Source organism: Garra rufa, chromosome 3 (assembly GCF_049309525.1).
Source record: "Garra rufa chromosome 3, GarRuf1.0, whole genome shotgun sequence".
NCBI classification, from domain to species: Eukaryota; Metazoa; Chordata; class Actinopteri; order Cypriniformes; family Cyprinidae; genus Garra; species Garra rufa.
In genome coordinates, this window is record NC_133363.1 from 9,989,188 (window position 1) to 10,050,135 (window position 60,948).

Here is a 60,948-nt window from a genome sequence, read left to right on the forward strand (position 1 = left end):
TAACAATCTATACGCCATTAGGTAAAAGACTGGATAGTTAGTGGAGTTGGTAAAGCTAGTCACTGATGAAGTGCTAAGCTAAGCTACGCCGTCCCGCTGTTACTATCGCTACGTTCATAGTTTAGCTCCTTGTGATGAAACAGCGTTTCTAAATAAGTGACTTTAAAACACACACGATAACTGACAAACTGTGTTTTACCTGACATTGTCGTTTATAAAGTGCAAATACAACGCGCAGAGGCACGACGTTACTCCATAAGAAACAGGGCGGGCAAATCCCAACAAAGGAAATGACAGAGGAATAGCAGCCAGATTCTCCCATGTAATCTTTCTGAAACAAGCTGATACATTAAAAAACAATGTCAACAACTGCTGGAATCGTATATAGCAGATTCGAACCAATAAATTAGTTACTTTTACAATTGCACAGCCGTGAAGTAAAGTTTCTCCAGAGTAACTATTAAGTCTGGGAAGTTCAGTGGGAGAACACACTGTTGCTGTTGTTGTTTGTAAAATAAAAGACACAAATGTTAACGCTTACGGATGTGATCTGTTTCCCGTGTCTTTCTGTTGGGTTAAATAACGAGACGACACTGTGATATAACTCAATGAAGATGCCAAGAGTTTACGTAAGTGAGCTAAATAAAGAGAAGAAAAGTCAAATGTGTACTTACGGGGGAGATGTGAACAGAAGCTGGTGAATAAACGCCAAAGAAACGCGAGCAACAAGTCTCTCGGCGCTATATTTGTGCTCCGCTCCGAAATGTGCAGCGTAGCCAACTATGGAGGAGAAAACAGCAACATTTGGATCCGTCATCTTGTCCAAAATTCTTTTCATGCAATAATCAATGTCCAAAAAATGTTGCCCCAAAACGACGCGTATTGTTTCTGGTGTAAATGTACAGGACTTACTGCAGAGCACGAGCGCGCAAGGTCAGCTTCTTTAGCAAAAATGTGAAAAATGTCAAAGATTTTCGTGCTATGTCAGACTGAGTCAGTGGACAAAGTGAAAGCACCCTGTTGCTGCAGCGTCGAACTAAATCCCATTGAAAAGATACTTTGAGCCCGACCCCTCTTGTTACATGCCTATCAATAGTCATAATCGCGCAAAACACTTTTGTATTTGCCCGTCTGCTTTAACTTAATCCACAAAATCGTTTGCTCTTAAGCCATTAAGGGCTAATTACCTCAAAACTTACCTTAACGTCCGCTTTATTTATATCAAAATTTAAGTTCGGCCCCTTTGTTTTGTTCTAGTGTGGGTTTGTATAGTTTGTTGCAAACTGTGTAAAGTTATTCTTGTGTTTTGGGGCCGGCCGGGAATGTGAACGTGAATCTCCGCCGCACCGATAGAGATGCGAAGAATGCTCGGAATGAGAGCAGGAATGAAATGAACGCGAGCGTCGAGTTTGCAGCAGGGCGGAGCGAGAGGGTGGCGTCATCCCGCAGCTTCTCCCACATCCATGGGGATGACCTCACAGGACACGTCCGAGCCCTCCTCCAATGGGAGACAGCACTGGCTTGTTTATACTTTCTAACCCATTTGTTTGCAACCTATTGATTCGGATGAATGTAATAATAGCACTTTCGAGGTTTTAATGGCCCGCTAGCTTTACTCTGTCTCCCCGTATACGCCTTTATTTACACTAAATAAATATAATCAACTATTTCATCATATTAAAATAATTAATAACATCACTCATCAGTGGCATGTGGCCCATTCTCCAACCGGAGCGGCCGCATTTGTAAACACATAAAATGTATACAATTTAAATTCTGTTTAATGTGCTACACCCAGGACATTTCGATTTTTAATTAATTTTAGTCAAATACAGGTGCATATGCTTCTACTTATAGCATGTCTGTAAGACCTCAGATTAATTACAAACTATATTTTTCAAAAGATTACTTTAAAGTTATCAGTATAACAACACAGACTTGACATTTATGAAAATGTATCAGACAGAACTCATCATGCACTCTTAGATCAACTTTAATAGCATGTAATAAACTTTACACACATATAATCCAATTATATTTCCCACTTTTCTTAAAGAGGCAACATGTATTGTGTGTTACCATCAGCTATGTCATGTATGCGAAACATACACTACCAGTAAAAATCTAGAAAGAAGTAAGACTTTCGAATATATTTGAAAGTGTCCTATGCTAGGCTGCATTATTTATCTGAAACATTATTTGATACATTTATTTATACGAATACAATAAAAACAGCAGTATTGTTTTTGAATATATGGTTTAAAGTAAAAAAAAAAATATGTCTTAATATATTCATATACATATAAATATAAACATATATTCAAATGTGTTATTTTATCGTTTTTGGAGTAGTCATAGTGTCACATGATGCTTAATTATGCTCAGTCATTATTGATGCTGAATTGTTACAAATGATTCTGATTATTATCATCAATGTTGAAAACATGTTTGGCTGCTTATATGTGTGACCCTGGACCATAAACTAGTCATAATAGTACATTTTTGGAATTTCAGATTTATACATAATCTGAAAGCTGAATAAATAAGCTTTCCATTAATGTATGATTTGTTAGGATAAGACCAATATCTTTCCCGAGATACAACTATTTGAAAATCTGCAATCTGAGGGTGCAAAAAATCTAATTATTGAGAAAATCGCCTTTAAATTTGTCCAAATAAAAAGTTCTTAGCAATGAATATTACTAATCAAAAATGAAGTTTTGATATATTTACGGCAGAAAATTTACAAAATATCTTCATGGAGCATGATCTTCACTTAATATCCTAAAGATTTTTGGCCTAAAAGAAAAATCAATATATTTGGCCAATACAATGTATTTTTAGCTATTTCTACAAATATACCTGTGCTACTGAAGACTGTTTTTGTGGTCCAGGGTCACATATATATGTGTGTGTAAAACTGTGAAGCATTTTTTTCAGGATTCTTCGATGAATAGAAAACTGAAAAGAAAAGCATTTTTCAAATAGGAATCTTGTATTATGTATTATTATAAATGTCTTTACACTCACTTTTGATGAATTTATAGCATCCTTTTGGAATTAAAGTATTATTATTATATATATTTTTTTTGTTTGTTTACAAACGTTTGAATGGTAGTGTATTGCATCTTCCACTAAAATAGTTTATGGCGTTAAAAATATTAAGTTTTTTTTTTTTTACTGTATTTGTTGATCAAATAAATGCAGCCTTGGTACAAATATAAGAGACTTCTTTAAAAAGCATTTAAAAAAAAATTGTTGGCCAGAAGTGTATATTTGGGAAAATAATTGTCCTTCAGTATGTATATGCGCTTACCGTTCATGCCATTCATACCATTCACATGATTCACGCCTTTTTTAAGCGTCACTGTGGATGTTGCCAGCAATGCATTAGATCCTTTCTAAGATTCACAGGCTTCTCTTTGATCACGTTAAAGCAACACTATAAAAGTACAACTTACATACATAAAATAGCCTCCTTGAAGCCCCCACGTTTAATTACTAGTGAATAATGACTTTTGCTTAAGTGCAGCGCTTCCCTTTCCCCCGCTATATCTGTAATATCAGCGTCACGTCTGCTTTCCAAGGCTCTCTTATCTTATCTGCCGCTTCTCATCCTCGCGAATGGTGTCTGTTCCTTCAATACCAAACTATTAAGCATCAAAAGGGAAGGCTTATCTATGCAAATACAGCTAGCCCTGGAGGAGCCAGTCTGCTCCTTCGGCTAGGCGCAGAGCTCCAGCACCTGAGTGCAGTCACAGCCGTGATTCATTCACCGTCATGGGTCATCTGCCAGAAGGGTTTCACAAGCTCCTTGTTAAACATTAGCTCTGTGTATCCAGGAAGCCTCAGCGAAGGATCCCGGCATAATAGAGGACTGTAAATGGCTTCATAGCCTTACATCAGAGCCTGTTTTCATTGCCTTATCTAAGAGCTGAGCTGCCCTAACAGATTGGATTGGTGGAAAGCAGCCATATGAAAATCCCTCCGTGTCTGTGAACCCAGGTGGAAATGTTGTTCGCCGAAAACAATGCCAAAGCAAATGGCTACCGTTAAACACAGAAGGCGTACTGTATATCTTAGCTTGCGACACGAAAGGCCGCGCTCGGCTCTTTGAGGAACAAGTACGTCAGTCAATAATGCATTTACAGATTTTTGGCAACAAGTAAATCAATGGCGCTATTGGCGAAAGTAGCTTTAAATCGTGGATCTGTGGATGTCACAGACGATTTGAGAATCACACGCAGCCTGTAAACGTATGGATGAGATTACATTTTTCATGATGGCACGCTTGAGGTGCACACAGATAAAATGATAAAGTGGCTCATTTGAGAAACCAATAAGCACTCCAGCTTCATGCAGCATTCTGCACTCTGATTCAATCAATTTCATACAAGGTACAATTGAGCAATATTCTCGCAATCCCCACCAATGCCCGAGGCTGATCATTCAACCGCAGTTTGATGTATTACAAACAATATGAGAACTTACGCAATTTGGTGGAGCCTTGGCCTAGTTAAGAAACTACGTTATGCATGACTCACTGTAACCCTGAGTTTGTAAACTTACACCTGGGGATTGTTATAAAAAGACACGATTATACAGTAGCTCGCAAGCAAAGAATATTATTAGATAAACAATTATCCAATACCGCCGTCTAACATTTTGGTAGTGGCTCGCACTGGCAGAGACCCTCAGGCAAAGCTGTGGACAAATCAGAGGCCATATGATGTTTACCCTAAAACACACTCTCAGGTGTCTACCTCCATTTGTCAGATACACTACACACACACACACACACACACACACACACATAGGCCTCTCCATATGCTCAAACAGCCAGTGCACACAAACAGAGCTCACCTGAATTAACACTGGGTGTGGCTAGAGAACAAAGCGCCTGATGCACAGCGGAAACCTGAGAGTGGCTGTGTCAGAGAGGAGCTGCTGGTAAAGCAGGGGTAAATAACATGCACAACTCAGGATCTGTATGTCAGAAAAATAGATATAGCTGTTCAAATAAAGAAGTTGAATTGCTTCTGATGCATTTTGGAAGAAATACCTAAGTTTCTGAAATAGACATGAACTGTGCTTTCCTGTGCAAAACTCTGCACCATAATTCTAGGATGTTTTGAGGCAACTATTTTCATTCTATTAAGAAATCATTTTTGTTACAGTCAAATGCATTAGTTCTTCTCAACTTATATTTGCGTTTTGGCTCAAACTTCAATTGCTGATTTTATATTGACTAAAACATTCATACAAAGTAAAAAGATGAATATGCCTCTCTTAATGCATAATATATATTTTTTCCAGACATACAGCAAAATGTTACTCAACATAGGTTAATATAACTATTTTTTTTGATTAATTGGACTTTTACAACTTTCACCACAAACAAAGGCTAAATTGGCTAAAATATGAAAGTAGAATTTGTAAGTACAATGTTTTATTTACCGTTTACAGTTGAGGTCAAAAGTTTACATCCCCCTTTCAGAATCTGCAAAATGTTCATTATTTTACCAAAATAAGAGGGATCATATTAAATGCACGTTACAGTTTATTTAGTACTGACCTGAGTAAGATATTTCACAGAAAAGATGTTTACATATAGTCCACAAGTGAAAATAATATGTGCATTTTTCTTATTTTGCCTAAATATAATATTTTTCACATTTAGTACTGCCCTTCAGAGGCTACAAAAGATAGAGTCATGTTTTTCACAAAACAAAAGAAGTTTAATTTACCCTGATCTTCAAAATCAAAAAGTTTAAAAACTTTTTAGTTGCATATGAGTCCCTCAGTTGTCCTTAGTGTGAAAAGATGGATCTCAAAATCATACAGTCATTGTTGGAAAAAATGCTGGAAAACCAAAGAATCTGTGGAACCTGAAGGATTTTTCAGAAGAACAGCAGGCAGTTTAACTCTTCAGGATAAATAAAGGACTTGCGGACAACTATCACTAATCAAACAGTTGTGGATCAGTCCTGTAAGAACACAGTATTAAGAATCAAGGGGATGTAAACTTTTGAGCAGGGTCATTTTTATAAATTCAGCTATTATTTTCTCTGATCAACTATATGTGAAGATCATTTCTGTGAAATATCTTATTCTGGTCAGTGCTAAATAAACAATAACATGCATTGTGTATGATCCCTCTTATTTTGGTAAAAGAATTAACATTTTGCAGATTCTGAAAGGGGGATGTAAACTTTTGTCCTTAACTGTAAAAAACAACTTTGGAACACTGTTTACAGTGATGTCTTTTGAAAATATGCATCATATTTTCTGTTATTTTCCACACAAAAAAAAAACCACTTTTAAAAATGCACTTAAATAAATGCAATGTTTAACTTTTGTCAGTACAGGTTGAGCTTACATGCACATTTATACTTTCAGTCAGATAAAAGCTATAATTATTTTTTTTAAATGTAATGCAAGTGCTTAAGCATGACTAAAATCCAACCAGTCCGGTTTTTATGAAGTTGGGTGTTATGAGTCGACCTTGATATTTGTGCACTTACTTTGAAACACTTGCTGTGAAACATACTTACATAAAGTACATGAGATGACTGAGATTTGAAGTTTATATTTCACACGTTCGTGGTATTCTTTTATCAGCTAATGGTCACAGCATGGAATTAAAACAACAAATTATTATAATGAACTATAATAAAATATATCAGTATTTTATTTATTTTAATTGTTTTTATTTTATTTATTTAAGTTATTTCCATTTTTATGATTTATTAATTCATTTTTATCTTTTTTGTTTTATTTAGTTTACTTACAGTTGAGGTCAAAAGTTTACACCCCCTTTCAGAATCTGCAAAATGTTCATTATTTTATCAAAATAAGAAGGATCATACAAAATGCATGTTGTTGTTTATTTAGTACTGACCTGAGTAAGATATTTCACAGAAACGATGTCCACATATAGTCCACAAGAAACAATAATAGTTGAATTTATAAAAATGACATTAAGAGCCAGGGGGTGAAAACTTTCCAATAGAATGGAGATGCATAAATTCTTTTTTATTTTGCCTAAATGTCATATTTTTCTCATTTAGTACTACCATTCAGAGGCTACAGAAGATACTTACATGCTTCAAAGACAAAATGTTAAATTTACCCTGATCTTTAAATTAAATTTTTATCAACTCACAAACTCCAGTGTGGAAAAACCTAGTCTGTAACACAGAAAAACAAAGACTGTTGCTCAGCTGTAACTTTATGATATTCTAAATATAGATATACTTGTTCACCTCTTCAGTATAAATGTAGTATCTTTCCACCAGGCAAAAAGACACATAAAAAATATTAACACACCTTTCTTCAACAATCTGCATGATTTAAGGTGTCGTTCACGACGGCAGGAAACACAGATGATGCGTGAAGGACTACCTGCCAAAGTTTCACACTTGAATTCTGTCATCATTTACAAACCCACATCATTACAAACCTGTCTTACATTCTTCCATAAGAAAGAATGAGAATGTTTTGTGTTCCGCAGAAAAAAAAGAAATTCAAAAGAGTTTAAAACAACATGAGGGTGAGTAAACGATTGAATTTCAATTTTTAGACAAACTACATCTTTAAGGAAAGGCAGTTTGTTCCTAAAACTTACAAAGACACTCTTTAGTTAATTAGATGTAAGGCACAATGTTCAGTTGCAAGGGCTTAAACGGACATTAACAAACACGTGAAACAAGCTGTAGCTCCTTTGCTTGATTGAGCGTCTTTTCCATGTCCATTATCAGTGGTGTAATCTGATGTGGGCAGATAAAGCCCCAAAGGCCTCGTTTGTGTGTGTGTGTGCACTTTGAAGACTGGAGTGTGTCAGCCTTTTTGCTCCAGGGGGCTAGAGGTGGAGCAAGGTGGTACGGCTCTGGTTTAGTTTACTTCGCTGTTGCCCTGTGACCTCACGTAATCAGGGGCCCCTGCGAGGCCAGGTGCAGAGCAGACCCGGCCGCAGAGCTCCACTCTGCCTATTCAGAGGCTCTCTACAGAGCTTTACTGAGAGATAAGGGCCGCGTCAGCCAGAACCATTCACTGATAACAACACAGAGCTTCATTTCAATCAAAGCGTGGAGCGGCGGGGGAAAAGAGGTCCTAGCTAAATCAAAGCCACCACATAGGGCTTTTTCATCAGATTTTGCACTTTTTTAAGCACTTTCAATTAAATGAAAACACAGCAGCAACATACAGAAGATGTCAGCGCAGAAAATTTGGTTTAAACTGCATCCAGCTGGGCACGAATTGCACACTGAATTAAAAAACGTTTTGATAACATGCCTGCGTGGACAAAAGATCTTTAGTATTATGCTGGATGCATTCCAGTTATGAGATACTGTGAATACTGTATATATTGAGTCGCCACCTTGTGGTCAGTACTGGGGCCGCACATGTCACAGTGTACCCAAAGAAGGATATTTCTTTCCACTGACATTTCTACTACTATTATTGATACAAACAAAAAATAAAAAGCAGAAGGATTGGAAGGATTTTAAATCACTGTGGGAATGTGTTTGGCACTGGTCAAAATACAAGAATTAATCAGAGGGACAGGAAGCTGCGTACACATGCCGTTACTTTAAACAAAGAGTTCATTACTGAGAAATGTTGATTAAATGCCTGATATTGTTGATGTCGCTTTTCATCAGATTCCTCCGTTGAACGCCAGAGTAATAATTGACTTGCAAAACTGCTGTGGAAATAATGTTATCAAAATTTAATTAAAACCATTTTGATGACAAACAAAAGAAGCAAATATTTTGACGCCTGACAGCTTATTTCAATTCTGCGGTAGGCCTATGGGAATTCAGTGTTACATAGAATAATAGAACCTATTCATAAACAAATAGTCAGTTTAAAAGAAACCAGATTGCTGTATTTACAAAAGTAAATGTGAGCAAGTCGGCCTCTGTTTTGTTAATTTGCTCTGAAACAGGGAATCCCTATAACTTGTTTGTCAGATGAATCCCTTTGGCCTAAAATATTTACTTTAAGGACCTGAGCTGATGGAGATTTGAAGTTAATATGTGACCCTGGACCACAAAACCAGTCATTAGGGTCTGTTTTGATTAGGACACTATTTGAAAATCTGAAATCTGAGCGTGCAAAAAAATCTAAATATTAAAGTTGTCCAAATGAAGTTCTTAGTTATGCCTATTACTAATCAAAAATTAAGTTGGATATATTTATGGTAGGAAATGTACAAAATATTTTCACGGAACATGATCTTTACTTAATATCCTAATGATTTTTATCATAAAAGAAGAATTAATCATTTTGATCCATCTCTCACAGAAAATCTGTGTGCATTGTTGTATTTTCAGATAAACATAATTTACTATTTTTAATACTTTTTCCCCTTGGAATCGCAGGCAGGTCCACACAATGTCAAAATGTTAAGCTTTACTATCCTTGTGGGGACAATTTAAGACAAACAAGAACACACACACACACACACGTTAGTGTGCTAGTGCTAGTGCTAGTGCTTAAATACATTTATTTCATGTTAAGTACTTTTCATTTACTAAACTGAGATATTTAAAATCTGCTAAATTGGACAGTTTTGGCACTTAATGCTTTAATTGTTTGAAAGTAGCGCTGAAGTCCAACTATATATATACTTAAGTATATTTGATTGTGCTAAAGTGGAACTATTGCAAGTATACATACACTATAAGGGGACACACTGCAGGCAAAAATGCATTTTTTTCATGCAATTTTGCGCTTTTTGCTTTTTCATAAAAGTGTGAGATTTTGCACTTTTTGCTTTTTCATAAAGTGTTTTTTTCAGACTAGTGGAAGGAAAAAACCCAAAAGACACTGTTAAGTCTTTCTTTTACAGTACTTTGTGTCAATTGATTTCAATTAAAATCCATATTTTTAAAAGAACTGTATGTAAGAAATTTAATAGTTAATCATAAAATGGCCCTGACATGTCACTAGACATTAAGAAATCATGTTCATTTCAAATACTTATATCACTGACAACAGTGGTCCGGCCTGGATATTGTCATTTAAAAGTGAAAGTTGCAGCCCACAACTGATGTTATTGTTGTCATTTTGTGTTTTGGTCTGAGGCTCCACCCTCCAGCTATCTACCAATCACGAAGTCAGTAGAGTTTCGTCATCCGGGTTGCCAGCTCTGTTACAGCTGTGCAGCTATGAATGTGTTGGATAAAACATGTATAACGTTACGAAACCTAAAAGACCTCGTTATAAATCCGAAATACGTCGTGACAAAGTGCGAAATAAAACAAGGATTTGTATAGGAGATGCCTTTGAAAGATGGAGACGGCTGAAAACGGAGAAGAATTTGAAGACAGACGCCAACGTTGCTAATTTTCTCCTGGACAGGTAAGATTCATCTATGTTTGGCTAACTTTGCTTCCGTACACACAGTGGATTTTCCACGATCGCCCGTGCTAAATGCGTTCATAAAAAGCTTTATATCGCACCACTAGCAGGGTATGAAAACAATCTATGTTCCGAGTGAAATGCCTTCATGTGATATGGGAAAGATGATGCTTTCCACTTGTGAAGTGGAAATTACCATTGTGTCGTGTTCAGGTGCTTTTGTTGTCGTAGTGAAGAGAAACATGGCGGACTCGGAATTTGTCCTCACATGCTACTTGGGTTAAAGTTTTAAAATGGTTATAAACTCCCTAATGCATCTGCTACAGGAAGAAGAGGATGCATCAAAACGCAAACGGTAAATGATAGGCTGTATATCTTATTGATCATGAATAGTAGAGTTGTTTTAAAGACAATACTAACTAATGGTTCTGTTTTAGCTAGCCTATATAAGTTTTTATATAAGAATATATAGAGTATATATTTTTTATATAGCCTATATAAGTTTTTTTTACTTTTAACATCATGCAATGCTTACCATTCAGTATAGTTTCGTTGCTGTCCGCCATGTTGAAAGGTCAAAGTTTAACAAGACCGCCCCATCTCGGCAGCTCGGGTATCATAAAAAATTTCGAGCTTTCCAGTGGAAATTACAACGTGAGTGGGTGTTCATGTGCAATTCCGATGTCGGGTTTTGGTATTTACCATAATTACGATAGCACATGAAGGCAGCACCGGACCATGTCTACACCGGACGCGACAGTTGTCGCGCCGCAACAGCTAAAGTCTGTCTACACTGGACATGACAAAGCCACCGTTGCAAATCATTTAAAGGTCCCATATTGTACACATTTCTGGAGGTTTATTTTAGTTGTTGATGTCCTTAAGAATATATATTTGCGGTATAAGTGCCAAAATCCATCTCAATTTATTTTTACAGCTCCTTTTTTAGGAGCTCTGTCAAAAACAGGTCGATTTTGGCCCATCTAATTAATATTCATGAGCCTCTCTTCTGATTGGCCTGTTGTTTTCTGAGTGACGCACAGCCAGGCCAATCACAGGTAACTAAGGTCATGTATCGTTGTAGCCGAACCCAGAGCAATAGAGAGAGCCTAGCCTGCTGATACTCAACAGGATATTTCAGAATGATCATTAATGTTTTTTCTTTTTCAAACACCGAATGCAGTAAGCTACATAACTGTTGCTTCAGTAAAGCCCCTTTCACAATGCGCGCTGATTCTGGAAAATTACGGGAACAAGCGCTGTGGGAACAAAAGCCAGAACCATAAAGGCAGTGTTGTAGTGATGTTGCACGTTATCATGCGACTCTTCACGACGAAAAAATACGTGCAAAGTGGAATGAAGCGGCGATCAGGCAGAGCCAGCTCCGCACTATCAGCACTGAAGCACAGATTGTTCAGGTTAGTTTAGGTTTAGTGAATCGTACGCGTCGCATTACATCTCACATCCAAACGTCACATGTCTTTATGGGTTGTGTGTAAAGCACGCACAGATTCCGGAAAACAACTGTGAATGAACCAAATTAAACAACTCCGGAACAAATCATGGGAAACATTATCCGTGTATTTACCGGAATCGCTGTGTGAAAGAGGCTGAAGTTGACGTGCCACTGGTCTCTTATTTTCACATTGTTCTGAAGCCTGTGCAATGATGTAGTTTCGACATGAACAGACTGAACAGGGTTTTCCAGATTAGTTTTCGTGTTGTTGTTGCTTAGCAATGTTATGGACGCGATGTTGTCGGGGGTTTGACAAAAGGAGGGTGGGACGTGATTGGTGCTCGAGGTGGTGACTGAAGGCGGTGACTGAGTAGATCGGACGTCACATCGTTACCGAAGTCACAGTGGCTCGTGAAAATGAACAGCTACTTTAAGCAGGCTGTGTGCAGTTTACTGTGGATTGACTGCTTTGAAACTCATATGGTAGTTACATAGCCCCTAGACCTCAGTTATCATGAAAAAAGCCACGAAATTTCGATTTTGACAATATGGGACCTTTAAACTTTGTGTGAGCACGGCATAAATAGAACACGGCAGCAGATTACTGTCGAGGATTTGCCGTGTCGCGCCGCATCCAGTGTAGACAGCATAATAGGTTCTATTGTATTTTGTCGCGTCGCGCCACTCGCGTCCGGTGTAGACACGGTGTTACAGTACATCTTTACGAAATATTTGGCTAATCGCCATTAGTAAATTTTTGCGATACATAATTACTTCGCAAAACATCTCTCGTGAAGCAACAGAAGAAAAAAAAGTGACTCGTCACTTACCATTGGAAGCTCCATGTAGCAGGTTCCTGCTGGATCCTGCAGTTTAGCTAGCAACCTCGAGTCAGGGGGGAGGGGGAGGGGATACACCGTTCTACAGTATTTTCAAAGTGATTTCAGTACCAGTTTTGGCCACAATCCTACATACAGTTCCTTTAAAGGCCGTTTTCTCAAAATTCGTTTTTTCTCCTTCACTGAGCCATACATCTTTAACTTCAGTAGCACTTACATGCACACCAAACTTTACATTTTATTTTTGTCCATATCGTGTAGGTTTTCTTGATTTTATGCAACATTTACCCCCCCCCCCCCCCAAAAAAAAAAAATGGTTAAAAAAATACATGCTTTTCTGTCTGTTCCAAGTTTTTTTTCTGAATTATGGCATGACGAAATGAGATACCCAAAATTCCATCTGTAAAAACATTTGACTCTATTATGTAAAAAAATTAAACAAGAATTTCAAAACTTCATCCAGTGTTTAGATTTTTGTATTAGAAATGTATGCAAATTAGCACATATTTCATTATACAATGCCTCATTTGCATTTTTAAATCTAACATTTTAGAAAACTTGTAATTAGGGCTGCACCATAGATCATTTCAGCATCGTCATCGCGATGTACGCATGCGCGATAGTCACATCGTGGCAGTCACGGTGCAGGGAAAAAAAAAAATTATGTGTGTCTGATTTAAAAATGTACTTTCTATATTTCTAAACTTTCAATTCACGGATCTATATTTGTCTAAAATAAAGTAATTAACTCATGTATAAGGGTTCTTTAAAAACTACAATGCACACGTTGCTTCACCTACTTCATGCAAGCAGTCTCTGCGTGCGCATGGCGAAATGAGCGCGGGACGGGAGAAAAGCGCCGAAATGGAAGATTTGGTCGCAAAAAGAAACGCAACGTCGGTCATATGGAAGTATTTTGGATGCAAAAAGGATGCTGCTGACCAAAAACAGGTGCTTTGTCGGGAGTGCCTGGCAGTTGTTGCCACGACTCGCGGAAACACTACGAATTTAAGGGACCGTTCACATGTCGCGCCTAAAAACGCGTGGAAAACGCTAGACGCGCCGCTTTCTCCTTCTTTCCAAAGCGCTCTGTAACTTGAGTGGCAGAGTGGCGTCTGCCGTTTCTAAGCAACCATGACCCGCGCTCTCCTAAAGACGCGGAAGTTTCAGCAAAGATAAATGGATTTCCAAAACTAAAAATTGCTTGCAGTAGCTCTGCTGCTAAAAAATGTTATCCCTGTAACAGCTATGATCAGCTGTTCCTCCATCTTGGCTAAGCTTTTAATGTTTTTCGTGAAAGGAAGAAGCTGATTTCCCTTTCATCAGGGTAAAAGCAACATTCATTATTAATTTCATATTAGAGCCTTGATTTGCCTGAATTGACAGTGAATAAGGTGAGTCAAACTGTTTATGAAACTACCCAAAATAAGCTTTAAAAAGTATTTTATTTCAGGGTTTTGATTATACTGTACTTTTATGTTTTTTTTATTCTTTGAAAATGCTTACAAAATAACTCCAATTATTCTTGAATTATTATTTGATTTTTAAACTGTTCAAAACAACCTGATGAACATAAATGAATTTGTACACATCGCAATATATATCGCAAGAAAAAAATATATCGCAGTGTAATTTTTTCCCAATATCGTGCAGCCCTACTTGTAATGCAAAAAATGTTTGCAATTATCAATGTAATCAATCAACTGGGTAAGTAAGGTGATAACTATTAGTACATTTTTTTTCTTGCCTTAAATATTTTGCATTTAAAGACCCATATTATTCAAAGATCATATAATCTTCAACAATAGTGACATTAAAACATTCTTTTGGCTTAATATTAAGAAATGTGCATTGTGCACAAGTAGTAGTCCAAATAAAGTTTAATAATAATAAAGTCACACACACACACACACACACACACACACACACACACACACACACACACACACACAGGTTTACATGTTTTATGGGGACATTCCATAGGCGTAATGGTTTTTATACTGTACAAACCGTATTTTCTATTGCCCTACACCTACCCTACACCTAAACCTAGCCCTCACAGGAGATTGTGCACACAGTTACTTCATCAAAAAAATACTCATTGTGCATGATTTATAAGCCTGTTTCCTCATGGGGACCTGAGAAATGTCCCCACAAGGTCAAAATCTACTGGTATTCCTATCCTTGTGGGGACATTTGGTCCCCACAACGTGATGAATACCAGGTACACACACACACACACACACACACTTACATGTACATGGTTTTCTGATGTTAGTTATAAAAAAAGCTATTTTATTTGAAATATGTACTATTATAATATAAGACTGTTTCTTTTAGAGTGATTATTTGTTTATGAGCATGTTCTATTAATCTTTGTAACACTACCACAAAGTTGAAATAAGCTGTCAGGCATCAAGATTATTTCTACAGCAATTTTGCATATTAATTATTGGATGTTCAACATAGGAATCTGATGAAAAGCAACATCAACAATATCAGGCATTTAATCGACATTTCTCAGTAACGAACTCTTTGTTTTAAGTAACAACATGTGTACGCAGCTTCCTGTCCCTCTGATTAATTCTTGCATTTTGACCAGTACCAAACACATTCCCCGACTGATTAAAAATATTTTCACTTATTTTAGTTTATTATTCTTGTTTTTATTTTTTTTGATATTTATGTTAATTATATATTTTTATATTTGATTAATTATTGGCTTTTCATCAACTCACAAACCACAAAAAAGCAAGCAAATGCTTAACGTCAGCTTATTTACATTTTATGTTATGGGAATGCATTGTTAAATAGAATCTATTCACAAAAAATCTCTCCAGAGTTTTACATTTTCCAAAGTAAATGTGGGCAGTCCTCAAGCAAAACTTGCCACCACAAAATTCGGATGTTCTAGATGGTTGCTACTAGGATATAATGGTTTTTGTTAGGGTGGTTTCTAGAAGGTTGCTTGTTGGTCCGAGTAAAAACAGTTCATCATCCAGCACTAGAGTACTTCATTTGAGTCTATTGTGTGACCCTGGACCACAAAACCAGTCTTAAGTAGCATGGGTATATTTGAAGCAATATTCAAAAATACATTGAATGGGTCAAAATTAGCGACTTTTCTTTTATACTCTTAAAAATAAAGTTTCTTTATTGGCATAAATGGCTCTGAACCTTGAACATTAATGGAACCTTTCAAATGTGAAAAAGGTACTTTATATTTGAAAAAATCTTTAGATATTTTTTAAATGTTCTTCAAAATGTTTTTTAGGAACTGTTCACTGAAAGGTTCTTTGGGGAAACAAAATGGTTCTTCTATGGAATCACTGCAAAAACACCCCTTTGGAACCTTTATTTTTTACAGTGTATGCCAAAAATCATTAGGATTTTAAGTAAAGATTATGTTCCATGAAGATATTTTGTGAATTTCCTACCATAAAAATATCAAAACTGAATTTTTGATTAGTAATATGCATTGCTAAGAACCTCATTTGGACAATTTTAATGGCGATTTTCTCAATATTTAGATTTTTTTTTTTTTGCACCCTCAGATTCCAGATTTTCAAAAAATTGTATCTCAGCCAAATATAGTCCTATTAAACCATACATCAATGGAAAGTGTATTTATTCAGCTTTCAGACATCTCAATTTTAAAAAATGGACCCTTGTGGTCCGGAGTCACATATAAGCAATACCTAGTTGCTTGGAAAATGAATAGCACACCTCTTCTCAGCAAGTTGCTTTTTGCAGTATAAACACGTGCCAATAATAGAGCATTTAATAGTGCATATGCACTGATCTCCAAAAATAAGAAACCCGAACATGTTCTGTGAGGTTTTGAGATGTCACTGTGTTACAGTAACACCAGTCGCTGCTGTGCTCTGGCTGAGAACCAGGAAGAGCACCAGTCTCCAGGCAACAGCTGAGGTTTTTGATGTCCAAATGTTTGTGGACTAAATGTCTCTTTAATTCAATTCTGTAATGCAGTGTTTGAAGATATGGATCAATGGCTACTGCCTTTGATGGTCCTCCTGGTACTCAGAGGCATGTCATTGTGACAATCCCACACTGCGGGGACGCAACAAATAAAGCTATGATCATATTCTGCTGCTGATGTTGCTCTAAGAGAGAAAGGAGGGGGGTTTAATAGCCAATCCTTGCCAGAAAAGGATTAGCCACACATGCTATACGACAGACCAGCATGCTGAAAGGGGCACATCATATTGTTCTTTTGTGTCCTCCCTATTTCAGAGAGACACGCTATTAGGTTAATGTAAGAGGGGCACAGTGAAATGTGGAAGAGTGAGATTTCCACCTAATGACAGACCATTCATCATGTCACTTTAAATTTATTAAACATTGCAAGTCTCTATTAAGACATAAATTTGGCAAGAAATGATTTAATTAAGCAATGTACTTCCATGTTATACTAGCAAAAACCCTCAATGGTGAGGATCAGCATGAGTTCTCATAAACAAACAGGACCTGTCAAAGCTATCTTCAACTGGAAATAGCTTCTGGCATAACTTATCCATTAAATATGATTAAAACCAGATGTGAGGGCTGATTAGATCAGTGACACAAGGCTACAAAAGTGGCACAAAGTGGGTTTTAGCGACTATATCAAACACAGCAGAGGCAAAATGATCAAAACAGTTTTCTTATGTGTGTATTTGCCAGGATTTCATTTACATGTTTTAAAGGACCATGTTTTTAGATATTTACGCTGGTAATGAGCTGTTAGGTACACAGTAAAAAAACAATTTACAGTAAAAACAAACGGCAGCTGTGGTTGCCAGAATTTTACTGTTAAAAATACTGTAGCAACATTTTAGATTTTACAGTTTTAACTTAAATTTACATTTAAATACCATAATTTCATTAACCAACCTATTGAAATACTGAAATATCTGTTTTGTACCTTTTTACTATAACCACCAAAAGCGGGTGGTGATGACAAAGTCACATGACAAACCAAAGCTGATGATACGCTAGGCAACTTTTTGAGCAATGTTGCCGTGCAACTTTGGCAAATGTTACCATCAATGGGCAACCAGGCGAGATACAGGGCCCACGATTGATCTAAATTATCCAGATAGAAATCTATTACCCATTCTCAATGAGAAAGTGCCCAAACAATATTGCAAAAAAAAGTTGCCTGATAAAATTTCTCAAAAAGTTGTCCTGTGTATCATCGGTGTCGGATTGTTGTTTCATACTGAACGGATTAAGTTTCTGGTGCTGGAGGATTCCTCTGTGAGTATCATCCTGGGACACCCCTGGTTACAATGTCATCGACCTGAATTCCGCTGGGATCCCTGTGATGTCATACGCTGGAGCGATCACTGTCAACTGCACTGCCTATCAAAGTTACCAGCTCCAAGTTCCATGTCCATACCCATATCATCAACCATGATTGAGAGTCCTGAACCTGAGTATCTCCCTGAGATCCCAGTGGAATATCTTGAGTACCAGGATGTATTCAGCAAAGCAGCTGCCACACAACTACCACCTCACCGGCCATGGGACTGTGCCATCGATCTGCTGCCTGACGCACAACTTCCTAAAGGAAAGGTATACCCTTTGTCCATCCCAGAACGCCAGGCGATGGAGGAGTGTATTGCTGAAGCCCTGAAGCAAGGATTTATCCAACCCTCCACCTCACCAGCCACTTCCAGCTTTTTCTTCATGGGTAAGAAGGACGGAGGTCTTAGGCCCTGCATAGATTACAGACAATTAAACTCTCAAATCATCCAACAAACCTATCCATTGCCACTCGTTCCTGCCACCCTCGAAGAACTTTGTGGAGCCCAAGTCTTCATGAAGTTGGACCTGCGGAGTGTATAATAACCTCATTCGTATTCGGGTGGGAGACAGGTGGAAGACGGCCTTGATTACTCTGTCAGGGCACTACGAGTATCGGGTCATGCCCTATGGGTTATCCATCAGTCCATCGGTCTTCCAAACGTTTATGAACGAGGTGTTCCGGGAATATCTCCATCGCTTTGTGGAGTTCTACATTGACGATATTCTGATTTATTCCCGGAACCAGGCCGAACATTGCCAGCATGTCCGACAGGTCCTCCAGAAATTCTGTGAACACCAGCTATTTCTCAAACTTGAGAAGTGTGAATTTCATCGATTATCTGTACAATTCTTAGGATACAACATCAGTGCCGAGGGTATGCAGATGAATAAGGACAAGGTAAATGCCATCCAAGCCTGGCCCCAACCTAATACAGTTAAAGAGCTCCAACGATTCCTCAGATTCTCAAATTTCTACAGGCGGTTTATCCAAAACTACAGCTCCATCACTGCTCCTTTGACCTCCCTCCTGAAAGGTAAACCCAAACATCTAGCCTGGAATTCCTCTGCCCACGAAGCATTCCAACAGCTCAAAAACATCTTCTGTACTGCTCCCTTATTACATCATCCGGATCCGGAACGTCCCTTCTTCGTGGAAGTCGATGCTTCAACGGTGGGAGTGGGAGCAGTATTCTCGCTAGCGGCTGGTGAGTCCTAACTCCTCCATCCCTGTGCCTAATTTTCTAGAAAACTAACTCTGGCGGAGCAAAATTATGATGTTTGCAACCGAGAACTTTTGGCCATCAAATTGGCTCTGAAGGAGTGGTGGCATTGGCTGGAAGGTGCCGTTCACCAATTTACCATAATCACAGATCAAAAGAACCTACAATACCTACGAGAAGCTAAACGTCTCAACCCTAGACAGTCCAGATGGGCGTTGTTCTTCACACGTTTCAATTTCAAAATTACCTACCGTCCTGGATCCAAAAATATTCCTGCTGATGCACTCTCTCGACAGTTTACCCCAGACTCTCCCTCTGAACCAGAACCCATCATTCCTCAACTCATCGTCAGTCCCATCATCTGGGATATTGATCAGGAAATCCGTCACGCCACCCTCCAAGAGCCAGTTCCGGCGGAATGTCCAGAAGGAAGGATCTATGTCCCCAGCTCCCAACGTCAATTCCTTCTGGACTCCACCCACCAATCTCTGGGCTCTGGACATCCGGGCAGCAGAAGGACCCTCTTGCTTCAACCTCGTTACTGGTGGCCGAGTATGCGCCGAGATACATCCAAAGCTGCTCAGTCTGTGCTGTGTCTAACTCTCCTCGACATCTCCCCACAGGTTAACTGGTACCAGTACCCATCCCACAGAGGCCCTGATCCCATCTAGGGGTAGATTTTGTCACCGATCAACCCCTCTCCGAGGGCAACACCTGCATCCTGGTTGTGGTCGACTGTTTCTCCAAGTCTTGTAAATTCCATCCCCTGAAGGGTCTTCCCACAGCCATGGAAATGGCGTAAGCATTATTCTATCTCATCTTCTGCCACTTCGGTCTCCCGGAGGAGATTTTTTTCGGACCGGGTCCTCAATTCATCTCCCATGTCTGGAAATCATTCTTCAAACTGTTGGGTATCTCTGTTAATCTCTCCTCTGGTTACCATCCACAGACTAATGGCCTGAACGGAAGATCCAGGAGCTTGGACGTTACCTCCGGGCATACTGTTCCAACGACCAGCACAATTGGAGCATTTTCCTCCCATGGGCCGAATACGCACAGAACTCCCTCCACCAGGACGCCCCCGGTTTAACTCCATTTCAGTGCGTACTCGGGTATCAGCCTCCGCTGTTTCCCTGGAAGGAGGAACCCTCCAACGTTCCCGCTGTAGACCACTGGTTTCGAGGAAGCGAGAGAGTGTGGGATTGAGCTCATCAACATCTACAACGGGCCATACGACAACACAAGGGATTTGCAGACGGCAGACATCGAATGGCACCTCCTTTTCAACCAGAAGTCAAGGTCTGGTTATCCACCAAGGACATCCGTCTGCAACTACCCTGCCGTAAGCTGAGTCCCCGCTATATTGTTCCATTTAAAATCCTGAGGCAGATCAACGTTACCTTTCAGCTCCCTCCAAGGTACAGAATTCATCCCACCTTCCATGTCTCCCTTCTTAAATCTTTCTCTCCCTCTGCCACAGATCCCATGAGAGCTGAAGCTGAACCTCCTCCTTCCGAGATCCTAGACCAACCCTCCATCTACTCTGTGCATAAGTTCTTGGATTCACAACGTCGAGGTGGCCGCCTGGAATATCTTGTGGACTGAGAAGGGTATGGTCCAGAAGAACGTTCCTGGGTGGCTAGAGACGATGTATTGGACCCCACTCTCCTACAAGAATTCCACCTTCGCCACCCAGATCGTCCAGCCTCTCGTGGTCTCAGCCATCCTCGACGTCGTGTTAGGGCGTCGGGAGCTGCCCCTGGAGGAGGGGGTAATGTCAGGCATTCACAGCAGCCACCTTCACCTGCCACAACAGAAGCTCCACCCACCACATCATCATCACCTGAATTCTAACACCTGATCTCAATTACCACACCCTTTATATAGCCCAAACCTTCAGAGACTCTTTGTCTGGTCTGCCGTGCACATCCTGATGTCAGCCACAGACCTCAGACCGATATTCTTCCCTTCGGTTGAGAACTCTAAGGACATTATTCCCACGATTGCTAAAGGACCGTCAGATAAGCCTTACCTGCCATCATTGACATTGTTTCCTGTTTCCAAACACCATCTGTTTAATAAACTACTGTTACGTTTTACTTACCTCTGTTTGCAGTCTCATCTCTACAAGTTCGTGACACTACATGACAATTTTAAGTTAAATGTATGAATTAGCTTACCTAAATATAGAATGTAATATCAAAAGTGAAAGTAGCTCATGGGTGTGATCACATTAGATATAATGAGCAGAAATGGAAAAAAATGGACCTTGCGTCCGTTTCATATGGATTACTTTATCAGAGAATATTTGCTTCTGACGTGATTTACTTCATTTCAAAGTATACAATCTAAGCTTATATATTTCTCATGTCTGTGAGGCAAGTATTCGCTGAGATTCAGATTGTTTTATTTACATATCTGTGAAGAGAGATGACAGAGACTGAGACGGCAGAGAGTGCACCCTGTTTATTTTCTTTATTTTACAAAAAACACATTGGCTGTAGGCTATTCGAAATCGCCCCCTATTCTCTATTCCCTACATTAGTCCACTCGTACAGTTCACTTGATGGATTGAATGGAAACGAGTGAATTTGGACACTGAGTGCACCGGAAGGACTGCTTGTGTTGTACGCTGTATTACGCCGTGGACAAGCGTGTTGTAAAATGAACGGATGGATGATTCAGCTGGGGGCGCCATCGTCTGGCGAGATGCGGGAATTCAGTCGGCTCGCAACTCTCACAGTGCATTATGGGTTATCTCTAGCTGTTGAGCGGACATCAGTTGTACACTCGTTTTTGTGGTGCATTGTGGGATTGAATGAGTGCACTCGGGAACGTCCACTATGTTTTCGAACACCACTTAAAATGGCTGTCCCCTCAAATAGTGCACTATTTAAGGGTATAGGGGGCAATTTTGGATACAGCCCATGTTTTGTTGTTATTTTGAGTATACACAAATAAAAGTAGACCCTTTGTGGTTTCAAATGATACCTTATTCTTGTCTGTACAATCAAAAATGACAGAGTATTTTGTTCTTTTCACGGTCATCAAGAAAATATGAAACAGGCCACACTGGTGCAGGCTTCGACCCCAGAGGGTTAAGATCAATTAAAATGTGAGAGTACAAAATAAAAATCTGCTAGTTCTGCTTACTTCAACTTTTAATTTCTTAACTTAAAATTTCTGAGTAATTGATTACCTCACATTTTTAAAGGGGTCATCAGATGCAAAGACACGTCTTACCTTAGACCCACCTTGGATGAGCTTTAAAAGTCCGATGACCATTGTTTCGTTGCCGAAACAGGGATGTAGACACGATTGAGGTGTTCTGTTGTTGGATGTAATAATGAACTTAGTGGTCATCATTTACTCCTGAAATCTGAGCAACTGAAGATGCAGTGAATGACTTTTTTTGTGATTGAATGTGCCTCCCAATCAACATAAATGCATCTGTGTTCGCACAAATAATTCATGATCCAGCTTCACTTACAGCAGAAGTGAGTATAAGGGTTTTTTACACTACCATTAAGAATTTTTATCCAAAGCATTTTATAGACTTTTCATTAAGACCCTAAAGAAACATATCTACCATAACCATAACTTGTGGAAAATGGCCGTCTGATGACCCCTTTAAGTTTTGCCAACTTATTTGGGTTAATTATGTCTAACATAAAATATATATATTACAGATTTACAGGACAAAGAAAAGAGGTAAAACATTTGTAATGTTTATAATTTGATTTGTGATTTAATCAGGTTAATACAAAAAAAAAAAAAAAAAAAAAAATCTACCCATGACCCATAAACATTTTGTGCTGGTCATCAAATTATTTCAAAAGGATAATAAAAGGCAAATCAGTCATAACTAACATTAATATGGCATTAACATGTTTTTGTTGTTGTTGTTTTTTTCAAAATTTGGACCTTTTTGGATTCTCAGAAGTTATGGAAATTGAAAATGTAAAACCAGAAATACTTTAGGACCATTGTGTACCCATTTTAATGGTCTAGAAATAAAAAAGAATGAGAATAGGCAAGTTTGTGCTACAACTATAACGACAATGGCAGAGAGCAACAATATCGTTTGAATCATTTTAAGAAAAAAAATCTATTGGATGATTGATAAAAACACTGATCAGGGTCTATCCTGCTTTAAAGAGCATGAGCATTAAAAGCTGCGGAAGACAAATCTGCAGGTCACACATAATAAACAGAACATAATCGTCCATTGGTGTGGAAGCTAATAGTAAATTTGTAAGAAATGTGTTTGCACTAATGGGAAGGATAAAAAAACATATTATTTTCCATGGTTTGCTGACCCTTACCAGCACATAAATGGATTTGCAAATAATCCCATTTCATTAGTTGTGTCCTCTCACATCTCTATTAGAAGATCAGATGAAGTACTTTACTCAGAAGGGAATATCTCCCGCATATAGGTAAACATGAAAATACTGATCATTTGTTATTGCATGCTGTTATTATAGTGAGATTACAATAACCTGCCCCTAAACACAATACCAAACAAAACAAACTTTGATTGGGCAACTTACATGTCAGTCAGGCTTTTTCTTAAAGGAGAAGTTCACTTCCAGAACAGCAATTTACAGATAATTTACTTACCCCCTTGTAATTCAAGATGTTCATGTCTTTCTTTCTTCATTCATAAAGAAATTATGTACTTTTTAGGATTTCTCTCCATACAGTAGACCTCTATGGTGCCCCCAAGTTTGAACTTCCAAAATTCAGTTTGAAAACAGCTTTAAAGGGATCTAAACAATCCCACCGAGGAAGAAGGGTTTTATCTAAAATGGTTATTTTCTAAATAAAACAATTTGACAATTTATATATATATTTTTTAACCTCAAACATTCATCTTGTCTAGATCTGCGTGAACTCTGTGTATTCCAGTTCATGACAGTTAAGTTGGGTTGAAAAACTTTCATCTCATTTTCTCCTCCAACTTCAAAATCATCTGCAAAAGTACTGATCCAGTCATGGCAAGAAGATCAAATGCCTTTAACAAAAAAATGTAAAACAGCGATGTAGGATGATTTTGAAGTTAGAGAAAAAAATGAGACGGGACTTTTTCAATCATTTTTGATTTTTGATATTTACAACTCTTGATTGGGCTTTCAATGAGGGCGAGCAAGCGTCACCTACTCGGTGTTGCCTGCTTTCATAGCTGAAACTTGTCAGCCACAAAAATGCCACGAAAGCAGAGTACTGAGAAAGAACATCACCCATATTCTTTGTTATACTTTGTTTTACTTTGAGATCCAGTTGACAACCTCCATTGTTCTCCATTTGTTTTTCTCCTCTAGTCACCTAGCCGTCTGACAGCCACTTTCTGTGCACATCTTCGAAAGTATGTATTAGGAAAACCCTATATCAGAAGTGACTGTTAAACTGATGCGGCTTTAAAATGCATGATTTCAGTGCAATAGACGTGATAATCAAAACCAAAAAGATGCTTTTTATCAGAGTATCTGAGGTAGGAGCTGTAAAGGCACAGCCCTATTCTGGAAAAGGGGGCGGGGAGCAGCAGCTCATTTTGCTTTTAAAGAGTCTTGCACCAAAACAACATGTTTCTGCTTCCACTAAAAATAGGCATTTTCAAAATTATATAATAAATAATCTGTGGGGTATTTTGAGTTAATACCACAGACACATTCTGGGGACACCTTATATACCTTATATTATAGAAGGGGCATTATAGGTCTCCTTTAAAGTTTGACTTAGAATAGTTTGCAAGAGAGCAATTATAAACAAAACAAGGTTGTAAAAGCAGACTAGTGAGTAGATGAGTTTAATGAGTGTGATGATGTTTAATGTCCCTGACAACCTATTTACTATTTAGGAAGAAGGGTCTTATCTAGCGAAACGATCGGTTATTTTCTAAAAAAAGAAAAATACAATTTATATACTTTTTAACCTTAAATGCTCATCTTGTCTAGCTCGGCAAGACAAGCATTTAAGATTAAAAAGTATATAAGTTGTAAATGTTTTTTAGAAAATAACTGATTGTTTTGCTAGACAAGACCCTTCTTCCTCGGCTGGGATCATTTAGAGCTCTTTGAAGCTGCATTTAAACTGCATTTTTGAAGTCCAAACTCGGGGGCACCATAGAAGTCCATTATATAGAGAGAAATCCTGAAATGTTTTAATCAAAAAACACCATTTCTTTACGACTGAAGAAAGAAAGACATGAACATTTTGGATGACAAGGGCTGAGTACATTATCTGTACATGTTCTGAAAGTGAACTACTCCTTTAAGGACGATGGAACCGGAAGCTAAAATGCTAATTCATTTAACATATATCAGTACATCATGCCTACAGACCTTCATCAGACAAAGGTCTTGTTACACAAGGCTACCTAAACCTTGATTTAGTATCTACATTTTATCAAAACAGGTTTAAACACTAGCCCATTGCAATTTCTATTCTACTAACACAAGCCTCTTGCTAATAAAATTTAAGATGAAAAAAAAGCTTCAAAAGCACTCTCTGGTGGGAATAAATGTCAGAGGCCTTCTAATAATCCTCTAAAGACACTGCTTAGATGCTGGAATCAATTACTCGTAATGACCAGGATCTTTAGTACAAATCAATAGAAGCTCAGATCAGATGCTTGGCCAGTGAGAGTCAAGCATTTAGCAGCTATTTCAGTGGCTCCTCGCCTCACCCTTTTGTATTTGTGAGTAAACAGCGGTTCTGGCTCGGTGAAGCTGAAACGAGCTCATGGTCTTGTTTGATATTATGAAGGGAGGGATCAGAAGGAAACTCAGGGGAAGGTAATTGCAGCGGGCCACTAATGGCGGGGACACCACTATTCAGGACACCTTCGCGCAGGACGCTCGATTGCACAGGTGTTCTTCTCTGTTATTTCTGCTCTCAAAGGCGCTTCTCTGATGAAGACATGCTCGCCATTTAATCCCCTACCTCTGGTGATAATGGGGGGGCATAAAATGCGTCAGAACAAAGGTTTATCGAAAGGCAATTGTTGCAGACTCTCCTAAACACATGTTTCGTATTAAACACCGGCACTTAACACCAGCCAAAGTATATGATAGGAGTACATTATTTTTCAAAACACTTCATGTGCCGGACCGGCTGCAATGCGGGGCTGCAATTTAAAAGCTTCAAGGTAACAAAAAAGAAAAAGACCAACAGACAGACAACTACAGACTACAATTTTTTAGGACTGCTCCGATACATCTGTTCATCTCAGTATGAGATTATGTGGGATTACTAAAAAAAAACAGCTTTCTTTACTGGACTACACTGTTCCTTTTTTGTCTTCCGACTCCACACACTGTAGTAGGTAGTAACCTTAAACAACTGCCTTAAAGTAAATTTCGTTTTGGCAAAATAGTTACTAATGCAGATTTTGCTCTTGTTAAATTTCACTGTGCTGATCAGAAATAAGCTGTTTGGTTTGAAAAGGACTAAAGGGTGAGCTAGGATTTCTATACGTTACACTATTGAAAATGGCTTAATATTCACAAAACCTTGAAATGAGTTGAATGTGTCTAAATAAACAGAACAGGCCTGAAACATGCATTCATCTTTGCATTCAGTTCGATCCATAGGAATAACATAGAGCTTATGAATGAGGCCAAATGTCAATATAACCCAGTCAGCTATAGCATCATCACATGGGGGTGCCTGCAAGATTTCATCTGAGGGTACGCAAAGAAACTTGACAAGGACTAAAGGCCTACCCTTATTGTGTAAAAGGATTGGGGGATCATTCAACACCTCCAAAAGAAAATATTTGAAACAGCAACACTAAAAAGCTCAGTTCAACTTTGAATGAACAATTTTCAATGTTTTGAGTCGCATTTATGTTATACTGTATATGCACTTGAAAATTGCAGGGCAAACAGTAAATTCTAAACTATTAACCATTTCAGCTGGAAAATAAAGACTGTGATACTGATTACCCACATAGGCCATTGGTGCTTGAAACCTGATGATATTATATAAGATATTCCACAGAACTGGTGCAAACTCATGTCCCACAACCAAAATACAAATTTAAAATGCATGCAAGTATTCAAATCTTAGATGTTTACAAAAATCCCTTTATTATATATTGAATCCAAAATAATATTTAAATTATCAGTAAACTTAATATATATAGAATTCATCATTGTAGGTACTTACAGTCGTGGCCAAAAGTTTTGAGAATTACATAAATATTGGAAATTGGAAAAGTTGCTGCTTACGTTTTTATAATAGCAATTTGCATATACTCCAGAATGTTATGAAGAGTGATCAGATGAATTGCATAGTCCTTCTTTGCCATGAAAATTAACTTAATCCCGAAAAAACTTTCCACTGCATTTCATTGCTGTCATTAAAGGATCTGCTGAGATCATTTCAGTAATCGTCTTGTTAACTCAGGCGAGAATGTTGACGAGCACAAGGCTGAAGATCATTATGTCAGGCTGATTGGGTTAGAATGGCAGACTTCACATGTTAAAAGGAGGATGATGCTTGAAATCTTTGTTCTTCCATTGTTAACCATGGTGACCTGCAAAGAAACGCGTGCAGCCATCATTGCATTGCATAAAAATGGCTTCACAGGCAAGGATATTGTGGCTACTAAGATTGTACCTAAATCAACAATTTATAGGATCATGAAGAACTTCAAGGAAAGAGGTTCAATTCTTGTTAAGAAAGCTTCAGGGCGTCCAAGAAAGTCCAGCAAGTGCCAGGATCGTCTCCTAAAGAGGATTCAGCTGCAGGATCGGAGTGCCACCAGTGCAGAGCTTGCTCAGGAATGGCAGCAGGCAGGTGTGAGCGCATCTTCACGCACAGTGAGGCCAAGACTTTTGGAAGATGGCTTGGTGTCAAGAAGGGCAGCAAAGAAGCCACTTCTCTCCACAAAACATCAGGGACAGATTGATCTTCTGCAAAAAGTATGGCGAATGGACTGCTGAGGACTAGGGCAAAGTCATGAAGCCTCTTTCCGATTGTTTGGGGCATCTGGAAAAAGGCTTGTCCGGGGAAGAAAAAACACAGCCATGAATAAAGACTGTTACCAAAACACCCTCCAACAGCAACTTCTTCCAACAATCCAACAACAGTTTGGTGAAGAACAATGCATTTTCCAGCACGATGGAGCACTGGCCATAAGGCAAAAGTGATACCCAAGTGGCTCGGGGACCAAAACATTGAAATTTTGGGTCCATGGCCTGGAAACTCCCCAGATCAAATCCCATTGAGAACTTGTGGTCAATCCTCAAGAGGCGGGTGGACAAACAAAAACCCACTAATTCTGACAAACTCCAAGAAGTGATTATGAAAGAATGGGTTGCTAGTAGTCAGGATTTGGCCCAGAAGTTGATTGAGAGCATGCCCAGTCTAATTGCAGAGGTCCTGAAAATGAAGGGCCAACACTGCAAATACTGACTATTTGCATAAATGTCATGTAATTGTCAATAAAAGCCTTTGAAACATATGAAGTGCTTGTAATTATATATCAGTACCTCACAGAAACAACTTAAACAAATATCTAAAAGCAGTTTAGCAGCAAACTTTGTTCAAACTAATATTTGTGTCATTGGTGCCTGTCCCGAACCCTAACCCCTACATTTCGACTTATTAAATTGATAATGAAATAATTTTTGCATTTTATTCCATTGAATTTTTAAAAAAGTGAAGTTATGTCAACACATAGAATAACACTGCGTCACACCCTTTTGGACTGTCTGTGTTGGTTTGTTCCCTCATGTGCCCATTGTCACACCCCCTTGGACTATTCATGTTGGTTTCTCCCTCTGTTGCCCAAATTTGGTTATTTCCTGTTCCTGTCCTAGTTTAGTCTTTATTAGTTTATCACCATCACCTGTCCTTGTATCATTATCTTGTCTTTATAAAAGTTGGTTTCAAGTCTGTGTTCTTGGTCCGATCTCAAGATTACTTTGGTGTGTGTTTCCCTGCCATTCTTGTGTGGATTTACTTGTTGTGGATGTTATTAAAAGACGTGTCATTGCATTTCGTGTTCGTGCTCCTCCAACACACAGTATATCATAACAAAACAGTAAAGTGGCATGTCTTCCCATGTTTATTTTTTTTTTTCATTTTGTAGCTGTTCAGTTTATTTAGTTATTTATTTCTTTTGGATCATGGACATTGCATCCATTACTGTTTCTCCAAGGAGGGGTGACACATTTGTAAGAGGAGCCACTAAATTCATCTTTCAAGATGGCCGAAGTCTGGAGGAATATGTGGAGGAGTTCCTCAACACATGCCGTCTTGCCTGGATTTCCCACCCACCCTCAATTATCTCCTCTTATCAGCCCTGCCACCGCTGTCTCCTGGCAGCCCCTCTGCTCACCCTCAGCCCACCATCTGTGAGGTGGGCTCTCTGTAGGTCTGCCAGTCTCCAACGGCATCATGGCTGAAGGATTCCTTGTCTTCACCTCCAGCCTCAGAGTCACGGACTCCTCGACCTAGCGACTCCACCCCGGCTCCCAGCTCCCTCATCTCTACCATCGCCCGTCGGCCCACCAGGCTCCTTCGTCCCTCCGGCTCCACCTTGGTCAGTCGTTGTCCCGCCAGCGCCTCAGGACTCCACTCCTCCGGCTGTGCCTCATCGCTCTGTCCCACCGGCTCTGTTGGGCTCCTCCCTCCTCAGTCCTCTTTCACTCCGGTTCTGCTGCAGACATCCGGATCTTCACCTCTGCCTCGGTCGCCAGAGCCTTGGGCTCCACCTTGGCCCTCTGAAATCTCGGTGTCACCCGAGATCAATGGCTCCATCTCCGCCTCGGGCTCCACCTCCATCTGCTACGCCTCAATCAGTTGGTCCCCTGGAGTTGTCAGTCCTTCCTGTCTTCTCCGTGGCTCCTCCCTCCATCGGATCGGCCCTGGACCCTTTTGTCTCCTCCATCGCCTCCGAAGCCGAAACCTCCTCCAGTACAGACTTTTTGTTTCCATCCCATACCTGCCCATTTGTCCACCTCCTAAGTCCCCTTCGTCCATCCATTCCTTTTTCTACGGTGCGAGGTCATGTCTTCTGGGAGGGGGGAGTAATGTCACACCCCTTGGACTGTCTGTGATGGTTTTTCCCTCATGTGCCCATTGTCACACCGCTTTGAACTATTCATGTTGGTTTCTTCCTCTGTTGTCCATATTTAGTTATTTCCTGTTCCTGTCCTAATTAAGTCATTATTAGTTTATCACCATCACCATCACCTGTCATAGGTATCATTGTCCTTTCATTAGTTGGTTTCAGTTCTGTGTTCTTGGTCCGATCTCGGGATTGCTTTGGTGTGTGTGTGTGTTTGTGTGTGTGTTTCCCTGCCATTCTTGTGTGGATATTATTAAAAGACTTGTCAAGACTTGACACGCTGCATTTTTCAAACCACTTCAGTGGACAGCATTACTTTATTTTTTATTTTTTTTATTGAATGAACTTTTCTGTTATCATAAAAATATATATTTTATACATTTATGCATTTGGTAGACAAATCCAAAGAATCCAAGTAACTTACATTGCATTCAGGTAGACAGTTTTGCCATGTCCACACTGTTACGCTTTTGTTTGAAAATGCATCTTTTTCTCTGCGTTTTGGCCTTCCGTCCACACTGAGATGGCGTTTTTGTCAAGTAAAACTAAGCTTTTTGAAAATGCTCTCCAAAGTGGATAAATTTGAAAACAATGTTTTCGCATTGTAGTGTGGACTATGAAAACGGAAGCTTTTGAAATTGATGACGCACATTTAGTCATGTGACACAAATTGTACCAATAGATACATAGACGCATCAGTGAATGATGAGATATTTCTGTAAATGATCCCGCCAGAAGAATTGTGTGAAAACTTATGTCTGTTCCATCTGTATAATTTTGGAGGTTTTACGTATGCACAGTAAGGCAAATTTAATGTTTTCCTATGGTTCAGAGTGGATGAGAAAATTTTGGAAAGCGCTTTGAAACGCTTGTGTGGATTAATGTCCGGATTAATGTAGACATAGCCTTTATCAGTTCATGCATTTCCTGGGACTCAAACCCATGAGCTTGGCATTGCTAGTGCATTGATAATGTTGATCTAAGACAGTGTATAACACCATTGTAGCAAAAAGAGTAAAGTGTGACAAAAGTGATTTATAAAAATGTACATGAAATGCTGTTTTTACACTGATATCACAAAATATTAAGTATATTTTCATATTTCTATGGCCATATTTATATAAAATAATATTATTTTAAATCATCTTGCAGGCTGAATAAATATACATACTCAATTCAAACATGAAAGAAATACAAAAAAGTTACATCAAAATACTGATATGGATGTGATGTCTGTGTGTTAAGCATTTTGGTAGTTTGATTAAATCGAGACATTTTTTCTGGGTAGAGCTTCTCTGTCACTCCACATTCCTATATTTGGTGAAGAGGTTGTAGAGGACCCTCAGTGTGGACTTGAGGTCACAGTTGACAATGTCTGTGGAGACACATAAAAGATCTGATCATGATCATGGTATGCAATGAGATGACTGTATAGACTGTTCATTTCAATATGAAACAATATCTTTTCTCTCTCAACATGCCTGGCATCTCAACTGCTTCTGTCAAGTGCTGCTTTCTAAATGCATTAACAACTAGATTTCCACTTTCATTAAAGAGAAATGCTCATCATCACTATATTGTAGCAGTTTTTTTTGTATCCTAGAAAGTGTCCTACAGTGTGACAAGTTATACCGAATCTGGTCAGACTTTAGTTTTAGTTCTCACTATTAACTAACTATTAACTATGACATTTGCTTTAGTGAATTTCAAATTACTGCTTATTACTAGTTATTAAGGTAGTTGTAAAGGTTAGGTGTGGGGTATGATTAAAAGGGTCATGACATGAGAAATCAAATTTGCCTTGATATAAGAGGTCTTTATATAATTAAAACATCCTGCAAGTTTCATAGCTTAAAATGTCACCTGAATACTCTGAATGCGACATTTGACACATTTGTTTTGAAGGGTTAATTCACCCCAAAATACAGATTTGACAATTATTTACTCACCCTCAAGGGATCCTAGGTGTATATGACTTCCTTCTTTCAGACGAATGCAATCAGAGTTATATTAAAAATGTTCTGGCTCCTTCAAACTTAATAATGCAATGGGTCTCCAAAACAATTCCAATAAAGCGCATCCTTCCATAAGTAAAAGTGCCTCACATAGCCCCGGGGGATGAAAATGGCCTCCAGTAGTGAAGTGAAGGGATTTTGTAAGAAAGATTGAATGTCCATTTTAAAAATGTAATAATCACTTTTCTGTACAGCTGCTTTACAACGATTTGTATTCAAATAAACTTGAATTGAATGGAATTTAATTAAATATAAATATTTTTCTTACAAAAACACATTAGTTGGCTACAGGCGGACTTTATTCACCCCCCGGAGCCGTGTGAGGCACTTTTTATTATGGATGAATGCGTTTTGTTGGACTTGTTTTGGACTGATGTAGAGAAACACCTGCCAATTGCATTATAAAGCTTGAAGGAGACAGAACAGTTTTTATTTTATATAACTCTTATTCGTCTGAAAGAAGGAAGTATTATACACCTAGGATGCCTTGAGGGTGAGTAAATAATGGGCTATTTTTAATTTTTGGGTGAACCAACCCTTTAAACAGCTTGTTTGCATCTTTGTACAGATATCTGAAAGATCCCAGCATAACAAACAAGTGGATGGTTCATTTTAATGGCATCCTGGAATCGTGTCTGAGGAATGATCTGAGTGTTTTGTTTTGTGAACAAGGCACAGTGTCATGGAGAGTTCACAAAGAAACATTTGTCGAAAGATGAAGTGCTACTAGATCTGACTGCAGCTGCATCACAAACTGTAAGTAAATAATTTCATAATACTTTGTCTAAAAATGACCATTTTTTAAAATCACGTTGTCAAAACACTCACATGCAGTAGCATGGGGCATTGATAATGTTTTCTATGCAATAACATTAGCCAATCATAACAGTGGCTGAAAGAGACCCGCCCCGTAAAACAGGTTGTTTTAGACATTTTAGAATGATGGTTGAAAATGGATGAATGCGCTTTATTGGACTTGTTTTGGACTGATGAAGAGACACACCTGCCCATTGCATTAAACAGCTTGAAGGAGCCATAACAGAGAGTCAGAATGAGGGTTGAAAATAATAATTTTTCCACTTATTAACATTATAAGTTTATAGGAAGGAAGGTAGAACATGGATGGTAGAAAACAGAATAGAAATGTTAACATGAAATCTTTGTTGATTAAAAATGTTAAAGTTTTTGGCAGCATCATGTGTCAATTTGTTATTCGCTGAGCCATTGCCAAGTTGTTCTATAACGATGTATAACGCACAGGCCCAAGTAAAAAGAGCCCACACCCACGTCAATATCATAATCTAGTCCCTAGCTATATTCAAATCTTTCACCCTGCAATAAGCAATAATAGAGATGCTTGCCTTAACAATAACCACTAATTACAGTAACACATTTTATGGCATTAAGTATTTTGCATTAAACCTCATTTTGTGAGAACCGCCCATGAGGCTTATTCTCAGTTAGATCATCTCCGCCAAATTAACCAGATGTTGTTTAAGCCTTGTGATTACACTGAGAAACTCTGCTGCAACAAATGAAATGCAATTGTCAAAGCAGCGTGCATTCGGGACATTCGCCAAAGCTTTTGAGTAAAGCAACTTCAGAACACCTCCAGCCTCATCTAACTTAACTACAATAAACTACTGTAATCAGGCAACATGTCCATGACTGTTCCTATAGAAATCAAGCACTGTGAAACCTACACAAAACACAAGCACACTGGTAATTACATGGATCTCTAATGGTCTTAGTAAAGCAAGAATATTTACCTTCTGGCCTGGGCTTTGGCTTCTCCATATTGCCATCTTGCATCAGTTCAAAGGAAAACGAAACATTGTGCACCTAATGCATAAAATGCAAAACAACATGGTGAATAAGTGACTATTTTAATACAATGATGGCTCTAAAATTTAATGTCATTTCTTTCCATGGTCCATGGAGTCTGTGCAAGTCCATGGACAGATAGATAAAACATAAATGATTTGCTTTAGAAAGTATTTACATTAATTATGTATTAAAGTCACCATTAAAAAAAAATATTATTGCATGTTAGGGGTCTTATTGTGAAAGTTTAATCCATGTATCTGTGTATTTTAGTAAAAAAAATTTACCTCATGAATTAAAAAAAAAACTTCATTCTTTTAGTCTCTTCTGCTTACTAAGCCTGCATTTATTTGATGTAAATTCAGCAAAATCAGTAATACTTTGAAATATTTTTACTACTTAAAATAACTGCTAACTTATAATAATATTAATAACTTTCTATTTGAATATATTTTAAAATGTAATTTATTCTTGTGATCAAAGCTACATTTTCAGCACCATTACTCCAGACTTCAGTGTCACATGATCCTTCAGAAATCATTCTTGCCGTTCAAGATTTTTTTATTATTATTATTTTTAATATTTTTATAAGAGTTGAGTACACTTCAGGATTATTTGATGAATAGAAATATCCAAAGATTTATTTTTTTCCGGATTTATCTGAAATAAAATGCTTTTGTAAAATGATGCACTATAACATTCAAAAGCTTGGAGTCAGTATAATTTTTTGGAAAATAAATTATAGAAATTAATTATTTTATTTGGCAAAAATTGCTTTAAATTGATCAAAAAGATGCAAGGATTTATTTTGCAGATAAATGCTGTTCTTCTGAAACCTGAAAAAAATATACTCTGTAGCTGTTTTCAACACAATAATAAAATGCTTAAAAAAATGTTTTGAGCAGCAGATCAGAATATTACTATAATTTTTTTTCAAGGATCATGTGACTGGAGTAATGATGCTAAAATTCAGCTTTGAAATCACAGGAATAAATTACATTTTAAAATATATTCAAATAGAAAAATTCTAGATTTATTCTTGTTCAAGCAATTTTTACTCCGAAATAAGTCAGAATACATAAGTAAAGTTGATAGCAATTTCTGTTATGTTTAAATTAACCATACTTTCACAGTAATTTACAGTACCTTATGATCAAAATTTTCAGGGATGAGGAAGAAGTTATAGAGGGGCACAAAGTATCCTTCTAGGAGTCCCATCAGTAAGACCAGGTAAACGCCATCAGCAAACTGGAGGAGATCACAAAACACTGACATCTTAGTTTTTGGATATCACTCTTTACTGATATTCAAGTCATGATCGTGTTACCTGAGTTTCCAGCTCTGACACCTCCAGATTCAACTTGTTTAAGTGCTTGTTCACAAATGTGATAAGAGTCTGAAAGAAGACCAAGAGATCAGAGTCAAAGAGTCAAAGCTCTCCGTTTGTAAAACCTCTTAAGATATAGTGTGTAATCTGCACTTGCCTTTTTCACCACATTCAGTTTATCTGGCGCATGGTCAAAAAGGGTATCAAAGGCGTCTCGCTCTGTGAAAAAAGACATGATTTTTCATATGCAAGGAAGCACTAGAGAACATATACTAAGTTAAATTTCATTTTTATCACTTTACAAAGATGTACAGTGGCCCCAAAAAGTATTTGGACACTAAAGGATTATGTTCCCTTTTGTCACTACCAAAACAAGGATGTTTTGGACACGACTGTTATGTTAGTGACAATTTTATTAGATAACACACAAAAAAAAAAAAAGTTTTTTAATGGGGGTTTGCACCAATTCTGTAGAATGGCTTATATATAATGATTTTAAATATCTAAATATCTAATGTAAAGGCAGTAGTGTATCTTATCTGTGAAAATGTTTTTGGGCCACTGTAAATTAATTTACAATGTTCAAATTATATATAATACACACCATATCTTCCAGACAAAGCCCTGTGGGAAAGGAAAAGGCATTATTATTTCAATATCAATTTGAGAAACAAAGGAGATCAACAATCTATTTATGTTTGAATGAAAGGGTTTTGCAAACAGCGTAAATGGCAAAATAATAAGCAAATTCAGAGGGACATATCAAGAGTGCCAGGATGAAAGGCAAACAAAAAGATTAGGGGGGAAGGGGATGCTCCGGTCCCAAGAGCGGGCCGATCAAACAGAACTGAGTTCCAGGATATTGGCCTAGTGGACGTCTGCCCAGCAGCGGCTCGTCTCCACACAGTCAATTCTGCCCCGGCAGAGGCATGTCTCAGCAGCTGCTGCCCGAGTCCACATCAGCAGCCAAGGAGCTGCTCTCTGCCTTATCTCCCAAGCTGATTTGAGCCCGCTGGACCGCTGTTAATCAGCAGCAGCAGTGGAGAGCTGGCAGAGCAACGGCTCCGGTGCTCATCGTCTAGAACCACTGCAAAGCTGCTCAGAAGCAGGAGGATCCAGCTCACACCCGACACACACACACACACACACACCCTGTACACCACAGCTCCATGACTGGCATGTCACTGCATGTTCCAGCCTCTAGATCCCTGTTTACTTTCTACTTTAACACATATAAACCAAACACACTATAATATTAAACTAAAGGATACCTGCTAGGGCTGCACGATTTTGAGAAAAAACCTAATTGCGGTTTTTCTGACAAATATTGCGATAGCGATGCAATTTTCGATTTTTGCGTTCGACACTTTTAAGTGCATAAAACTAAAATTATGAATAAAAAAATGTTGTTACTTTTATGACACAGAGGGTTAAATTAACTGCATACATAGTGATTGAGGTAATGAGATTGTTTGATGCTTCGTGATTATTAAATACCTGAACCTAAATACCAAAGAATAAGAAGACATCATGGAAATTAACTTAACCACTTGGTCATTTGTTTTTAAATTTAACAATCTTAAACACTGAAAAATAGAAAATTAATTCTTATTAGTTTTAGATTTTACGTCGACATACTTTACATTTAGCATTCTTTTGCTCCACGTCATTCTTCACTAATCCAAAATAAGTCCAAACAGCTGAAGTACCACTAGTGGTGCAACGGATCACAAAACTCACGGTTCGGATCATATCATGGATTTTGAATCACGGATCGGATCATTTTTCGGATCAGCAAAAAACAAACAAAACAAAAAAAAAGTTTGTTTTTTTACTAATTACTGAATGCTTACATTAAGTACTTCTAATCCACAGCAAAAACTACTAGCTGAACTAATAAAATCAGTAACAAAACAAGAATAATTACACAAATGACAAGTGTAGATGGATACAACATAAAGTTACTAATAAAATCAATAATCATAGAATTCAGGTGCGGAGATTTAATAATAAATTGTAAAATAACTAGTGCTTCTCACTGCAGGTATTTATAGGACGCTGTCTCTTTAAGGCCAAATGTTCGCTGAAGACATACGACTGTGTTTACCAGAACACCAAAACGGGTATTTAAACAGAACTTTGTATGTACGTTTCCGTCCAAATAGAAGTTAAAGAGGAATCAATCTGTGTATATCGCACCTCTCTCTCTCTCTCTCTCTCTCTCTCTCTCTCTTTCTCTCTGTGTGCGTGCTCGCTTCAGGTGTGTGCGGCAGCGGCAAAAAATAAAAAATCAGCATGCGTGTTCCCTTTTTAAATTGTTTGAATTGGTAAATTGGCAAACATGTGCTAATTATAAACTTTTACTCTATGATGGTTAAATTTAACAGTTAATCCGCGAATCACATGCGTGCCGAACCGTGGGGGTTGGTCCGTTTCTGATTGGCCAGCACAGAGCCATACAGAGAGATCTCTCTGTATGGCTCTGGGCCAGCAAGCCAGGAACGCGAGATTCGATCATTTTGATTGGCTAATAGGTTTGTCACTCAAATGTCAGAGGCGGGGGAAAAAACCTCAGCCTCCTGAGGTTAGGTTATTGCGGGAGTTAAAACCTCAATATCGATGCGATAAAGGTTAATCGTGCAGCCCTAATACCTGCTTTATATTTCCGTTCTCTGTCTAGCTTTTTGTTCATATTGATACATTTTCCCCCAAAAGGATCTGTTTTTGTTTCGCAAAGGTATTAGCATTATAAATGCATTTTTAGCATAAATTATGCATCAGTGCATTCCATTTGAATAAGGATGGTAATTTTAGAATATTTTAAAAAGAGAACTAATTAGGAAAAGAAGAAAATACATACAGTAAGTGCAAACTGAATTTTGTGAACTCTTAACTCTATGTTATTTACAATTAATTGACAATGTATTATAGTTTAAATTTATATTTAATCCTTGTGCAACCTTATTGACATTTTTGTCTAGATAGTGCCATTTTTTCAAGTTTGGCATAAAACGCAAATACTCGCTTTATTCCTGTTTTCTGCTCATGCATATTATAGTCTATTATAAAGTCAATTATGCAACTATAGTTTTGTGGGTATGTTGGAATGGATGTCAGAGTGTGGTTTGTATGTGTGTTCTAAAAAAAATGTTTGTGTGTGTGTACCTGTAATGTTTGAGCGAGAGAAATGATACTGTATATGCCAGCAGAGCTTCGCTGGAATCTAATGGGAAAAGTTTGATACTGCACCCAAACAAAACCTTACTAAAAGCTCATTTTTTGAGATATCAACCTCAAATTTGGAACACAACTTGTTTAGATGTATGGCTTTGATTTTCAATCCATTTTTGAGTTCAAAATGTTTTATAAAATACATATTTTATATAAAAATTGCTCATAAATCATTTTCATAAACTTAAACCTTGGTTTTAATTATTTACAACTTTTTAAACATCAAATAATCTGCCAAAGGTCTTCTTTAAAATGAGACCAAACTTAAGTCTGTACTCCCAAGCTTCAAATTTTCATAAAAAAAATTTCTGACATGGACTTTTTTTGTCCTCTTTGAACCTATGCGTAACTTTTTTTAATTGACGCACAAGGGTTAATGCAATTAGTTGACCTTAGGAGGGTTGACCCAATAAACTACCTGTATTTATATCTTTGAAATATGTTGAATATACTGACAAGCAATTAAGATAAACTAATATACAGTATATTTTAATGTAATTTTTTTACTAAAACTTGTGTCATGTATTTAAAAATATCTATGTAATTAAACATTTATAATGATGAATTAAATTTATAATTTAGTACATTTCAAATATATTAACTTTTACATGTAATATCAAATTAGATAGTTTAAATGAACAGTAATTTTACAAGTATTTTCTGTGTGCTTTAGTATGTTAGTCAACACATCACAATAAATGTTTTTCTTTGCATACACTTCTTTGCATACAAAAAATTGAAACATAATGATTCAAAATTACATTTAAAGGAAAACATTTGATTTGACATTATTTCAAGCACACTTTTTAAAACTGTACTTAAGCTTGTTAAGAAACATGAAAGTGTATACTCTTTAAGTACACTTCCAAAACAAAAATTTACAGATAATTTAATCACCCCTTGTTATCCAAGATGTTCATGTCTTTCTTTCTTCAGTTGTAAAGAAATAATGTTTTTTGAGGAAAACATTTCAGAATTTTTCTCCATATAGTTGACTTCTATGGTGCCCTGGGTATGAATGTCCAAAATGCAGTTTAAATGCAGCTTTAAACAATCCCAAATGTGGTTGTAAGCAATCCTAATTGAGGAAGAAGGGTCTTATCTAGCGAAACAATAAATTTTTTGTTGTTTTGTTTTTCGTTTTTTACCTCAAACGCTGATCAAAATAACCAATCGTTTCGCTAAATAAGACTCTTCCTCGGCTGGGATCATTTACAACCGCATTTGGGACCGTTTGAGACGGCATTTAAACTGCATTTTTGTTCAAACTCGGCGCACCGTAGAAGTCCACTATATGGAGAAAAATCCTAAAAATTTTTCCTCAAAGAACACAATTTATTTATGACTGAAGAAAGACAGACATGAACATCTTGGATGACAAGGCGATGAGTACATTATCTGTAAATTTTGGTACTGAAAGTGAAATTCTCCTGTAAGGTGACCTTATCATTAATATTATATTATATAACAGTTTTTTTTTCTAATATACTTTTAAGGTTTGAAATACCCTACAGCTGTTAAGCATCGTGAACTAACAATGAAGAGCTTTTTTAACAGCATTTATGAATCTTGGTTTATATAAATGTAATGTTTATTTATAAATTACATTGTTGGTCATTGTTATTTCATCACCTAATGCTATCTGTAGAGGTAAAGTATGTTGTAAAGTTTCATTCTTTTATTTGCAATACTGTAATGAATAAACATACCCAATGTTGCCTGTAATTTCTTCCTGAACCTGCCGAGACTGAAGTATTCCCTCTCGTTTCTGTTGGAATAGAGAAACATTTTACTAAATAATGAGAAAGGAGCAAGAAACAGTTTACAACAAGTGCATTGTATCAAATGCTCATTTAAATGTAAGTACACAGTAGTTAAGGCCACCTAATATAAAGTGGGATCAAATTACCACTGTATTGGTTACTGTACACAAGCAGAATGAATATCTGTATAAATGTAAAATCTTATTCTTATGTTAATTGCCACGGTGGGACAAATTACATGAGAATGGATTTATGACCATCTACACAGAAATTCACTCTGCTCATGTTTCACAATTAAAGCCCATTATGACAAAACCCTTAAATAAAACAGTATAGCAACTGAGAAGCATAAAGCGAATGAAAAAGCTATACATTATGAACCGAAAATAAAAGCACCTGAACCACTACAACTTGAATGGACACATGGTCTGGCAGTCTAATAGGGGCCCGGAAATGCTGAGAAAGAGCCACCAGCAGGTGAAGAATGGCCACAATGTTCTTAGCATGAACAGCTGAGAAATACACAAAAGAATAAACAGCAGGAGCAAAAGCTGAAATGCCTTCTGAATGTATACAAATTTTAAGTACATTCTACATTCATCACAATGAATGGAAAGGTCAACAGTGGAACATGCTAACATGTACGTTACATCCATCAGTGACTCTCAGCAGGTGGATTGCAACCCAAACATGATTGGCAGCAATTGCTGGCAGCAAGGAAAAGTATTGCTAAATGCAATTTATAACACAAACATTAATAATATCAATAAAATTACCGCACAATAGAGTCACATTCACAAGTGGATCCTGTTGTTAAAGGAATAATTCACCCAAAAAAGAACATTTGTGAAAATGTACTCACTCTCAGGCCATTCAAGATGTAATAGTTTGTTTCTTCATGGAGAAATCCAGTGCATCAATTAACATCTTATGAAGTGAAAAGCTCAGTGATGGAAGCAACGTTTTAAAGTTTTAAAACTTACATGCAGCCCTTTGCTTCACAAGTCTTGTGATGTTGTTTTGTCATGCTTTTATCAGCTGTTTGGACTCTCATTCTGACGGCACCCATTCACTGCAGAGGATTTGTTGTGAGCAAGTGATATAATCATAAATTTCTCAGAATCTGTTCAAATGAAGACACAAACCTGTCTACATCTTGGATGGCCTGAAGATAAGTAAATTTTAATTTTAGGGTGAATTATTCCTTTAATACATTTTCCAAATTATCAGTGACAAATTTAGCATGTTCCTATTTATTACTGAATATTCAATGCAATTAATGAAACTATCAAATATTGATTTTAAAATCAAATTTGTTTTTACTTTTGTGCAATAAACTGTATACAGTATGCTCATCTAATGAATCACTGATCAACCCAGTGACCACAATTTGCATAAAAAAAACGAACTGTTGCAAAAGGGATAGACGGCTGGCAACGAACAAGTAATAGAGTGTATAAAGCATATAACGCGAATGAAAAAAAGAGGTCAAAGCTACATACAGTCAACATTCCATTTAATGTTCCTGGAGGGAACTTTGAGAGTGTCATTGATCTTTTCCAGAACGGTCTGCAGCTTTTGTTTCTGAGCGATCTCACACTGAGTCACCTCAGCCACATTCAGCTTCTCTCCCTCCAGGTTCTCTGGGAATAAATACACAATTTATAGGTTACACAAAGAAGTACTGCGTCTTATTGGAACAACAATACAGGCTCTTTTCCAAAACAGATTCCTCACCAAAGAGTTTTTGAAGAACTTGCCCATCATAGACGTCTTCAGCTAGATCCTTAACAATGATTCGCTCTCCCACCAACACGTCATTGATCCAATCAATGAGCACCTGTCATGAAAGATCGGAGAACAGGAGATGTATGGGATCTTTGATAAATTACTAATTGAAAAATGCATGTAAAAAAAACGATTGCACTGCAAAACTACACTTACGAGTTACAAGTTAATCATCATTGCTTGCTTTTGTGGATTGTGGTTCTATTATGAGATAGTAAATGTCTCAACATTCAAATATCGTTTCTTGATATTGTACAGTGCCTTGCACTGTCCATTTTTTATGTTGCTGCCTTATATAAAACTCCTTTAAATTTGCTTTAAAATGCTTTAAACTTTTTTCCACTTCAATCTACACTCCATAAGCCATAATGACAAAGAAACAGTTTATTAACATCTTTGCACATTTATTAAAAATAAAAATCTTAAATGATTCCATTGCATAAGTATTCATACCCTTAACTTACTACTTAGCTAAAGCACTTTTACAGCCTCAAGTCTTTTTGGGTATGATGCAACAAGCTTTGCACATCAGCATTGGCAATTATCTGGCATTCTTTGCCTCACCTCTTCTCCTCTCAAGCTCTGTGAGGTTGGATGGGGGCAGACGCACATTTTCAGGCTTCTCCAGAAATGTTTGATTGGGTTCAAGCCCAGGTTCTTGCTGGGCCACTCAAGGACATTCAACAAAGTTGTCTTTTAGCCACTCTTGCTGTGTACTTAGGGTCATTGTCCTGTTGGTAGGTTAACCTTCTGCCCAGTCTATGGTTCTGAATGTTCTGGGCTGGGTTTTCATTAAGGCTATCTCAAAACTTTGGTGTATTGAGCTTTTTTCTACTCTGACAAGTCCTTCAGTCCCTGCCGCTGAAAAACAGCCCCACAGCATGAGGCTGCTACCAACACACTTTACTTTTGGGATAGTACTCTGCGGGTGATGAGCAGTGCCTGCTTTCCTTCAAACATAATGCTTGGAATGGAGATTCATCAGACCCGTTTCTCACAGTCTGAGGGTCCTTTAGGTGCTTTTTTGACAATTCCAAGAATGTTTTCATGTGGTGAAGATTGAGTTTGGCCACAACGTCATAAAGACTGGATTGGTGGAGTGTTACAGTGACAGTTACAGTCTGTCCTTCTGTAGATTTCTCCACATATGATGATGGAGCTCAACTAGAATGACCATCAGGTGTTTCAGGCAATATGAATGCTCCCGAGCGAAACTGTCTCAGATAAGGTTATGAATACTTGCAATGCAATGGAATCTTTTAAGTTTTTATTAAATTTGCAATGATGTTAAAAAAAACAGATTTTTTTTCTTTGCCATTATAGTGTATGGAGTGTAGATAGATGTGGGGAAAAGTAATATAAAGCAGTATAACTTAAAGGGGTCATTAGATGTTGTTTGAACATTAATGTGTGTTGGCAGTTTGTGTACACAGCCACTCTTCATTCGTGATGCAGCTTCGCCCACAGCAGAAGTGAGTATAAGGGCTTTTTATGTATCTTTGCAAATGGCCTTTCTTAAAGGAACACTCCACTTTTTTTGGAAATAGGCTCATTCTCCAACTCCCCCCAAGTTAATAAGTTGAGTTTTACCGTTTTAAAATCCATTCAGCCGTTCTCCTGTTCTGGCGATATCACTTTTAGCATAGCTTAGCATAGATCATTGAATCCTATTAGACCAATAGCATCGCGTTCAAAAATGACCAACGAGTTTTGATATTTGTCCTATTTAAAACTTGACTCTTCTGTAGTTATATCGTGTACTAAGACCGGTGGAAATGCAAAGCTGCGATTTTCTAGGCTGATAAGATTAGGAACTACACTTTCATTCCGGCGTAATAGTCAAGGAAGTTTGCTGCCGTAATATGGCCGAAGCAGGCAGAGTATTATCAGAAATGAGTTCCCAGCTAGTTTAGCATTTGCACATGTGCTGCGTGGTATTACTGCTCCTGCTTCAGCCTTATTACGGCAGCAAACTTCCTTGACTATTACGCCAGAATGGGAGTGTAGTTCCTAATCTTATCAGCCTAGAAAATTGAAGCTTTGCATTTCCACCAGTCTTAGTACACGATATAACTACAGAAGAGTCAAGTTTTAAATAGGACAAATATCGAAACTCGTTGGTCATTTTTGAACGCGATGCTATTGGTCTAATAGGATTCAATGATCTATGCTAAGCTATGCTAAAAGTGATATCGCCAGAACAGGAGAACGGCTGAATGGATTTCAAAACGGTAAAACTCAACTTATTAACTCGGGGGGAGTTGGAGAATGAGCCTATTTCCAAAAAAAGTGGAGTGTTCCTTTAATAATGTGCTAGTTAGCAAGTTTCGCAGCTAAAAGCGGCTAAATTCGGCTAAAGCAGGGACTTTGGCTAAAGTAAACATTACGGCTCATCATCCCACTGCAGAGAGGGGCGGGGCAAGCAGAGATCATTATCATTTAAAGGAGCATGCAACAGAATAATTAGCTCTAAAAAGGGCTGATTTTGACAAGGTAAAAAGAGTTTTTTACACTACCATTGAGAAATTTTAACCAAAGTATGTTATAGATTTCTCATTAGGACCCTAAAGAATCCTTTCAACTTGTGTAAAATAGGCATTCGATGACCCTTTTAAGGCAGCAACATAACAAAACGTGAAAAAATGAAGCAGTATGAATACTTTTGCAATAAGTATTATATATACACAATTATAAATATACAAACTGCACTAAATAATTTTGGTACGAGTTGAAGCTCTCAGTGAACATCTCAAAAATGGCAAAACTTGTGAAGAAGATTGAAGAAGGAGTTTGTATTACAATCATTTTGGAGCTGATTTACCTTCATTAGCTCTTGGAGTTTGGGATCGTTCCTTGAGTTGGGATCAACCATGGTACGGACTTCATTCTCATCTTTTGAGAGATAAATGGGAAATACAGCAGCTTTTAGTATGACAGAGGCTGTGTAGTTCAAGTCTGAATCATCACTTATGTTGAGAAATTTTACCAAGCATGGTGTCTTCAGGGTCCAGCTCAAATGGAGTGGGGCTGAGTGGCAGGTTAATCGCATTCATTCCCTCCTCCTGGAGCTCAGACACTATAAAAGGAAATGCAGCACTATATCAATAACATACAATACGAATGTAATTAAAAAGGGTTTCTCTTGAACCACTTTATGCTCAATGTGATGAAATGAATTGTCCTTTCAATTTCAACGCACTATAAAAATACACTGTAATTTTCAGAGCTCTGAACTTGGGACCTTTTACTGACCCTTAGCTGAACCTCTGCAAAGGTGGATGTTCTGTCTCACAGAGACAGTGAAAAAAGAAGCCTTGACTAATATTATCAGTCAGTCTGAGGAATATAATATTAAAAATATATACTGCACTTTATGCCATGACCTCATAAAATGTACCGCCATCTAGCAGCAATTCTCAAACAACTGGCAGAGCTGAACACACAGCTCTTTTGAAGCTGTGCCTCTCATCGCTGGAGGTCAGTTATGCAGTATTGGCCTCAGTGGGGAGGGGGCTACTCAAAGCGTCTCATTTAATGCTATGCATTCATCCCTGAACACGTTCAGCTTAACAAAAGAACTACAACTCAGACCTTCAATCAATAAATTGTGCAATATTCCTTAAAATAGAGAATGAGAAACCAATATAAAAACACATTTTAACATTATGTTGAAGTTGAAGTTATACTACATTTTTTCGAAATATTCTTTATATATATTTTAGTTTTATATAAAATATTTGTTGTATTATTACAAATATGCAATACTTAAAATATTTATATCAAAATATAAGTATTTTAAGTATTGCATAATATATACATAATATGCAAAGACAACTATATGCAAGCCATTTGCAGTGTTATAATTTTCATGTGAAAATAAAATACACTTAAGCATATATACTTTCAAAAAAGTATACTTATAAATAAACATTTTAAATAATAAATAAATAATAATTGTAATTTTTTTCAGACATGTAATAGCATTTTATTATCATTAAATATAACTATTATTATTCAAATATATAAAATTCATTAAGTTGAACTTTAAAGTGGTTTTATTAACCTACTTAGGTAGGATTTAAGTAAATGTAATTTCATAATTACTTTTATTGTCTTAAAAATATGTTGGGCTGCCAAATGTGCTAACAAGCATTTATGATACTAAAATATTATTTGCTGTAATTTCTATGTGATATTTCTTAATATATATATATATATATATATATATATATATATATATATATATATATATATATATATGTGTGTGTGTGTGTGTGTGTGTGTGTGTGTGTGTGTGTGTGTGTGTGTGTGTGTGTGTGTGTGTGTGTGTGTGTGCGTGTGTGTTTATTTTTTTGCATATTTTACTATTTAAAATAACGGTTTTCTATTTGAATATATTTTGAAATCCCATTTATTCCTGTGATTTCAAAGCTGAATTTTTAGCATTATTACTCAAAAATCATTCTAATATTATAATTTGCTACTCAAAAAAACATTTATTATTATAGTAGAATGTTTTTTTTTTTAGATTTTTCTGATGAATAGAAAGTTCAGAAGAACAGCATTCATCTGAAAAAGAAATATTTTCTAACATTATAAATGTCTTTATTATCACTTTTGATCAATTTAAAGCATCCTTGCTAAATAAAAGTATTAATTTCTATAATACATATATACTGACTTCAAGCTTTTGAATGGTATAGTGTATAATGTTACAAAAGCTTTTTATTTCTGATAAATGCTGATCTTTGGATCTTTCTACTCATCAAAGAATGTACTCAACTGTACTTAATAGTAGTAAAAAAATCTTGAACAGCAAATAATGTGACACTGAAGACTGGAGTAATGATGCTGAAAATTTAGATTTGATCACAGGAATAATTTACATTTTACAGTTTTCTCTTTACTTTGGATCAAATAAATGTAGGATTGGTGAGCAGAAGAGACTTCTTTCAAAAACATTACAAATCTTACTGTTCAAAAACTTTTGACTGGTAGTGAATATGTTTAAGATTTAAATAATTCAACAGAATTAAGTGCATTTCTTTTTCGCAAGGGATTGTCACTCTATTAACATGAATATGCTGTCAGTGGCAAATGTGTCATTAAATGGCTCACTACTGCTATAGTGCACATTGGACATGTAACTCTCAAACCTGTTAACACAATAGTGACAGTTGATGCTTATAGATTAAGCGTCTAAATCTTGCTGTTCCATTGAATCTTTCATTTAATTGACCCTGTCTGCCATCCTGTGAATCAGAACATGTGGCGTCTCAACCAGCCCTCATGCAGGTGATCTTCTAAACACCCTCTCTGTCTCCATCTGCCCAGTGGCCCCATCAATACCGGCCAATCACTAAAGCAATGCTGCAGCACATCCCTGTGAGAGGCAGTCCAGAAGAAGAATCGGTACAGATCCCTAGAGATATTGACATCCTGTTTTTAATCAACACTCAATCCTGCCATGGCTGCTTCTAACATGTCTTAAACAGGGTCATTTGAGGGCAAGGGAAGCAACTTCTCGGCTTTACAGTGAACTTGCAGGTTTAAAACATATACATGACAGCTGATTTACAGCTTCTAAATGAACTTCTGATATTTTTATTTCTCTTGGAGTGCCAGTTTGTACTCCCTGTTGTGGTTTGAGGTTCTTTCTCTGTAAATAAACACACCAGCAAACTAAATATATCTCTTTCCACACGGGACCAAACAACCAAAGCCAAGTGATTTTATCTCTTCAATACTGATGCATGAAATATAATGAAATATATACATAACACAACTCAAACAGTCAAGTTTAGATTCATTTAAAGTTCATTTTTGTCGTTGTTATCCCTTCTTGTTGCACTTGTGTTGGTCAAAAATGACCTATTTACTGATAAAGAAAATGTAATCATTATATCCAGTAGAAATTATTCTAAATTAAGTTAAATGGTGGTGTTGTAACAAAATGAAGCAACTTTTTTTACAGTATACTGTAGGGTTATATACATAATTGTAATGTGAAAATATGAAGTAATATTTTCTTATTACATATTTACCCAACCTCTCACAATAAGTATTTAAGAGCCACTTCTCTTCCTTATATGGTCACAGTGAGTGGAGACGTGCAGCCTTGTGTAAACACTAGCATAGTTGAGTCTACTGTATATCAACAACAGTGCAACTGTACTTACACTTCATTGTCAGAATAAAATACAACATGACAAACAAAAGAAAGAAAAATAATTTCTAAGATTAAAAGCGCCTATAGCATAACTATACAGCATGTTGAATTTTTATTTAGGCTATATGTAGCTGTTTAATGAGCTTTTTTGTATCACGTACTACACTGTAAATATAAAATGAAACACAAATATAGTGTTCTGACAGATACATGCCTAAACATCAATGAGTTTAAAAGAGCAGAGAGATTTGTTTGACATGCATAGGAACAAGATAGCCTATTATCTCGGCTATCCGTGGATTTAAGTTGAATTCACACCTTCTTTTGCCTTTTTCCTTCTTGATAAAGTTCCTCCAAGTTTCCCAAGAAAAGTGTCATCTTTTTTCCTGGAGGAAGGCGACTTCGGAGTGGGAGATTTCGGTGAGGACGGTGTTTTCTGCGGTGAAGAAGCCATTTGATAAGCAACACAATAAACGCGCCTGTTATCTAGACGTGCAGACTGCAGAGCGAATAGCTGATTTAAAGTTGTGGAGACTTCTTGAATTCCACCAAACGGAAGTGGAATTCTAAACATTCGTGTAATGACCCTCTCTTGCTTCCCTTCAGCAGCAGGAGCGTTTCCCAGTCCCGCCCTCACTGACTGACCGACTGACTGACTGGATGCTACTTTCGCTTTACAGATTTACCGTCATTTCTTATCAGCGTCTGTTTTGCCTTTTAATTTAATCTCTATTACAGTTGCGGTCAAGTTTACATACATCTCGAAGAATCTGAAAAATGTTAATTATTTTACCAAAATAAGAGGAATCATACAAAATGCATGTTATTTTTTATTTAGTAGGCCTACTGACCTGAATAAAATATTTCAGATTAAAGACGTTTACATATAGTACACAAAAGAAAATAGTTGAATTTATAAAAATGACCCTGTTCAGAAGTGTACTTGATTCTTAATACGGTTGTTACTTGAATGATCCACAGCTGTTTTTTTTTTTTTTTTTTAATGCATTTAACGTTTTTCCTTCTGGAGCATCAGTGAGTGTTTGAACATTCTGTAATATGAGTTCCTCAGTTGTCCTTAGTAAAGATGGATCTTAAAAGCATACAGTCATTGTTGGGTTCAAATTCACAAAAATGATGAAAAACCAAAGAATTGGACCTGAAGGATTTTTCTGAAGGACAGTGGGCAGTTTAACTGTTCAGGACAAACAATAGACTCACAAAGAACTATCACTAAAACACACACACACACAGTGTATATACATTTTTGAACAGGGTCATTTTTATAAATTCAATTATTGTTATCTCTTGTGGACTATATGTAGCCTAAACATCTCTTATGTGTAATATCTCATTCAGGTCAGTGCTAAATAAAAAATAACATGCATTTTGTATCATCCCTCTTATTTTGGTCAAATAATTAACATTTTGCAGATTCTGCAGGGTGTATGTAAACTTTTGACCTCAACTGTATATGTTGTAATACACTACCAGTCTAAAGTTTTTGAACAGTAAGATTTTTATTGTTTTTTAAAGAATTCTCTTCTGCTCACCAAGCCTGCATTTATTTGATCCAAAATACAGCAAAAGCAGTAATACTGTGAAATATGTTTACTATTTAAAAGAACTGCTTTGTATTTGAATATTTTAAAATGTAATTTATTTTCCTGTGATCAAAGCAAAATTTTCAGCATCATTACTTTAGCCTTCAGTGTCACATGATCCATCAGAAATCATTCGAATATGCTGATTTGCTGTACAAGAAATATATTTTTTTATTATTATCAATATTTATATATATATATATATTTATATATTTATATATTTACTTATAGAAAACATACAAAAACATTTATAATCTTACAAAAGATTTCTATTTCAGATAAATGTTGTTCTTCTGAACTTTCTATGCATCAAAGAAACCTATACAAATTCTACTCAGCTATTTTGAACATAAAAAAAAAATAAAAAATAAATAAAATAATATTAATAATAATAAATGTTTTTTGAGTAGCAATTCAGAATATTAGAATGATTTCTAAAGGATCATGAGTCTTGAGTAATAATGCTAAAAATTCAGCTTTGAAATCACAGGAATAAATTACATTTTAAAATATATTCAAATAGAAAACAGTTATTTTAAATAATAAATAAATATTTCAAAATGTTACTGTTTTTGCCGTACTTTAAATTAAGCAAATGCAGGCTTGGTGAGCAGAAGATACAAAAAAAAATACAAATTCCTACTGTTCAAAAACCTTTGACTGGTAGTGTATTGTAAATATTAATCTCATAGCAGTTAGTTTCTTTGATCACAATATCACATGACAACATTTCTGTTGCCATATTTTATGGCATGCATGCTAAAGAAATATTATGGGTGTTTATCAATAACTTTCTCAAACCAATAAAATGTCTTTACCTACATGAACTGACATCATTCTGCAGTAAGTGACATTCTTTTGGTGGGAAGACATAAATATTAGCGGTGATGTTGTTGTTTTTAGTTGGTTTGTCCCACTTTAAAACACTTCATCCCGTTTGATAAAATTGCAAAAAGATAATACGATAATATTAACAATTCAAAAGATGGTTAGAAATGTAAAAAGAAATTTAAAGTTGACAGCCTCGTGTAAACTAATTGTCAGTTCTTCGCTGAGGAACGGCACTTCATCATGTTAGTCGTCTTGATAAGTTTCTCATCATGTGTAAATAATCAAGTTATAATTAATAAAAGTTCAACAGGTATTTCTGAAAGTTTTATGTATATATAGAGTTTTTTCTCGATGCGTCATCAATCGTCCATATTGGTGGCACTGAATGTAAAAAATGCCACTGAACCGAATGAAACTTGCATATTTTGCTGATTATTGCTGCTGAAAATGGTCATGGAAATTATTGTCATGTTTTGGGCTATACTAATCGCTCAGACCAGTAGTGCTAAAAAGACTGCCAAAAGTTATAACAAATCAAGGAGAAGAGTCCATAAAACTGCCTGAGAAACAAAAGGCGTTTGTGGTTGGCCAAACTGAACCGCAGGGCAAGAATCTTGACAACATTTGTGTTTGTTCTTATTATTTCCAGTCAAATAGGTCAAATATTAGCCTAATATTTTAATTTATACTGCTTGTACATATCTTTACCACCTATAGGCCTATGTCACACTTCCTGCTTCCGGAACGCGGAGTAGGGAAATAGAACTTCTGGTCATTGCTAAATTCTAGCTTAACTAGATTTCTCATTAGAGTGGTGGTAGCTTCGCTGTTTTCTGAATCAAATAGCTTTTCAGTAGCTAAGCTCTTTTTTTGATCAAGTAGCGCGGTAGCGTCAACAAAAGCTAAAAGCTATATATTTTTCTATACTTTAAGCTCAAATCGGAAATATAACTGCCACGGTTCACTGATCCTGGGTCAGTAAGCGACGCCACCGCCACTAAACCTTGTGACGCCATTGGCTCGTTAAACTGTCAGTCAAACCGTATTATTCCTCCTGCCTCTCTCGTGAATGAAGTGCGGCGTGCAGTTTGAAGCATTTCAGCTTGTTTGCAGACTTAAGGTAAATAAAGAACGGCTGATTGAAAAAGTACATGTTTTCTGTATTTATAATACAGCACTGTATTTATAAAGGCTATGTTTTTTTGCATTCGAGGAGATGAGAAGAGTGTCTGACGGTGTGTTCACACGGGGCGCAAGCGTCAACGCTTCCCATTGACTTTGAATGGGTGACGTCAAGCTTTGCCGAAAGGAATTGTGGATCCGTCGGCGGCGCTTCACTCGCGTTGCTCGCGACAGAAGTTGAGAAATTTTCAACTTCTGCCGCGAGCAACGCCAGTGAAGCGCCGCGTCAGCCAATCAGATCGCTCTATGCAAATACAGTGGCCAGGCGGCAGCCAATCACGTTCATCTTGTTCAAGAGCAGCATTTTATTGGCTGACGCTGCTATGACCATAAACGTCAGCCACGCCTTCCGTTAAGCGTTGACGCTTGCGCCCCGTGTGAACACACCGTTACGGTGTGTTCACACGGGGCGCAAGCGTCAACGCTGCTCTTGTCAAGACAACCAAATTGCTTATGTGAAGTGCTGAATATTTATATTTTGGCTAAATGTCGAAAAAAAAAAAAACTGAGCACATACATAGCAACAGAAAACTGTATAATCTGCAATGCAATTTTAGTATTTCAGAATATAATAAATGTGACTTATAGGCCTAGCCGCTGTGACCTGTCGGTTTAATTTTCTTCTCAAAGACTTACAATTTATGTTAGCGTGTTTTTTTAAAACCTTCGGCAATCTATTCCTAAGTTTGGACGTTTTTACTTGAGAGTGTTCATTTACAATCTGAACCACGTTGTCGTAGGTGACTTCAGGCAAGTCAGGAGAGACTTGGTCCAGTGGTATTTATCGGTCTCCGCCATTGTATAAAGCTAACCAGAACTGCCGTCTCCCCACTCAGAGACGTTCTTCGATATTCAATTGTTGAGTGACATAAGCCTATTAACCTTAGTTTGTCAAAATATTGCACCCTTTCCTGCGTATTAAGTCCTTCTTTAGCAGCTTCAGCATGTTTTTTTCCATAGTTTAGACAACATAATTTAGCAGAACAACGTATTTAGTAGTAGGCTACATTAACTGTGTGATCCATGCTGTTGTTTACATCCGAGTATCGCCAATATGGCTGCACATCCGCGTAACTGAACAAATTGTGACGTAAGATAAAGATATTTTATGGATATTTTAAAACAATTACTTTATCTAATTTTTCAACCAGACTTATTCGGTTTCTTTAACATTTGTTGACAAAAATAGCAATAACTTAAGTCAAAGCCACTTGAAGGCAAGCCTGCAACCTTTATCCAAAATAAGTGGTGCAAAGAAAGAGACCAGATGCTGTTTTTTTTTTCTCAATGGATGTCAATGGAGTAGGGGCTTCACTATGCTGAACAAATAGCTTTTGTGGGGAAATAGCTTAGCATTTATTGAATTAAAAATCCTGTTCACTTAACATGTTTTACACTAAAAAGTACTTTCGTTTAGTTATACACTCTTAAAAATAAAGGTTCCAAAAGGGCATTTTTGCAATGATGCCATAGAAGAAGCATTTTTGGTACCCAAATAAACTTTCAGTGAACAGTTCTTAAAAGTTCAATTTTGAAGAACATTTTAAAACTAAAAAACCTTTTTTGACTATAAAGAAACTTTTTTTCATTTGAAAGGTTCCATTGATGTTCAAGGTTCTTAATGGAACCATCAGTGCTAATAAAGAACCCTTATTTTTGGTGAGATTGAGATTTTACCTTGATACAAGATACATGAACAACTTAAGAATATTAATGACTATACAGGAACTAAGGTTTTTCATTGCCGCATTTGGAAATTATCTTTATTTCTAAAGATTTCTAGATATGACTCATATAACCAAGGTAGCAAGCTGAAATGAAACACTAAAACACACTGAAAATAAAATATTTCAATTCAGGACCTTCGGCAAGACTGTTATAAGATGCGAAAGCTGTTTTCAGCAACTGTCCATGACCTGTGCTTCTTCCTCAAGACACTAATAATTAATTCATACTTATTTACCGTGGTTGATGTTACTTTGTATTAGCCCATTTGTTTCTTTATAACTGTGTTTCTATAAGACCTTAAATCGTAATAGTTCCGCTTTTCACTCATCATTTAGCCATGACTTGCTACTTACTCCGCTAAAACTCATTTAGCACAATGAGAAGCTTGGCCTGACAAAGACCCCATTCAGTTCGTAAGCCTTTTCTCCTTCCCTCTGATACAATTATCTCCACAAAGCCATGTAAACAAGCAGCACAATGGACACAGCCTTGCCCTGGGCTGTCATTAGAGCAGATTTTCCATGCAGTTATGCTCTAAAATCTTATGCACGGGCTTTTTGGAGACTGGGAGGAGCCCATGTGGGGTCTAACTCTTTCACTGCAAAACAAGGCCGTGACACAAAGCCTGATGCTTCTTCCTAGCTTTTGTCACAGAGCCATGCACACCGACATGAATCTAAATAGATAATAAAGTCTGATATTAATGCACAATAAAATTATTGGTAGAATTTGTGTTATGTTTCCCAAGGATTTCTGGCTTGAGCAAATGCAGTGTTCTTCTTCAGTCTTTCAGTGCTAGAATAAACCATGGTGCTAGCCGATTAAATGTTGATTGTGTTTTTTCTGGCCTATCTTAAGTCATTATGTCCACCTCATCATTCAGTGCAATTTCCACTTCATTTCATTTTTGAATGCTAATAGTTGTGTTTTGCACTTCGGTATATATGTATATTTTCGTTAAGACTATTCAAATGAAAACATGAAATCTCCCCGGTTCCATCTTCTGCTGTTATGTACCATACAAGAGAGGACAAAAGCAAGGAAACAAGCAGGACTATTGACCTCTGGAACAGCTTCTAGTTTACTCTACACAACAAGCCCCCCTCGCTATTTTCAATTCGCCGAATGACAGCGTGGGGTCAGACTGTGAGCTCTTGACACCTTCACTGTGAGGTCAATACTTCACTCTTCCACATGCCATTTTCTGCCATGGTGAAGAGCCTGAAAGAAACCTCATGAACACTTTTATATCATACATACTGTACCCCATATGTCATGAGTCGCACTCGTCTCTGAGAATGTGATGAAGATATTGTTGAGCAAACAGACTTGTGGAGGATGCCAAAGCTATACATATGGAATCCACAGCTGGACAAACACAACACAGATGTCAGGATGTTATTTGTAGCCCGTCGTTCTCATTTAACTTTAATTCCATCCAAGCAGACCTTAATGCTGCTTTATCCTCCAACTGGAGTTGTGATAGGCGGAGAATACAGAAAAGATACAGAAAGCAAATAACTGATTGAATATAAGCACCTGGATTGTTTAATTCTTCTGTTATAGATCTATCGGTTTTGTTTATAGCTACGCTACATATGGGTTTCAAACCAAAGATGCAAGAATGTTCGCATATTTTTTGATTCACGTTTACAATCAACTGGCATAAACAAAAACTTAAAGGGACAGTTCACCCAAAAATGAAAATGTGATGTTTATCTGCTTACCCCAAGGGCATCCTAAATGTTGGTGACTTTGTTTCTTCAGTAGAACACAAATGAAGATTTTTAACTCAAACCGTTGCAGTCTGTCAGTCATATAATGGCAGTCAATGGGCACCAAATCTTTGAGAGTGTGTGATCAATGATCAGTGTGTGCAAGAAACTGAACAGTATTTATATCATTTTTTAAAGACTTCATTGATCTTCAAAACAAATAAAATAAATCCATATGAATCGCAATTTAATTAATCATCTTTTGAAGAGACACAGTTATTTTATATGATAAACAAATATAATTAAATGTTATCTGTTATCTAAAATAAAATATATATAAAAACATTTTTTTTAGTTAGTTAGCAAGGCAAAAATTCTCATTTCATTTAGTTTAATTTGTATTAAAATGGCAAAATTACCTTATTTTAAGAGGTTAAGGGTTATTACAGATAACATAAAAAAAATAATAAAGTAAAATATAAATTGTTACTTGAAACAAATTAAATGTTATCTATTGTCTAAAATAAAATGTATATATATATAAAAAAACATATTTTATTTTAGCTAGTTGCCAAGACAAAATTTCTCATTTCATTTAGTTTTACTAAAATCCCTAAAAGTTAAATTAAAAAAATAAATAAAACAATACAGGCATTAAAAACTTTAAGATAGATTAATAAATGTTTTTTAAAAATTGGTTGTTCATTTTTAGTTCACAATAAGTAATGTTTTTATGAATACATTTATGTTATCTGTCATTTAAAATAAAATATAAGAAAACATATTATATATTAGCTAGTTGCCAAGGCAAGATTTCGCATTACATTTAGTTCAACTTGTACTAAAATCACTCAAATTTAAATAAAAAAAATAATAATAAAAACTATTCAGATGTTAAAAACTTCAAGATAGATGAATTAATACTATAAAAAATAATAATAAAATATAAATTGTCCGCTTCGCGTCGTGCCTAACAACACCCTTCAGCCGTGATTTATTCATGATACAGCACGGCCTCTCGTACCTTATTGCTTAAATAAATACTTGAATATGATAGCAACCATTCTGAACCACATGTGAAAGTGTTGCATGGACAAACACCAGTCATATTTTCTTCAAAATAGTTCATATTTGATCAAATATTTCAGCGTATGAATAACCTGACCAAAACCTTTCTGGAGAATTATTGTTTATCGTTCGATAAGGTGAAATGCACGTAAAGAACGAGGTTAGCCCATTGAAAAGTCCAGTCTTTGAGAGTGCTGTAGGATATGATTGGTATGTTTGAAACACTGTATTTTTGTTCCTCCAGAGGCCTTTGTAGATGTGTTTGATCTGTTATTTTCTCCCTCCACTTCAGTGGGACCCTGCCGAGGCACGCAGTCAGAGCAGCACACCAGAGAGAGGAGGGTTAGCGCTTTTGCCTCCCCCCTCTCATCTGCCTCCACTCACATCCTGGCTTATGGCTTCCGGCCGCCGCAGAGCCTCTCACAGCATCCCTGCTGAGGTCACTCTGGCCCAGGTCAGGAACAGAAAAATACCCCCCTCTTTTACCTCCTGACACTACAGCCTCTTTCTCCCTCACTTTGGGTCTGTGCCATCTACGCCTGCTGTGGAAAAGCACTACACGGAAATATCTGCTGGGCCTCAAGGTCAACTCTGGAGTTCCCAGACAAAGTCCCTGAATGCTGGCTCTAGCTGAGCTAGTCTGAACTAACAGCGTGTTCCTGTGCAGAGTATGAACAGAGTGTACAGATCAGATCATATATTTCACAACCACAAGACAGAATTCATCCGAAAGTAAAAAGTGGGATGAAAAATAGGTCGTTTCAAACCCATATGACTTTAATTCTTATGTGGAGCACAAAATGAGATATTAGAATGTTTAAGCTGCTCTTTCCATGCACTGAAGTCGAAAATGAATTGATGCTGTTAAGTCCAAAAATTCTGACAAGTACCATAAATATAGCCTGTAAAATACGCCATATTCCAAGTTTTCTGAAGCCTTTTGTCAGGAACAGACCCAAACTTCACAGGCTATTCACTAAAATCTCTTCCAGCGAGTCTGTTGAATATTATTTATGTTCATGTTGAAAATTTAAAGATGTAAATGAGATTTAAAAAAACTTGAATAAAAATTTATAAAAACTATACAGATGTTTGGAAAAAAAAAACTTTAAAGTTCAAATGAAAATGGAAAATGTTAATAAAAACTTTAATAGTATCTCAGTCATACTAAAATAATACTGGTCTGTTTCTTAGGCAAAGCTATATTAACCTTTTTAAAAGATTATATTTTACATTAATGAGTTATATTAAAATATGTCATTATCTTATAATAATATTTCATGAGTGGTATAGACCTCTTTGTTTATTTATTTTATTTTGTGATTTTATTTATTCAGTCTTAAAGTTCTGCAGTGTCTGCCCATTTTGACTGTACAGAACAGAAATTCGTTTCTACCAACCAACTCACGGCAATACATATATATTTGACGTGGTGGCTCGTACGAATTTCTATGATTTGTGAAAAATTTTATGTATTTTATGAGGTGGCAAATTCGTAATTCGTACAAAGGATCACTCCTAACCTGCCCCTAAAACTATCCCTCACACAAATCATCAAAAATCGCGAGGTTGTACTAATTTGTACGATTTCTGAAAAATTGTATTTTATAAAGTTGGCAAATTTGTAGGAATTTGCACAAAGGACCACCCCCTAACCCCGCCCCTAAAACTATCCCTCACACAAATCATCCAAAATTGTAAGGTCATACAAATTCGTACGATTTGTGAAAAATTGTACGTATTTTATGAGGTGACAAATTCATTGGAATTCGTATGAAGGTCCACCCCTAAAACTATCCCTCACACAAATCATCCAATGGTTGTACGAACTCATACAATTTGTGAAAAAAGTTTACATACTTTACAAGGTGGCAAATTTGTAAGAATTTGTACAAAGGACCGCCCCTAAAACTATCCCTTTACACAAATTGTCCAAAATGGTAAGGTTGTACGAATTCGTATGATTTGTGAAAAATTGTATGTATTTTACTAGGTGGCAAATTCGTAGGAATTCGTAAGAAGGACCACCCCTAACCCTGCCCCTAAAACTATCCCTCACACAAATCATCAAAAATTGCGAGGTTGTACGAATTTGTACGATTTCTGAAAAATTGTATTTTACAAAGTTGGCAAATTTGTAGGAATTTGTACGAAGGACCACCCCCTAACCCCGCCCCTAAAACTATCCCTCACACAAATCATCCAAAATTGTAAGGTCATACGAATTCGTACGATTTGTGAAAAATTGTACGTATTTTATGAGGTGACAAATTCATTGGAATTCGTATGAAGGTCCACCCCTAAAACTATCCCTCACACAAATCATCCAATGGTTGTACGAATTCATACAATTTGTGAAAAAAGATTACATACTTTACAAGGTGGCAAATTTGTAAGAATTCGTACAAAGGACCGCTCCTAAAACTATCCCTCACACAAATTGTCCAAAATTGTAAGGTCGTACGAATTCGTATGATTTGTGAAAAATTTTATGTATTTTACTAGGTGGCAAATTCGTAGGAATTCGTAAGAAGGACCACCCCTAACCCTGCACCTTAAAACTATCCCTCAAGTATCCCGTAAGGTCATATGAATTTGTATGCTTTGTGAAAAATTTTACGTATTTTACGAGGTGCCAGATTTGTAGGAATTCGTACGAAGGACCACTCCTAACCCTGCCCCTAGAACTATCCCTCACACAAATCATCCAAAATCGTGAGGTCGTACCAATTCATATGATTTGTGAAAAATTTTACGAGGTGGCAAATTGGTAGGAATTTCGTACGAAGGTCCACACTAACCCCGCCCCTAAAATTATCCCTCACACAAATCGTCCAAAATCGCGAGGTCGTACGAATTAGTACAATTTGTGAAAAAAGCTTACATATTTTACGAGGTGCCAGATGTGTAGGAATTTATACGAAGGACCATTCCTAACCCCACCCTTAAACTATCCCTCACACAAATCGTCCAAATTCGTAAGGTCGTATAAATTTGTACGCTTTGCGAAAAATTTTACATAATTTACGAGGTTCCAGATTGGTAAGAGTTCGTATGAAGGCCCATCCTAACCCCAGCCCTAAAACTTACCCTCACACAAGTCGTCCAAAATTGTAAGGTCATACGAATTTGTATGATTTGTGAAAAATTGTACGTATTTTATGAGGTGACAAATTTGTTGGAATCTGTATGAAGGACCACCCCTAACCTTGCCTCTAAAACTATTCCTCAAAAAAATCATCCAAAATCGTGAGGTTGTACTAATTTGTATGATTTGTAAAACATTTTACATACTTTACGAGGTGGCAAATCTGTAGGAATTCATATGAAGGACCACCCCTAACCCCGCCACAAGAACTATTCTTCACACAAATCGTCCAAAATTGTGAGGTCATATGAATTAGTACGATTTGTAACATTTTCATGTACTTTAAAAGGTGGCATATTTATAAGAATTTGTACAAAGGACCTCTAACCCCACCCATAAAACTATCTCTCACACAAATGGTCCAAATTCGTAAGGTCGTGAAAATTTTTACCTATTTTATGAGGTGACAAATTCGTTGGAATTCGTATGAAGGACGTACCACCCCTAACCCCACCCAAACTATCCCTCACACAAATCGTCCAAATTCGTAAGGTCGTACAAATTCGAATAATTTGTAAAAATGATACCAATTCGTGTGAATTAGCCACCTCATAAAATACTGAATTGGTAAAAAATAAATAAATAAATAAATAAAAAATACTGAATTGGTTGTGAGATAGCGTTGCGCCAACAAATAAATAAATAAATAAATACTATTAAATAAATACTTACTCGCTTTACCTTCTTGCCTTTTTGTATTTCATTGAAGGAAAGACATCCACGTTTGGAATTACAAAATAATTTTCATTTTTTTGGGTGAACTAATACTTTAAATGGGTGATCTGGATGTGAAGGACAGCCATGCAGATGGTTTTTGTTTCGAGGAAACACACAAAAATACACGCAAACCATTCACAAATACACACACACACCATTCACAAACATACACGTAGTCATAAAAGTTCCCAGAGCTTGTATAATTGTATATTGTTGACCTTTTTTCTCTCCAGTCTCCAGGCATGTAATGCTGCACGACTCACACACCACTTATCCAAAGCAGAAGAGATCATCTGCCCAACATTATTGGACTAAATGCTTTTAAACTGGATATCTATTTTCAGGAATTGCGTAAGCAAAGAGTGTTCTGTTTTAAATGGTTTTGTAACGTATGCCCCTATATCACATAATTGAATTGACTAGGCTAGCACATGTTGGTGGAAAGACATGAAACCAATCCGCACTGTACGCAATCTGGTGTGGAGAACCGGGAGCAGGCTAGATTACATAAGAAATAGAGGCGTCAAAATGAAAAGAAAGAAGGAATGATTTAGATGACTAG

General features: G+C 36.9%; 2 protein-coding genes across 2 annotated transcripts in view; both read right to left on the reverse strand.

The window, feature by feature from the left end:
* tead1b (TEA domain family member 1b) overlaps positions 1–1,364 on the reverse strand; it is a 95,015-nt gene extending 93,651 nt beyond the window's left edge. The window contains exons 1-2 of the mRNA XM_073835667.1: positions 1,200–1,364; positions 675–780 (exon numbers count right to left, since the gene is read on the reverse strand). The gene's annotated coding sequence lies outside the window, so the exon portion shown is untranslated. The remainder of the gene's footprint in view (positions 1–674; positions 781–1,199) is intronic.
* Positions 1,365–30,596: 29,232 nt separating this feature from the next.
* parvab (parvin, alpha b) lies at positions 30,597–49,012 on the reverse strand. Its single transcript, XM_073835666.1, has 13 exons — positions 48,712–49,012; positions 45,211–45,300; positions 45,046–45,116; positions 42,174–42,276; positions 41,939–42,079; positions 40,833–40,948; positions 40,383–40,441; positions 36,047–36,066; positions 35,600–35,661; positions 35,443–35,511; positions 35,262–35,363; positions 34,061–34,133; positions 30,597–31,651 (listed from the first exon to the last, which is right to left on the reverse strand). Exons 1-13 carry the CDS (start codon positions 48,965–48,967, stop codon positions 31,575–31,577), a joined length of 1,239 nt encoding a protein of 412 aa, XP_073691767.1. The 5' UTR covers positions 48,968–49,012; the 3' UTR covers positions 30,597–31,574.
* Positions 49,013–60,948: the final 11,936 nt, after the last annotated feature.

Excerpts from the sequence above, each read along its gene's own strand:
- parvab (XM_073835666.1), bottom strand. The coding sequence starts at position 48,967 with ATGTTTAGAATTCCACTTCCGTTTGGTGGAATTCAAGAAGTCTCCACA. Across the intron at positions 40,949-41,938 it reads CATTAAATGGAATGTTGACT|CTGTTCATGCTAAGAACATT; the intron begins GTATGTAGCTTT and ends TGTATTTCTCAG. Across the intron at positions 40,442-40,832 it reads TTCAAGTTGTAGTGGTTCAG|AAACGAGAGGGAATACTTCA; the intron begins GTGCTTTTATTT and ends CTATTCCAACAG.